Genomic DNA, 72,089 nt, shown 5'->3' on the forward strand with positions numbered 1-72,089 from the left:
TTGGATACACAATCCAATAATCTAATGTGTAGAGAAGAGAGCCACATCAGTGGGAAACTGTCAAAATAAAAAAAGTGGAAGAACTTTGGGTAGAGTGGAATTTTAGCATCACCACAGTCTAGAGTTACCGAGTAGGAACAATGACAGATTTGGACTGATGCCTTTCCTGACTAACCTAGATTTACAACAAGCCATAAAATGAATTGTTCCCTACTGTGTAGAAGTCCTGACAGGTAGTTTTAGTTCAAAGAAAAGAATCCCATATTCTGTGAGGAAGTTATGAGGGGTGATTGATAAGTTTGTGGCCTAAGGTAGAAGGAGTAAATATTAGACAAACCAGCACATTTATTTTTCAACATAGTCCCCTCTTACATTTACACACTTAGTCCAGCATACAGATCTTAGACCTCCAGAAAGTGTCCACAGCATGGGTGATTGATAAGTTCATAGGCTAGAAGGAGATGAGTTAAACAACAACAACACACAAAACACAAAATGCAGGCCAGGCAGCATCTATAGGGAGAAGCGCTGTCAACGTTTCCGGCCGAGACCCTTCATCAGGACTAACCGAAAAGAAAGATGGTAAGAGATTTGAAAGTAGTGGGGGGAGGGGGAAACGCAAAATGATAGGAGAAGACCAGAGGGGGTAGGATGAAGCTAAGAGCTGGAAAGGTGATTGGCGAAAGTGATACAGAACTGGAGAAGGGAAAGGATCATGGGACGGGAGGCCTCGGGAGAAAGAAAGGGGGGGGGGTAGCACCAGAGGGAGATAGAGAACAGGAAAACAACTAAATTTGTCAGGGATGGGGTTAGAAGGGGAGGAGGGGCATTAACGGAAGTTAGAGAAGTCAATGTTCATGCCATCAGGTTGGAGGCTACCCAGCCGGTATTTAAGGTGTTGTTCCTCCAACCTGAATCTGGATTCATTTTAACAATATAGGAGGCCATGGATAGACGTATCAGAATGGGAATGGGACTTGGAACGAAAATGTGTGGCCACTGGGAGATCCTGCTTTTTCTGGCGGACTGAGCATAGGTAGGTGTTCAGCGAAACGGTCTCCCAGTCTGTGTCAGGTCTCACCAATATATAAAAGGCCACACCGGGAGCACCGGACTCAGTATACCACACCAGCCAACTCACAGGTGAAGTGTCGCCTCACCTGGAAGGACTGTCTGGGGCCCTGAATGTTGGTGAGGGAGGAAGTGTAAGGGCAGGTGTAGCACTTGTTCCATTTACAAGGATAAGTGCCAGGAGGGAGGTCGGTGGGAAGGGATGGGGGGGGGGGTATGAGTGGATGAGTTATACAGCTCTCATTACATGCAAATGCAGTTCAACTCTTTGAGTGATTATGCAGAAAGCTTGACGTTAATAACTCATCCCTGTCTACCTTAGGCCACGAACTTACCAATCACTCCTGATGAGTTATTAATTTCAAACTTTCTGCATAATCACTCAAGGAGCTGTATAACTCATCTCCTTCTACCTGAGGCCATAAACTTATCGATCACCCCTGCTGTGGCCACTTTCTGGAGGTCCAGGATCTGTATGCTCCACGATCGCTGGACTAAGTTTGCAAATGTAGGAGGGGATTACGTTGAAAAATAAACGTGCTAGGTTTTCTAAAATTGATTCCTTCTACCTTAGGCCATGAACTTATCAATCACCCCTTGTACTTAAGGTTGATAGATTACAGTAATCTAAATGTAGCCAGCTGACACAATGAAACACGTCTACTTCTCTCCAGACTTTGTCTATAAAATAAACGATCCACAAATTCTTGACTATCCCTTGGTCAAACCTTATGTGATATAATAAGGAATGATCAGGTCACCCTCTCAGATTGCCGTATCTTCATGGCTGATAGGTCTATCAATTTAATATTAACTCCACTTATCACAAACTGTTGTAATTGCGGTTTATTCTGTGATTTAATGCCTTGTTTAGCATTTCCCAGCTTCCCCCAGGCCTGAGCAAGTAGTGCCAAGCTTCTTCCTTCTCAAGTATTTGGTGTCTATGGCAGCTGCGTGATGTGATTTTTAACCTGTTGTGGTCAGCCTTCTGAACTGTGTTCCAATTTGAATAGTTGCAATGACTCCACCTTTCATAGACGGGTAACAAATGAACGGTTACTGTGGATTTGCACCTTAAATCTGGGGTTACTTTTCAGAGAGGAAAATAAAGCTTTACAGCATCTGCTCAATGTAATTCCAATTCTACACTGACACAAAGCATCCACATTTCAACAAGTAAGAGGTGGCATGCTAGCTTAGCAATTATTGTAATGCCTCATGGTGCCAGTGATGCGGGTTCAATTCCGCTGGTATCTGTAAGGAGTTTGAACATCCTACCCCAGCTGTGTGCGTTTGCTCCATGTGCTCTGATCTCCTCCCTCATTCTAAAGACATAGGGGTTAGTAGGTTAATTGGTCACATGGGTATAATTGCATAGCAGGAGCTCATTGGGGCAGAAGGGCCTGTTACTGTGATCCATCGCTGAATAAAATTTTAAAGATGAAGTCTTATCTAAGGACTTTTAACTTGACTCAATAATTTTTGATTATAGGCATTTATTAACATACTAGGACAAAACACAGGAATAGAGCCTCAACTTTGAGATGGTACCATGAATATTATATCTCTATAAACACCCAAAGAAGTAGAGAGAGTCAGAGAAGAAAATACAGATTTAAACCTTCAGACAATCATGCGTCTCTCTCTGTCATTCTGTTTTCACAGTGCTTTTATCATTAGAGATTGGTTCTCTCAGAATTCACAGAAAACTTTAGTTAGTTTCTGGAAGTGAGGGTCAGAAACTGTCTTTACTATACCTGCAACACCAGAGATCTGTTATTAAGTCAAGATCACATGACAGTAACTCATCTGCCACGATGATCTTCACTTACAGACCACCACAAGACTGTGTCCCCTGCTTTACTCCCTATATATTGAAAACTGTGTGTTTAGAGTCTGCTCTGATTCCATCTGCAAATTTTCAGCTGATGCTTCCATAACGTGTTGAATCTCAAATAGCAATAACTTGGAGTACAGAAAGGAGACAGAAAGCATAGTGGCGGGGTGTCATGACAATGACCTTTCCCTCAGATTTAGCAAAACAAAAGAGCTGGTTGTTGACTATTGTTGACAATACACGGCCAAATGTGAGCAAATGGGCAACTTGATTGTCATGGATGAGTTGGCCAAGAGGCCTGCTCCCATGTTGTGTTGCTCTATGATTCGGTGACTCTCTATTGAGTCAGTGCGTGCAGATACACAGTCTACTTTTAAGCATTGTGGTTTCTTGGGACATCAGTCAACAGCTTCCTTGAAAGTGAAATGAAAACATTGGGAAGAAGTGTAAAGTGAGTCAAAGATGTGAATTAGGTGAAGATGGGAGTGAACCTGATGGACCACAGATACATTTCCTACTGGCAGAAATCTATTGAGTCGTCTTGTACATCAATACACATTGAAGGAAAAAAGAGCGACAATGGAACTTGACACTACTGATGTGAGCATAGGGATTTTCCTGTGATGTTTAAGATATCTCCAGCTGCCCTTTGTACCTATACCAGCAGATAAATAATTGTGAAAGGGGTATGCATTCAGTATGAGAAAAGGCAAGAAGTGAAGGCAAAGCAATTCACCCACTTCTAATTTTTCTAGGAAAAAGATCCCGTACGATAGGCCAGAAATAGTTGTTAAAGGTAAAACAAATATCGCCAAGCAATGATACTTAATTTTCTGCATCGATTTTCATAGACCACACACCTATGAAGAGAATTCTGGTGAATTTGAGGGGCAGATTTGAAGTGTACAAATGGGTCTTAACACTGTCTCAATATTATTATGTCCTGGAGCATAAAACTGAACCATGCACAGAACACAGGATCACCGTGTCTCCTACCACTTGATCTGCTTATTATGACATTCCTAAAGAGGATGCAGAAATAGATCCTCTTCCAGTCACAACAGCTTGTGACTATATTCAGATGTGATCTTACCCTCTTGGAGGCATGCATATGCTACCAGCATGGATGGAAGAGAGCAATACAGAAACACTTACAAGTTAAACACACGGAAAGTCAGTGGAACAGACAGGAGATTCTGAAGATGTGAACGGGATACCCTAATGGTATGTTGCCAGGGTCAGGGATGTCTCAGATCATGTCCACAACATCTTGGAGAGGGAGGGAGAGCAGCCAGATGTCTTGGTACGTGTTGGTACCAATGACATAGGAAGTAAAAGCAAAGTGGTCCTGAAAAGAGAATTTAGAGAGCGAGGTAGAAAGCTGAGAAGCAGGACCTCCCAGATAGTAATTTCTGGATTTCATGCGCCAGTGAGGGTAGAAACAGGATGATCTGGCAAATTAATGCATGGCTGAGAAGCTGGTGCAGGGGGCAGGGCTTCAGGTCCTTGTATCACTGGAATCTCATCTAGTGGAGGTATGACCTGTACAAAAGGGATGGGTTGTACCTGAACCCAAGGGGAACAAATATTCTCATGGGCGGGTTTATTAGTGCTGTTGGGAAGGGTTTAAATTAATTTGGCAGGTATGGGGGAAACAGAATAATGGGCCTCAGGATAGGACAGATAGTGAAAAAACAAAGCTAGCATGTAGTCAGACTGTCAGGAAGGGCAGGCAGCTGATAGGACATATTTCATGGAACCAAATCTCTTGGTGTTCACCTGACGGAGAATCTCACCTGGTCCCTCAACACCAGCTCCATAGCAAAGAAAGCCCAGCAGCGTCTCTACTTTTTGCGAAGGCTGAGGAAAGTCCATCTCCCACCCCTCATCCTCATCACATTCTACAGGGGTTGTATTGAGAGCATCCTGAGCAGCTGCATCACTGCCTGGTTCGGAAATTGCACCGTCTCGGATTGCAAGACCCAGCAGCGGATAGTGAGGTCAGCTGAGAAGATCAGCGGGGTCTCTCTTCCTGCCATCAGGGACATTTACACTACACACTGCATCTGCAAAGGAAACAGAATTATGAAGGACCCATGCACCCCTCATACAATCTCTTCTCCCTCCTGCCGTCTGGGAAAAGGCTCCGAAGCATTCGGGCTCTTACGACCAGACTATATAACAGTTTCTTCCCCCAAGCTATCAGACTCCTCAATACCTGAAGCCTGGACTGACATCTTGCCCTACTGTTCTGTTTATTATTTATTGTAATGCTGGTACTGTTTTTGTGCACTTTATGCAGTCCAGTGTAGGTCTGTAGTCTAGTATAGCTTTCTCTGTGTTTTTTTATTACGTAGTTCAGTCTAGTTTCTTGTACTGTGTCATGTAAACCATGGTCCTGAAAAACGTCATCTCATTTTTACTATGCACTGTACCAGCAGTTATGGTCAAAGTGACAATAAAAGTTGACCTGACTTGACTTGATATTTGCAGCTAGCAGAGTGAATATTTGTGTATTAGGGATGCAGAATCATAAAGGGTAGCAAATACAGTACTCAAAGTGTTATATCTCAATGCACAGAGTATAGGAAATGTGGATGATCTCATTGCAGAACATTGTCAGGTATGATGTTGTGGACATCACTGAATCGTGGCTGAAGGATGGGTTGTAGTTGGAAGCTAGATGTCCAAGGTTACATGTTGTATCAGAGGAATGGAAAGGTAGGCAGAGGGGGCAGCATGACTCTGCTCGTAAAGAATGGCAACTAATCTGTAGAAAGATGTGACATAGGATCAGAAGATCTTGAATCCTTGTGGGTTGAGTTAAGAAACTGCAAGGGTAAAAGGGCCCTGATGGCAGTTATATACAAGACTCCCAACAGTAGATGGGGTGGAGGCCACAGAGTAGAAGAGGAATTTGAAAAGACGTGTCAAAAGGACATTGTTATGATAGTCATGGGAGATTGGGAAAATCAGGTTGGAAATAGATCTCAAGAGAGTGAGTTTATTAGATGCCTATGAGATAGCTTTTTAGAGAAGTTTGTCATTGAGCCTACTAGGGGATCAGCTATACTAGATTGGGTGTTATGGAACAACTGGAGATGATTAGGGAACTTAAGGTAAAAGAATCTTTAGGAGGCAGTGATCACAATCTGATTGAGTTCAACTTGAAATTTGACAGGGAGAAAGTAAAGTCTGATGCAGCAGTGTTTCAGTGGAGTAAAGGAAATTACAGTGGTATGAGAGAGGAGTTGGCCAAAGTAAATTGGAAGGAGCTGCTGGCAGGGGTGTCAGCAGAGCAGCAATGGCGTGAGTTTCTGGAAGAAATACTTAAATGGCAAATTAGTACAACTGTGGCTGACAAGGAAAGTCAAAGCTAATGTAAAAGCAAAAGGGAGGGCAAACTGTAAAGCTAAAATTAGTGGGAAAACAGAGGACTGGCCAGCTTTTAAAACCCCACAGATAGCAACTAAAAAAATCATTAGTAGGGAAAAGATGAAATATGAAAGCAAGCTGGCAAACACTATAAACGTGGACAATAAAAACTTTTTCAGATATGTAAAAATAAAAGAGAAGAGTGTGGATATAGGACTGCTAGAAAACAAGTCTGGAGAAATATTAACGAGGCTAATGAGATGGCAGATGAACTAAATGAGTATTTTGCATCAGTCTTCACTGTGGAAGACACTAGCAGTGTGCCAGATGTTGAAATGTGTGAGGGAAGAGAAGTGAGTGCAGTTACTATTACAAGGGAGAAGGTGCTCAAAAAGCTGAAAGATCTAAGGATACATAAGTCACCCGGAACAGATGAATTGCATCCCAGGGTTCTGAAAGAGGTAGTGGTTGAGATTATTGAGGTATTTGTAATGATCTTTCAAAAGTCATTGGACTCTGGCACGGTGCTAGAGGGCTGGAAAATTGCAAATACCACTTCACTGTTTAAGAAAGGAGGAAGATAGTGAAAAGGAAATTATAGACTGGTTAGCCTGACCTCAGTGGTTGGGAAGATGTTGGAGTCAATTGTTGACGATGAGGTTATGGTGTACTTGGTGACACAGGATAAGATAGAACAAAGTCAGCATGGTTTCCTTAAGGGGAAATCTTGCCTGATGAACCTTTTGGAATTCTTTGAGGAGATTATATGTAGGAAAGATAAAGGGGTTGCAGTGCATGTTGTATATTTGGGCTTTCTGAACACCTTTGACAAGGTGTCACACATAAGGCTGCTTACCAAGTTAAGAGCTCATCGTATCATAGGAAATGTACTGGCATGGTTTGAGCATTGGCTGTAGGAGGCAGCAAGTGGGAATAAATGGATCCTTTTTTGCTTGGCTGCCATTGACTAGTGGTGTTCTGCAGGGTTCGGTGTTGGGACCGCTCCTTTTATACTGTATACCAATGATTTAGATGATGAAATAAATGGCTTTGTTGCCAAGTTTGCTGATGATATGAAGATTGGTGGAGGGGCAGGTAGTGTTGAGGACACAGGTAGGCTGCAGAAGGATGTAGACAGATAAAGAGAATGAGCACAAAAGTGGCAAATGAAATACAATATTAGAAAATGCAATGTCAAGCACATGGGTTGCAGAAGTAAATGTGCAGACTATATTCTGCACAGGGAGTAAATCCAAAAATCTAAGATGCAAAGGGACTTGAGAGTCCTTGTGCAGAACACCCTAAAGGTTAACTTGCAGGTAGAATCAGTGCTGTGGAAGGTTAAATGTAATGTGAGCATTTATTTCAAGAGGTCTAAAATACAAGAGCAGGGATGTGATACTGAGTCTTTCTAAGGCACTGGGAAGGCCACACCTTGAGTATTGTGAACAGTTTTGGGCTCTTTATTTAAGAAACGATGTGCTGGCATTGGAGAGGGTTCAGAGGAGGTTCACAAGGATGATTCTGGGAATGAAAGGATTATCACACGAGGAATGTTTGATAGCTCAGCGTCAGTACCCATCGTAATTAAGAGGATGAGAGGGATCTCATAAAAACCTTTTGAATATTGAAAGGCCTCAACACGGTAGATGTGGAAAGGATGTTTCCCATGGTGGACAGTCTAGGACAAGAAGGCACAGTCTCAGGGTAGAGGGGCACCCTTTCAAAACAGATGTGGAGAAATTTCTTTAGCCAGAGAGAGGTAAATTTGTGGAATTTATTACCTCAGGCAGCAGTGGCGGCCAGGTCGTTGGGTGTGCTTAAGGCAGAGCTTGATAGGTTTTTGATTGGACACAGTATTAAAGTTAATGGTGAAGAGGTCGAGGAGGGGGAGAAAGAATCAGCCATGATTGAATTTCAGAGCAGAATCGATGGGTCAATGACTAATCCTGCTCCTATGGTCTTTAGGTCTAAAGCTACGACTTCTAGGTAATCCAGAGTTGATGCTTCAACACAAGAAAGAAATGTCTCATTGTAGCAATTGCAAACAGAATTCCTAGGTATATTGTGTATCAAACAAATTGTCAGAAGTTTTGTTTTGAGGCTGAATAGACTCGCAGTTGGAAAGATGTTCAAAAATGACAGTAACTGACCTGTGGCGTTTTCACTGTCCAACAAAACCATCAGAGATTTAATTTATAAACCAAAAAAAGATAACTTTATAATTTTGTGACAGTGAATTGGATTTTAGTCATGTATTAGTAAATGAATGTTTTCATGCATGTTAAGGGGTATTCTCAGGGACTGGGCCACTTTAAAACTGCTGTGATCCCATTGTTATTAAAGTTCTCTAGTGGGTAAGAACACTGCAACAAACAAGTATAAATTTCCGTAGAGTTTTAACAGCAGAAGCACAGGTACGGTTCCTAATTAACATTCAAATACAGTGAGCTGAACCATTATACAATCGGATACAGGTGACAGGAAATTTCCATCAAAGTTAGCATCACAAAGGGGGAAATAGCAGCTTGGAGAGGGAATAGAAAGGTTTAAAGGGGAAAAGTTATTTGGTGCCATTTGATACCCTAATTTTGTATATTTGTTACCACAAGGAAATAAGGAAAAATAAGAGAATGAGCTGAATATTTGCCCTCAGGGATTCATCAGTTTAATTTTCTCACATGAGGATAAAATGCATAGAAATGAATGGCCATCTTTTTTCTGCATAATGCAAGAGTAAGCCTATGCATTTCAAACTTCCATAACACTTCCATCAAAGGGCACTAGGGATTAATAATATTTGGACAACATTATAGCTGGAGAGCAGAACAATATGTACAGTATTTTCTAATATTTAAACATTTGGTGTTCTGGGAAATTTGGATCCTCTTCCTGTAATATTGCTATGAACTTGCATTGACATAAACAAGGCACAGACCCCAAATCAAGTACAGGCATGACCAAATGTAGCTAGGGGCCTAAAACGTGGCAATGCCAATTTTACTCAGGACTGTCAAAATCACTGCGCTGTCTTCCATAGGTTGGCCTCACAGATGGGGAGCGGCTGCATGAAGGAATGGCTTTGACAGCCGGTGAGTCTCCACCCTCTGACTCACCAGTTCTCAAATCAGCCGTTTAAATTGAATTATTGCGGATGCTTTGACAATTTAAAATCTCTTGCGCCGGGTCAATAGTCAAAAAACGATAATTAAAAAATGAAATAATTAAAAGAAAGTTAAATATTGAGTGGCGGGGCACACACTTAAAATAATCTAAACTCAGTCAAGTAAAAGGCTTCAGTGAAGCCTCTGCTGCCAACCAAATTCTCCCACCAATTTCAATGGGACTGAGAGCTGAGCGATCAACAAAGGTCCTTCCCGTCCCATTAGACTCCATAAAGATCCGAGCAGTGGCTCCAAGCTAGCATCATGCTGTGAACAAAGCTACCCAATAAACTTGCCATGACATCTACTGGCATATTCCTCTGGATCTCAGAGGCCAATTTACCTCGTTAACCTTTAAATATTACAGTCTAATTGACCTGAAGGGAATTGTATCTAGTGATCTCTGGCAGTAAGCATCTCACATAAAAAGCCAAAATTGATTAATTACTATTTTGAGAATAACATTCTTTCCTTTAAAATCTCCTGGGCCTAGCTGGTTATTTTAAACATTGTGCTGCCTGTGATTCTATTCAATTTTAACTTCATCTTGAAAGTAAAGAAACAATTAAAAGAATTAGAAATGCCCTTTAAAATAAGGTGGCACTTCAGTGGTGTCCTCCCACTGCTTATCACTTGGAACCGATGGACTGCTGCACATCTCCAGTGAGATGCTGATTTACTCAGACTTAGAATGTGCAAGTTTGTTTTGCTACTTCCCTGGGTTATATCAGTCAGAGTACAGTACGTCGACAAAGTACTCTGTCAGTTGGGTGAAGAGCAGGGACATCAGGAGATCAAGACCAGGGTTCTCAGATAGAAGATTAATCAGAAAACTGTTATCTACACAGCCATACCTATGTGACACACTCAGCAAGGGAGAAAGAAATTAATTAATTCTCATGGTGCTTTCTAAATTATGCTTCTTCCTATATCAAAATAAATCAGTAATAGGCAGTTTAAGAGACCCATGTTCTAATATAAGCAGTAGGAATATCACTCTTTGTTTCCAAAATAAATTGGAAGTCTAGTGCTGGGGCCCCAACTTGGTGCTTTGGATTGCCAATGCTCTGACAAAACAACAGATTTAGCAGCTTTTTTGTGAATTTTGCATATGTTGTACCATGTCAGATAATTTTTCCAGTCTGACTGAATAATTTTTAGTATGAGCTTGTGAGAGCAGCCAACATTCTATCATTGGTTTGATATTAAAACATGTTCAGGCATGTTTCAGCCACTTCACACTCGAGTAGACTCACTGCTCAGGCATTTTTTGTTGTTAACCATTCACTGCTCTGTCATCTCTTTCAATATTTATAGTGACTCGAGGGGGAAGGGTGGAAACTTTTAATAGTTTCCAACACATGGGAGGCCCAGGTAATTTATTACAGTGATATATCATAAATTTTGTCCCATACGTCAATTATCTAGAAATTGTTTCTTGAAGTTAGGCAGTCTTTAAATGGGTGTGTGCATCTGTAAGTCTTGCTGGAGCAGAACTTAGACTGTCATTTTGCCTCAAATGTCAAACCCAAAGGGTTGCCTTCTGAATTCCAGCTGCAGAAATAACCTCTCACTTCTCATGAAGGCCTTGCCCCCCCCCCCCCCACCAGAACCTTTCTGTTGTCCCTTCCCCTCTTCTCGCCTCCCACTGTCAGACTGCCTCTCTCTTTGACCAGGTTTCATGCAATCTGCCCTCCTCCTGTTCATGAATTGCCGGGAGGGTGCACGTTTCAAATTTTGCCTAACAAGCTTATCAAACCTCCTAATCTGCACGGCAAGATTTCCAGTTCTGATTTCATAGTGATAACCTTGCAGCCATTGAGAAAATGAACAGTTTTTTTTAGGAGATACAGAGGGTTTTTCAAGAAAAATATTTTCTTGAAATTGAAGTTGTAGTGTATTTAATATTTGAGTTATGTTTGTAAATATATTTTTGATTAAGCATTCTGTGTTGTTTATATAATTCATTACGGGTTATATGTAGAAGTATGTGAGTAGCATATGTCATTATGCTACCACAACATATTTGCCTGTCTCGCTAAAATAAAAATGAGATGAGGCACGAGCTGCCCCCAACTCTCCTGTGTTAGATTTTTTTGTTTTGGAGTTACAAAACAGTGGTGATGAGGAAGTTTTAAACGTGCCCGAAGTGACTACCTACCTGTTGAAGCACAGCGAGACATTCAAATTTTAAAAAAGGCAGAGAACCGATGAATTAATGAGCTCATAAACAGTGACTACAGGCTGATAATAATCATTAATTATAAAAAGAACAGAAGTGGCTGACATTGGAAAGGTAGATGTATTAGATTGCACAAGATAACTGGATATTGTATACTGAATGGATTGAGCAGTATTTTTGAAGTAAATCAAATAGCCAATGAAAAGTGAGTGCCGGTTTTGTTGAGTGTATTAGGTGGAAAAGCATACAGTTTGCTTAGAAGTTTAACTGCTACGATCAAACCAGCCAAGATGAGCTTTGCTGATCTCATGTCAGTAATGCAGGAATATTTAGAACCAAAACCATTGTTGATTGCAGAATGCCTTAGGTTCCATAAGTGGAATCAAAAGGAAGGCAAATCTATTTCAGCGTACATAGCTGAATTGAAGAAATTGGCTGAGCATTTTCAGTACAGTCATAGGCTTAATGATGCACTGAGAGACTGTTTACTTTGTGAAATTTTACAAAAAAGCATCCAAAAACAGCTCCTAACGGAATCACAACTCACATTTAAAAGAGCACTTGAACTAGCTCTGTCAATGGAAACAGCAGCAGAGATGCTATCAAGTTGCTCTCGGGAATGAAAATAAATGTGAACAAAATTGCAACGTCTAAGCATGATCCAGCCTGGCTGGAAAAAACTTCTGTTCCCATTGGGGCAAGGGCTTACATCCATGAGTTCTTTTGCAGTTTTAAAGTTGAAATTTGCAGAAAATGCAATGGTGTAGGATCCAGACAAAGAACATGTTGGGCAGACAAAAACTAAAACGAATACAGAGAAAAGAGAAAAAAAAATAAAATGTCAAGTTGTAGTTTCAGAAAGAACACTAATCTGCATGCTGTTGATGAAAAATCAGATAATGATGAAAGTAACACAGGACTGTGTAGCCTTGAGATTTAATATGTAAAAACTAGCAATAGACAAGCAAAATGGCTTACTCCAGAAGTGAATGGCAAATTAATTAAAATCGAATTGGACACTGTTTCAGTCATTCCACAAAATGAGTTTGAATGACATTTCAAAGTTACTAAAGTGAAACCTGCAGATTTCCAACGAAGAACTTATACTGGAGCAAAGATAATGCCTGTGGAAATGATATTCATAACAGTGAGATCCAACAACCAACAAGCCACATCGGGGTTGTATGAGGTAAAAACAGAAGGGGCAGCTTTGTGGAAACGTGAGTGGCTGAGACAGCTACAGCTTGATTGAAGATCTATCCACCATTTGCATGCCACATCCACTGCAACAGGGTCAACTGAAAGTGAATTAAGAAAGGTACTGGATGACGCCACAACAGTGTTCAAGGCTGGCATTGGGAAACTCAAACATATCAAGGATAAAATACTATTAGTTTCCACACCTCCATTTTACAAAGTTTCGCTGGTTTCTTATATCATCTGTGATAAAGCAGCCAGTGAACTAGATTTCATGGAGCTGGAAGGAATTCATTCAAGGTTGAGTGGAGCTCAACCTTGCGCCGTGATACCTGGAGATTTTAAGAGTGGAGCAATCTTCGCAGTGTTCTTCAGGGCTGGCTGCAAACTATGGATTTTGTTGTCAGCACTGGAGAAGGAGATTGAGAGACCTGATGGAGGAATATAAGATCATGAGGAGCATTGACAGGTTGAAATCACATTGTCCTTTATCTCAGGGGGAGGGCGGGGGGAGTGCTAAAAACATAAGGTAATAGGTTTAAGATCAGAGGTGAAAATTTTAAGAAACATCAGGGTCAGCTACTTCACACAGAAGTGTTGGATATTTGGAATGAGCAGCCAGAAATAGTGGTTGACGCAGTGTCATGTGTAAGCATTCAATAAAACTTCTAACTCAAACTGGTACTTCAAGTCCTGCCAAATTACACAACTACAGCACTAAACATTGAACAATCAGATGCCTATCTAAGTGTGCACACAGGCCTTCCTTTCTGAGGTACATTTTCCCAATGGTCCTTCAGTTCTGGTCATGACCCAGTCTGAAGGGGAGCCCCGAGCGAGCAGAGACAGAACTTCATATACACACTATTCTTATACCCAGGTAATGCCCAAAGCCGGAAGCCAGTGCCGTGGCATGAAAGTCAGCCAATGGGAGAGAGCTGCCACGTCCATCAAATGGGCCAATCAGCGACAGGCATGGTGGAAGCAGCTTTCAACTGGCAGGTAAGTTAACCCTTCACAGTGCATGCCACCCTTTGAGAGATGCAACTCTGTGACAATTCCATCCTCGAACTAGTATAATTCACATGAATGCCCCACTAAACTACATATAAAATTCAAAACGACAATACCCAGTAATATATGCAAAATGGCCACTACCCAGTGTGCTAAGTAGTCCAGCAAACTCCTAGGGCCCCAAAAATCCATCAGCCTCACCCTGGACTGTAATAGCTATGGAACTGGTCTCCCACTTTCTTCACCTTATCCACTGACTGTTGGATGTGATCCGCAAGCTGAGTGATATTTCCTGACACATCAGATTCTGCAAGGCAACCATTTGAATGGCCGTCATTTTAGAATCAGGTCTATTATCATCAGCATGTATCGTGAAACTTGTTAGTTTAGCAGCAGCAGTTCAATGCAATACATGATAATATAGGAAGAAAAGTCAAATAAAAGTCAATAACCAAATAAATCAATTACAGTAAATATATATATATAATGAATTTAAAATAGTGCAAAAATAGAAATAATATAATATCGAAAAAATTGAGGTGGAGTTCATGGATTCAATATCCATTTCAGAATCATATGGCAGAAACTGTTCCTGAATCATTGAATGTGTGCCTTCAGATTTTGGTATCTCCTTCCTGATGGTTACAACGAGAAAAGTGCTGTCCCTAGGTGATGGGGCTCGTTAATAATAAACATTGCCTTTCTGAGACACAGCTCTTTGAAGATAACTTGGGTACTTGCAGGCAAAATGGAGCTGACTAATTTTACAACTTTCTGTAGCTTCTTTCAGTCATGTGCAATGGACATCCCCATATCATCCAGAGTCTGTCAACGTACTCTCCACGGTACGCCTGTAGAAGTTTATGTCTGTTTTAGTTGACAAACAAAATCTCTTCCAACTCCTAATGAAATATAGCCATTGTCTTTCCTTCTATATAGCTGCATTGATATGTTGGGACCAGGTTAGATCCTCAGAGATCTTGACACCCAGGAACTTGAAATTGTCCACTCTCTCCACTTGTGATCCCTCTGTGAGGATTGGTTCGTGTTCCCTCATCTTACCCTTCATCTTGCTCTTGTATGCCCCCTCATCTCCACCTGAAATTCTTTCAACAATGGTTGTATCATCAGCAAATTTATAGATGGCATTTGAGCTATGCCTAGCAACACAGTTATGGGTATATAGTGGGGCTAAGCACACACCCCTGAGGGGCACCAGTGTTAGTCGTCAGCAAGGAGGAGATATTATCACCAATATTAACACCCACAGGATGCCAATTCATCTCTCTCAAAAAAAATTAATCCATTTTTGTACTTTCCTTCCTTTAAAGCCTTCACAAATAAATGCAACACTTAGAACAAACAATTAACTTCCACAATGGAAAATTATCCAAAGAACAAAGGGAAAGAAAAGACAACTGGGTGGGGGCCTCTGACTCATTAACACAGCTATTTAAAGGTGAAATCCTCTTAAAAGATAACAGCTTCTGCATATTCACTTCACCAAGTAGCAAAATACTGTATTTCAATTGGTCACACACACACTCTTTGGTTATCCATCGAAATCTGATGATGACGCCCACTCCTTTAACAGTGAGATCTTTGATGACTATACAGTCCTATCCTGGACCCACAAGCTCTATTGCAGGTGGGACATGTATATGTGGTATTGGTGGTAGTGATGGCAACCATGGCTGCATTTCTCCTGGCTCTCTCCTGCTGTCTTCTGGTTGTCCTTTCCATCTCCAGAATACGAACCCCGTCCCTACACAGCTGTCGCCAAGTGATACGGTCAGCAGCAACATCCTCCAGGTTCTCAGGTCTGATCTTGCATTTCCTTAAAGCATTCTTCATCTGATCCTGATAGCGCTTCTTCGGCCCTCCAGCTGAGCGTCGACCATGATGTAGCTGGCCGTATAACACTCTGCGGGGTAACTGACATGGGGGCCTCCACACACACACACACACACACACACACACACACACACACACGTGAATTCACTTGAGTCCCACCTCATGCAACTCAAACTATTCACACTTTTATGATAGAGTCTGGGTGCAGGGAGAATGACCTCTCCTTATGGGGGTTGGCAGGAAGGCACCACCCCTGCTGCCACTGATGGTCTGCCAGTGCCCTATGTTGGGCCTCCAGCGAGGGATACAGGGTACTCTGATCTCGAGGTGAGGAATCCTGCAAGAGATCAAACGAACCCTTATCCAAGGAGAGCTTAGAAGAAGAACCTCCTCTTCCCTTGCCCAAATTCCCCTCGTAGTTCCCCCCCCCCCACCGCATAGATCTCAAACCTCTATACCCACTCATGGGGAAGGCTTCAGGAGTAAATCCTGAAGGAAAAATCCAAAGCTGGAGTCCCTAATGCAACCGATGTGAGTTCAACATTGACCTGCAACTCCTGTGATGCTGCTGGTGCCAAAGTGTATTGGTCTCTGCCATTCCTTTGGATTCATTGGCTGTGTAGAGAGGGGAAGCCTGCTGCATGGGCACATTGTAGTGCCCTGACTCGCAGACTGGCTTCCATATGACAGCTCGGATGCAACATCCATGGTCGACTCTGACCAATAAAGGCTGTCACTCAATAATTTTAGTCCAGTTATTCCTTATGAATTCCCATCACATGGCAGTTACTTATCTTTGGCTAGAGCGCTTGCACAGTTTAATAGAGCTTTCACCAGCAGCCAATCCAGACAATGGAAGATTGGAGAGGAGGGGACATCAATCAGGTCCACAGTCTGAAGATAAATGGCAGGAGCGGCTCACGTCAGCATCATTGAGCTTCGACCAGTGACCAATCAGTGTTTGGGATTGATTACTAAGAGCAGATTAAATGAAGGTGGGCCATAGTCTGAGCGGACATGGTCAGAGTGGTGGTCTTTAGGCTTTAGCTCTTCGAGATTCCCACTAAGACAGGCTTCACTCAGAGAAAGCAAAGGAGGGAAATTCTCAAGTTTTTTTCCTTCTCTATGTCTGGTCAGATAGGACAGTAGCGACGCCAGGCAGGATAGTGGAATGCTCCTCTTGCGGGATGTGGGAAGTCAGGGAGACCTCCAGTGTCCCGGATGACTGGGACAGTGAGAAGTGCATCCAGCTGCCCTTTCAAAGAAACTGCCTTAAGGAGTTGGAGCTGGAACTGGATGAACTATGGATCATTCAGGAGGCTGAAGAGGTGATAAATAGGGCATATAGAGAGGTAGTTATACCCAAGGTACAGGACATCAGGAAGGGGTAAAGGCCAAGGAGTTAGTACTTAGAGTACCCCTGTGGCTATTCCCCTCAACAACAGGTATATCACTTTGGATACAATTGGCAAAGATGACTTTACAGAGGAAAGTCACAGTGGTCGGGTCTCTGGCACTGAGTCTGCCTCTGTTACACAGAAGGGAATTGAGGGAAAAGAAGCACACTGTGGTGATAGGGGATTCATTAGTTATGGGATCGGATAGGAGACTCAGTGGGCAAGAACGAGATTCCTGGATGATATGCTGCTTCCCGGGTGCCAGGGTCCGGGATATCTCAGATTGAGTCCTCAGCATTCTCAACTGGGAGGATGAACACCAGAAGTCATGGTCCATGTAGATACCAATGACATGGGAAGGATGAGTGAAGAGATTCTGCATAGTGAGTTCATGGAATTAGGTGCATCCAGGTCTGTGATCTCAGGATTGTTATCCACGCCACGTGCTAGTGAGGCCAGAAGTAGGAAGATTATACAGTTTAATATGTGGTTAATAAGTTTGTGTATGAGGGAAGGCATAAGAATTTTGGATCATTGGTCTCTCTTCCAGGGAAGACAGGACCTGTACAGAAGGGATGGTTTGCACCTGATCTGGAGGGGAACTAATATCCAAGCGGGAAGGTTTGTTAATGCTGCACAGTAAGATTTAAACTAGAGTTGCAGGGGGGATGGGAACCAGAGTGCCAGAACAGTTAATAGAGAGGTTGTGGAGGCAAAGACTGGTAAGACCTCAGGCGAAGTCAGGAATCAAAGGGTTGAGCATGGTGTGGCTAGTGTCCTGAGCTGCAGATATTTCAATGCAAGAAGTACCATAGGAAAGTCGGATAGTAGTGCTGAAGATGAGGTGGTTGGTTTACAAACAGAAGCAATGTCTAATGAAAGAGGCTATTGATACAAAAAAATTGCAGTCAACAGGATGTTGCAACGTAAAAGGCAGACAAAACCAAAAAGGATGAATACAGAACTGAAGGTATTGTACCTGAACTTCCAGAGTATAAGGTTTGTCATCTCTGTGCCACACGCTAGTCGAACTAGGAAGATTATAGTTTAATAGGTGGCTAATGAGTTGGTGTAGGAGGGAGGGCATAAGATTTTTGGTCATAAGAACATTGGTCATCGGGGAAGGTGGGACCCGTATGGAGGGGACGGTTTGCATCTGAACTGGAGGGGGACCAATATCCTAGCAGGAAGGTTTGTTAATGCTGCACAGTGGGTTTAAACTAGAGTTGCAGGGGGCTGGGAAACAAAGTACCAGAACAGTTACTGGAGAAGTTGTGGTGTCTGTGGTAAGACCACAGACAAGATTAGGAATCAAAAGGTTGAGCATGGTGCGACAAAATTGTAAAGGCTAAATACTGGACTGAAGGTATGCTTTATAAATAAGGCTGCTTAACAGGCTATGAGCCCATGGTATTACAGGAGGCAAAGAGAGAAAGAAAGGGAGCCTTTTCTGACTGGCTGCGAGTGACTAGTGGTATTCCAGAGGGGTTTGTGTCGGGACCGATTCTTTTGACATTATATATCAATGATTTGGTTGATGGAATTGATGGCTTTGTTGCAAAGATTGCAGAATGATATGTGATAGGTGGAGGGGCAGGTAGTTGTGAAGAAGTACAGAAGTACAAAGGACTTAGACATTAGGAGAATGGGCAAAGAAATGACAGATGGAATACAGTGTCAGAAAATGCATGGTCATGCACTTTGCTGGAAGAAATAAAAGGGTTGACTATTTTCTAATTGACGAGAAAATACGAAAAAACCGAGATGCAAAGGGACTTGGGAGTCCTTGTGCAGGATTCCCTAAAGGTGAATTTGCCGGCTGAGTATGTGGTGAGGAAGGCAAATGCAATGTTACCATTTATTTCAAGAGGACTAGAATATAAAAGCAAGGATGTATTGGTGAAACTTGATAAAGTGCTGGTGAGGCCTCACTTGGAGTATTGTGAGCAGGTTTGAGCCCCTCATCTTAGAAAGGATGTGCTGAAGCTTGAGCAGCTTCAAAGGAGGTTCATGGAAATGATAGTAGGATTGAATGGCTTGTCATATGATGAGTATTTGATGGCTCTGGACCTGCATTCACTAGAATTCAAAAGAATGAGGGGTGACCTAAATGAAACCTATCAAAAGGTGACAGAGTCTAAGATTAGAGGACACAACCTCAGAATAGAGGGGCTTCCTTTTAGAATGGAGAGGAAGAGGAATTTCTTTAGCCAGAGAGTGGTAAAACTGTGGAATCCTTTGCCACGTGCAGGTGTGGCGGCCAAGTCTTTATGTGTATTTAGGCAGAGGTTGATAGATTCTTGATTAGTCAGGGCATGAAGAGATACGGGGGAAGGCAGGAGATTGAGGCTGAGAGGAAAATTGGATCCACCTTGTTGAAGTGGTGGAGCATTCTAGATGGGCCATACGGCCTAATTCTGCTCCCATATCTTACGGTTCTAGCGACCAAATTTTCTGAAAGTGAACTCAATTATCAAAGCATATAAACCTGAGATTATGAGATACATTTCTGAACATGTTCACACATCAAATAACCTTTCCAACACTGGAGTGGTTGTATAGTTTGTAATATATCTTCAATTGGACCAGACAACTGAAATACAATAGGTTTTTCATATGTACTCATTCAATGACAATGACAATTCAATGACAATTCAATTCAATGAAAATTAAATGCACAAGGTAAGTTCACAAGAAAAGTTCAATATTATTTATCATTTGATATCACTCTCATACATTTAGTCGTGTAATCCAATCTCACAGACTAGCTGGTGAGTACCGATTGTGCAAACTTTGCACTTTAGTCTTGTGATGACACCTGACTTGCTTTATTAAATTTTGGATCAATAGACAGGTATCCAGTATCATTTCCTTTATGGACTTTAAGCTATGTGTCTCTGTTGGCTATTTTTGTTGCAATGATCTCTCCTTTAAGGTAACGTGAACATCTTGTGAATTTCTTGAGTATCTAATTTTATTTCTCACCATCTGTCTTTAAATATTGCAGTTGACATAGGGAGAAGATAGGTACAAAAACTCAAAACTGGCCACATTTGGTCAAACACACTGAAACCTGTGCTCTTTTGCCAGTACTGAGCAAAATTAAATCCTTTCAATATATTGCAAATCGCCAGGTCTGACATCTGGGTTCTAATACAAAGCAAAGTGCTGAGGCAAATAAGGCCCATGTGTTCATGTCCTTGCGGTACATATCTCTTCGTTTGAACTATCATTAAGTTCAAACAAAACAGTGGAAATGAATTTAATGATATCAATTAATGAATTTCTTTCAGACTGATTCAGAAATCATATCACAGTGCAGTCTGATTGGAAACATTTTGGAATATAACGTGAATGATGAATTAATTGCTGACAGTGGGAGATGGAAAGGGGAATGTTGCTTGCAGTGACCTGAAATTTTTGTCAGCACTATTTTAACACAACCACCACATTAGGATGTTATTTGTGTGCTTAGAAACCGATCAGATTGACTGGACATGATGACATGACAGGCAACAGTGTTCGCTCTGCTATTGATTGTAAAGTGTGAAGGAAGCAGAAAATTGTTTGCAGATGTGCCAAGCTCGCCCCATTACTAACTGGACTTCACGTTACCTGATGTCATTCTGGGGCTTGGAAAGACCCACAGGCTTGAGTCATTCCATCTTGACAGGAGGAAGAATCCCTTCAACGGTTGGAGATGCCAGCAGTTTTGAAGAGCGGCAGGTGGTGGACATGTTGTTGCACATTGTTGAATGTTAATAAGTTTCATCATCACTTAGATGAGCTCATTGTTTCAAATCCATGTTGTGCTTTCTTAATTGTATCCCAGCACAACACAGTTTCATATTTAGTCATCATTCCCTGTCTCTGTGCTTTCTCAGAGTTAAAGAGTGAATGAGAGAGAGAGAGACGGATACAGCACACAGAAGTTAACCCTTTGCCTCATTGAGTCCATGATGACCATTTACACTCTTCCTGCCTTAATCCCTTTTTCTACTCTCCACATATTTCCATCAACTCACCCACACACCAGGGGCAAGTTCTGGTGGTCAATTAACTTACCAGCTTGCGGACTTTTGCAAATTTGAAGAAATTTGTTAAGATGGCACCGGTGAAACATGGCAATGTCCTGTGAGCTGCTTGCAAATCTTCTAAACATACCTCTTTTCAACCACCCTCACTGCAACCTGCAGCATGTAACTTCCCTTTAAGCAGTGTATTTTTGAACTGACTTAATGAACTACAGATTTCACAATCTTCTGAAGGACGAAGCAGACTTAACGCTTAAGCAAGCAGGTACAGCACCTTCAGGCAGACAAAGGTTCATTACCATTGCTAGAAGTGAGGCAGGTTGGAGGGAGGGGGGTCTCCAAACCAAGCTGAAACACAGAGGAATGAGAACCCCTCTACCCAGCATCTTGTTAGCAAATGTGCAGTCACTGGAGAACAAAATTCAGGACCCGAGGGTAAGATTGATGTGGGGAAATGAAAATTTGTTGTGTTCTGTGCTTTACCAAGACTTGGCTTACTCAGAGTACGCAAGATAGAATGAACAGACCTGAAGGCTTCTCAATATACAGGTTGAACCAAATAGTTGATTTGAAAAAGGCAAGAGGTGAAGGTGTGTGTTTCATGATAAACTCTCAGTGGTGCCCCAATATGGCAGTTACATCACACTGGTAATCCCTCTTAGTTGAACACTTAATGATCAAATTCTGACCACTCTATTTACCAAGAGAGTTCTCGTCTGTGATCCTGACTACAGTTTACATACCACCAGTGGCCAACTATAATCAAGTGCTTGAGATATTGCATGATGCCGTCACCAAACAAGAAACAGTCCACCCTGACACAAAGCAACAAATCTCATGACATATGTCACTGATAATAAACTTGATCTCTGAAGTCCAAGAGATCTAGGATGCGAATGACAATGAGAAGATGCACAAAATGAGGTCAGTTCCCCTGCTCATTAATTCAGCCCTGAAGACCTGGATTGTGATTTCACAGATGCAGTTGGAGCCGTGTTGAGGTGGTGTGTGCGTGAGAAAATAGTGAGGTTTCTGTACTCTTGGCTCAAACACATATAGCGTGATGAATGAGGGTGTGAGCAGCCTTTTCCTGCCTCTGTTAACTTCTGGGAATCAAAAGCTCACAGGAGTTGTTGAAAGAGGAAGAGAAAAGATTTGGAGCTGCAACACAATGTGTACAGTATGTGGAAGCTTTATGCCAATGGTCCCAACCTTCCTGAATGAACCCTTCACTTGTTCACTTCAGTATAATGTGCACACTCACAAACACCCTCACAGTCTGCACAGAATTAACTGATGACTTTGGAGATTGCTGCTTTTAAGGTGCTAAGTTAGTCCAGGAGATGACTGGGAATCACAGGGGGCACTATACATGAGGCATGATGCATGTATTTTAAGAACTTTCTAACTAAACTTTGTTAACATCACTAAAGGCTTCTTTATCTACCTCCCTTGCTGTCTCTGCATCCAAGAGAAGAGGGGAATGGATGTGCAGTGTAATCCATGGGGACAGTCACAAATCCCAGTTTAGAAATATCTGTTTACAAGGTTTTAAATTTAATTGGTCAAATAGAACACATCAGAGGAATAATTTATGTTGCAGTCTAAAGTATGACCGGAAATCAAAATGAAGACAAGGAAAATAAGTTGGGATGAAAAGTGGGAATAAAAGACATAGATTGGTTTGGACCATGAGGTCTAATGTTTGAACAATACCTAAGCTATCAGAAAAGGTATCTGAAAGGCTTGCATTTACATATCGATAAGAGAGATTATTTTAAGTGGACTTTAATCAGTGAATTTTGTTCCTTAGGTTTGTTTTAGAAGGGAGAGGGTGTTGTAGTGGGATAAGCTCCTACTATCTATTAAATGCTCCCAATGGCATTCATCTCAAATAGTCCAAGTCCAGCTCCTGGTCATGTGTGGCTTAGCTACAGTACTAAGGCCAATGGAACCACTTCTACTGAAAGAAGTAGGAGCAAAAGTGGGTTATTGATGCCTTAAAACTAATTGCTTCATCAGCCATGGTTGGCAACTCAACTAAGAGAAGGAAAACTCTGATCTCAAACCTCCACTGCCTTGAAGCTACACCCACTCAGGGCTGGGAGTTCGGGAGTAATCCCTGAGGGAAAATCTAGAGTTGGAATCAGTAAGGCAGTCCTACTTCGAGCTCAATGTTGACTGGCAACTCCTGTGATGACCAAACTGTATTTGTCAACTGCTGTTCCTTTAAATTCATCCGCTGCATGGAGAGAGGGAGCCTGTTGCCTGGGCAACAGCATATTGAATTGCCTGACTTGCATATCATGTAGATGCTAGGATGCAACATCCATGGTTGAGAGTCTTGGATCAAAGAGTTTGTATTGTGGTGGACAATAAATAGTATTGGATGAAAAGGTTAGAGCTTGATGTTTACACTGATGTAGAGAGTTGCACATATACATATGGACCCACTGCAATTTTCCTATCGCCACAATAGGTCAATGGCAGACACAATCTTAATGGCTCTTCACATGGCCTTAGACCACTTGGACAATAGAAACACGACAGAGTGTACAGGAGTGAGATATGCCAACTAGTGGAGTAGTGTTGCAGCAACAACCTCGCACTCAACATGAGTAAGACAGAAGAGCTGATTGTGGACTTCAGGAAGGGTAAGACGAAGGTACATACACCAATCCTCATAGAGGGATCAGAAGTAAAGAGAGTGAGCATTTTCAAGTTCCAGTGTCTGAAGATCTCCGAGGACCTAACCTGGTCCCAACATATCGATGCAGCTATAAAGAAGGCAAGACAGTGACTATACTTCATTTGAAGAGATTTGGTATGTCAATGAAAACACACAAAAACATCTACTGTGGACAGCATTCTGACAGGCTGCATCACTGTCTGGTAAGGGGGTCTACTGCACAGGACCAAAAGAAGCTGCAGAGGGTCATAAATTTAGTCGGATCCATCTTGGGTACTAACCTACAATGGACCCAGGACATCTTCAAGGATCAGTGTCTCCGGTTCATTATTAAGGACCCTCAGCACCCAGGGCATGCCCTTTTCTCACTGTTACCATCAGGTGGGAGGTACAGAAGCCTGAAGGCATACACTCAGTGATTCAGGAACAACTTCTTCCCCTCTGCCATCCGATTTCTAAATGGACTTTGAACTCATGAACACTATCTCACTTTTAAAATATATATTATTTCTGTTTTTGCACGGTTCTTAATCTATTCAATATACATGTACTGTAATAGCTTTATTTATTTATTTATTTATTTGTTTATTTATTCATTCATTCATTCATTCTTCTATATTATGTAATGCGTTGAACTGCTGCTGTCATGACACATGCCGGTGATAACAAACCTGATACTGATAATATATTGATGGCAGTCAATTGAGAATGGGAAAATCAAGGCTGTATAGTGGAGATAAAATTGCAGGGTGGAAGATGATCAGGGAGACAGACCAGAAGGGTGGAGAGATGGAAACATTGGTCAAGTGATAGATGGTTGGAAGAAAAGAATGCAGAAAGATGTAAAGAGAGAAAAAAGGTGGGAGGAAAAGATTATGGCTTGTGCAGAAGATCAATTTGTGGAGGTGGTTACAGTGTGAGAAGATTGGAGAGAATAATGGGAGATTAGGGGAGCTCAGAAGTTTTGTTGGCCTGGTGGTAGACAAGGGAGACTGGAGTGAGGAGTGAAGTGGGAAAATTGAAGGATGATTGGATTCATTGGGAAATAAATAGTTCTGGTAGAGGGATATGATCAAGAAGCAAGGAGGAATTCAGAGCCAGACTAAAGAAAGTTTTTGGAGACATTAGAACAGAATCAAGAGATCAGAGGGACTGTTTTGGCTTTGAATAAAGGAAGATTAAAGGGTCATACAAGACAACATATGGGTGACAAAAGAGAAATGTGCTCAAATATTTTCTCTGTGAGTTTGGTATTTAGCCATGGTTTAATTTCGCCTTGTTCAAACTATTCAATTAATTTGAATCTCAAGTCTTTCACTGAAGTTTTGCAGTAGGAGTACTTGAGGAGAAGGTGAGTAACTCAAACAGAACTTTTCTTAATTCCACAATTAACTGCGCACCTGTTGTCACCAAAATATCATCCGGAATGTAAAGTCCTGTCCATTAGGGCTTGGATCACAAACTACAGATGTTGGAAAACAAATTCAAAATTCAATATGTTTGCAGCCGGTCAAGCAGCATCAGTAGAGAGAAAACTTGAGTCAACACTCTTCATGAGAATTGTTAAAGAGCATGTTGACTGGAAGACGAAACCCAACTGGAAAATTGAAATAAAAACAGAAAATGCCAGGAAAACTGAACAAGTCTGACAGCATCTTTAGAAAGAGAATTATAATTAATAGTTCAGGTTGAGAATCCATTGCCAAATGAGCATTTCATATTGATCTGCAATTCATAACTTTTATATCTTCCTTCATTTGTGTTCTCTCTCTACGAATGTTCTCATTAACCTATCAAGCAGTTGGCCTATCATCTCTGTAACCCTGGATTCACCCTGTCAAAAATATTCCCTATGTTTTTTAACCATTGCTCCTCCATCCTCACTGCAATTTAAAACAAACTTACTTCCTGTCTTTTCCAATTCTAATAAGGGAACTTTGTCTAGAGACAATATCTCTGCTTTTTTTTCCCCTGAGATGCTGTTATTGTTAAGCTAGACATATTTTCTAATTGATTGCTGTTTATGCATGAGAATTTGGAACCATCTTTTGTCATTAGAGGAGCTGTATCAAAGATTACAATTAAATTAATCATCAGTTTTAGTCTCAAGAAGTCGTTCAGAAAGGAGACAGTTCGCAGAGGGGTACTGAATTTGTCAAGATATAAAGTTATGTTCACATAAAATGATCCTTTTATATATACATTTCAGTTCTGACTTACTAGGAAGCTAATTATTAGCAGAAAAAGAACATATGCTACCTGAAGTTTGGAGTGGGAAATGGAAAATTGTATTAAATTGTAGAATGAAAATTTGCAATTCTAAAAGACATGCGTTAAATAGAATTACAATGAGAACCACAACTTCCATTTAATGTCCTTGTGAGTGGGATTCTTGCAATGACCAATGAAAATTTGTCCAGGAGCACATTTACCATCTATCAGAACAAATCGAAACATCAAGACAAAGTCAGTAAATTTCAGACACATTATTGTGGAATTTTAATTGAAAAGTAAAAAGTCTCCTCACATTGAAAACCTGAAATAAAATAGAAAATGCTGAAAGCACTCAAGTCAGACAGCATCTTTGGAAAAAGAAACAGCTAATTTTCAGATCAATGATTCTTAATCACAATTTTTATCTTTTTACTTTTATTTTCATTACATTAACTAAAGAAGAAGGGAGTCTGGGTTCTAGGTGTAGCAAATTGAGAAATATTGCAGCCATGCATTGAAAGTGATTGATGAAAAGTGAAATAATGAAATGGGAAGAATTAATTCCTGTATCTCAATGGAACATAAGAAAGAGAATTGATCTACTCAGCCTTTGCAGTATGCTCTAGTGTTCAATTAGGATATTACATGTAAGAATCACACCAGCTCTGACCATGTTCTTCTTCATAAGGGGGTTGCATGGGAATGTACATATTTATAAGAAGGTAATCAACATTGTTATCACAGAAATCTCATCCACAACCATCTTATCAGTAGATCTCGACCAGCAAGCTTTGTAACTTAACAAAATTAATAAGACTGTAGATTAGTAAGGTTTGTTTGTGCTTTTATCTCAAAATTGGATGGAGACTGATGAGATAAGATGTTCCTAATATTGAATCATAGAAACACAGAACTGCAGGCCTGTTACAGTACAAAGGAGGCTACACAGCTCAGAAAGTGCCAAGCAATGATAACCCCCCAATGAACAGGTTTCTTTCCACATCTGGGTTGAACCCTCAGCTGGATTGGCCACCTAAATAACGTGGCTACGAAATGAGGTCAGGTGCCGGACACCCTGCGGCAAGGATAATCAGGATACTGACACCACGTGACCCCTCAATACCTGTCTATCAAGCATGTGGCACAAGTAAAGAGCATGGTGGAATATCCTCCTGGATTAGTGCATCTCCAACACAACTAGATTAATAGGTCTCCATCCACCATTCTAAATGATCTTTTCCTATATCACCCTAGCTGCAACCTGAGCCATCTCCGAAACACATGAGAATTATAGCACTTTCCAAACCACAGTCTCTACCACCAAGAAGGACAAGGTCGCAAAGTACCGTGGAACATCATGTCCTTTGGTTTCCTTTCTGGGCCATAGATTTCTATGATGTAGAATTATATCATAGAACCTTGATAGTCCCTGGGTCTAAATCCTGGAAACCTCTAACCAACATTGCTGTGGGGCATGTTTATAATGACTATGTTTAAAGCAGAGGTTGATAGGGTCTCGATTAGTAAAAGAACCAAAAGTTAGGGGGAGCAGGCAGGGGAATGGGGTTGTGATAGATAATAAATCAGAGCAGACTTAGTGGACCTGGTGGCCTTCATCTTATGGATCTAACATCTTACGGTTTTATGGAGTGCAAAGATCAAGATGGCTACTTATCGCTACCTTGTTGAGGTCAATTAAGGGTAGCAATAAACATGCCTGTAATGCAACATCCCAAAAAAATGGATTTAGGAGAAGCTCTCTGCTTGACTAACAGCTATCTGTAGTTTTAAAGTTACTTATTTGTTGGATAGATCATGGTTTAAGCAGAGTTAACATTCCATGACTTCAGTTTTAATCTTCTGCTGCATGTTTATTTTAACTTCTGAAACAGGCATGAACAGCTTGTACTGTGGAAGAGTGAGATCTGAGAATTTTTTTTAGGCTGGAGATGGGTTACTTTGAAATAAGGGGCCTCACAATCGATGCACAAAGGAGAACAATTTGCCAAAAATTGAAGAAGCATATGGTGCAACAAATGGCCAGTGGTGAGCAGAAGTTTGGACAGATGTGAATTAGAGGAGGAGGATGCTTCATCTTAGTGAGACTGTTTGCTCCTAATGGCCAATCAACACATTTGTACCTTTGCAGCACCCCTTCCCTTGTGGAAAACCCCCTGAGGCACTTTGGCTGTAACTCCACTAATCCTACACTGTATCCAACAGCTCACTCATCCCAAGTTGTAGCATGCCAATCCTGACTGGTTCCTGCTGCCCCTACTAGGTACTCCTTTCAGTGCTCCTCATTATTTTAACAAACCTGGTCACCGAATGTTAAGAGGCACAGCTTGCTGCTGACTGCTACCATTCCTACTTTGGAATATTCTAGTTCACTTGGCAGTAGTGTACAGGAATTTCAGTGAAGCTTGCCACAGGACTGCTAATTACAGAAGATACACTTGGGACAGGCTACCTCAGAGTTCCAGCAGTTCTGCTTGCATCATATCAATGAGAAGCCGCTGTAAATTATGCTACAAAGTGTGTTTTTAAAGAATAAGACAGGAAAAATTCAGGACAGTTCTTAGACCATACTGTTAGCTATCAGTTAACTCTTTTCACTATAAAATAAAGCTTATGTTACTGATTTTTAAAGCTGCTTAAACCTTGATATTTGATATTTATTATGCAATATTAGTGGTAACTGAATGATTAAGCATTCAAGAGGTCTCAACAATTGGGAAAGAGAAATAGGGCTATTTCTCTGGGCAAAAAACCCTCATCAGAGTTGGAAACGTCTATATCATATTCAGTGGCATTAGCCTCTCTGAATTCCCCCATTAATTGGTCAGAATTATAACTTGGATAACCACATGCTATAGATTCTATGGCTATAAGACGAGATAGGAGATCGTGGTGTGTGACACATCTAATTTCCTCTCCATCACCAACAAGACACAACTCAAGGATGTGGCAAAATATGCTCTGTTTAACTGAACGTGTGCTGATCCAACAAAGCTCAACAAGGTTGACCTCATCCAAGACAAAGAAGCCCAACTGGCAGGCAACCAAGAAGACACCCAAAACTGTCTCTCCCTCCGCCACAAGCGCAATATGCTGTAGGGTGTACATCTGTAAAACACTTCAAAGCCTACAACAAAATTAATAATAAAAATAGCCTCACTAAAACACATTGTAAAATAAAGCTCCGGCATGTAAATATCAATGGTTTGACACATAGTCTTATTTTCAGAATACCTCTGGGACCTCTTTTCCTTGTGCTGTTACTTTTGGTGAACTAAAAGTCAGTAAAGCAGAGCCTCATTGTCAATGAAATCTTCATTCAGGTATTATTTTGCTTTTTATCCTTTCAAACATGGATTAGCTATTATTTGTGGAAATTGAGATAAATGTTGTTTCCGTGCTTGCTAACTTGGCAGCTATAAAGTTAATTTGAAATATATTTTATTCTTGATCTGTGGAGACTAAAGCTGATAGCTAAGCAACCTTTGAGAATGATATTTTAGCACTTCTACAGAAGGCGATGAATGAATGACAAATGATAAAAGCCTCCTGTGCTGGCTAAACACACAGAGGAGATTAACACTGGGCCCCAATTAGGTTCTTAGGCATTCTTAAACACTGAAGGTTTTGTTGTAATAGATGTGAACACCTTTCACTTACTATAATTTAATAGGTTTAACAAGTGCTTAAATTAATAAAAATGTTTGTTGAAATGCCAGCAAACTCAGAATTGACTTGTATCCATTTCTGCATGGAAAACATTTCCAGAGAAACAAGTTTGTTAACATCCCTTGAATTTAAAGCAGTGTGGAAATGTAATAAAAAAGAATTGCGTAAATTAAATACAAAACTCTTGGGGTTCTCAATGAAATCTGGACAGTGTCTTAAAATATTTGCACATTCTTTAATAAAAGGTATTCTTGATTACAGTGGAGGGAGAGTCTGGAATACTTGTTGCATGGAGAGAATAACAAAGTACCTGACAGGACCAAAGGAGGTCACTTGATACATTATGCTTGTGCCATGTCTTTGAAATTACCTTCAATTAGCCAGACTATTACACTGTTCCCTGTTCCTGGAACACTTTCCTTGACTGTATGATTGAAAGGACAAGAGTGAAAGTTTTTCCAAGGAGACACTGGAGAAATACCTGCAGATCATTGTGAGTTTAACAGAACTGTGAGCATAAACTCAGTGGGAGGATCTTCAGAGAATACAGAAGATGAATGATATGGGCTGGCTGGTGGTGTGGTGGCATCAGCACTGGACTTCAAGGCAGATGGTCCAGAGTTCAAACCCAGCTGGGTCCGAACCTGGGCAGCAGCAGTATCTGCGAGGAAGAAAGACCTGACAATCTACTTCTGTATCTTGCCACTACACCACTTGACTCAATGACTAAAACACAAATTGTATAGTCCTCAGCCTGCTCATTTGGAATCCAAATAGTTGCTGAATTTGTTTAAACAGCAGCAGTGGACAACACAGATTTGTGGATATTAGATAGTCAAAAGGACGGCTTGGAACAATACCTGTATTGGCTATCTGCTTATTACAATGAGATAGAAAGAATGGATTCTTTCCAGTTTCTAAGAAACATGGGGCCTTTTCTTGATGTTTATTAATCACAGCTGCATAAGTGATGCTCTAGCTCAAAGAAATATTGTCCCTGATACATGACAATATTCTTAGAGTCATAGATTTATACAGCATGGAAACAGACCATTCAGCCCATCTGGTCTATGCTGAACACAACATCCTCCCTGCTTGTCCCAGTTGCCTACATGTGGCCCATAATACATTAAGTCCCTCCCCTCCTTGTACTTAACCAAATGCCTCCTAGATATTGCAATTGTACCTATCTCAACCACTTCCTCTGACAGCTCATTCCAGATACTCAGTACCCTCTGTGTAAAGAATTGCCTCTCAGCTCACTTTTAAACCATTCCCCTCTTATCTTGTACTTGTGCCCCATAGCTTTGGTCTCCTCAATCCTGGGGAACAATCTATGACCATTCATCCTATCCATACCCCTTATGATTTTATTTGTCTCCCTCATTCTTCTATGAAATAAAGGTGCAACATGGCCAACCTCTCCCTGTAGCTCAAACCTTCTAGCCCAGGTAGCATCCTCATAAATCTCTTTGGCACACTCTCCAGTTTGATAAAGCCTGGCCTGAACGGTACAGAAAACCCCAAGTGCAACTTCACCAATGGCTTACATAATGTTTGTACTCCGAAACTCGGTGCTATGACTGAAGAAGGGCAATATTTCAAAAGCCTTCTTCATTACCTTGTCTACTTGCAGAACAACCCTTGTGAATTGTTCCACCGTTATTTCCGAATCATTATCCTTTCTGATATTTTCCACAGTAATTTCAAGGTACTTGCATTGGAGTGTTTTTTATTTCAAGTTTATTGTCATCTGTACATATATACAAGTAAATGAAGTATCGTTCCTCCAGACTACCATGCACCCAAACAACATATATCACACACAGTGCATAAACCAAAGTATTAAACTATAAATAAACTTATAAAATATAATTCAAAATGCATGTAGTAAAGTGCAGCAGAGGTAAACAGTAAACAGCTTGCTGCCCTGGTGACGAGACCTCAATGGTAATAGGATACTCTAGACTCACAGCCTGAAGAAAGAGCTGTTACCCAGTTTGACAGTCCTAGTACTGATGCCACTATACCTCCTTCCTGATGGTAGTGGATCAAAGAGTTTGTGAGGTGGGTGGTAGGGATCCTCAACAATCCCTTGGGCCTTTTGTCTGCAATGCTCTCTCTAAATGTCACATGTAGGGGGAGGGAGACCCCGATGATCCTCTCAGTGGATTTTACTGTCCTCTGTAGGGTCTTGTGCTCCAATGCTTTGCAGCTTCCATACCACAAATGATGCAGCCAGACCGGGCACTTGAAATTTGTCAGCATGCGGGCGGGGAGCCTTGGACATCTCAATCTCCTCAGAAAGTGTAGATGCTGCAGCACGTTCTGGATCTAGTGAGGAGGTGCACGGGTCCAGGTTAGGTGGTCCATTGTGAACACAACAAAGAACTTTGAGCTCGTCACTCCCTCCACGGCAGAGCCATTAATGTGTAACAGAGAGTGATCGACCTTCCGGAAGCCCACCATCATCTCTTTTGTCTTGTCCAGGCTTCTCTTGTTGTTCTTTCATTAATCGAGGAGCCTCTCTACCTCCTCTCTGTATCCCGCTCATCACTGCTGCTGACGTGGCCAACCATTGTCTGCGGAGCACTGGGATGTCATCAAGAACCTTGGCAAACTTCTGGAGATGTGTGGCAGAAAGCGTGTTGACCTGCTGCATTAAAGCCTGGTGCGGGAGCACCAAAGCCTTTGAGCAAAAAATCCTACAGAAGGTAGAGGATTCAGCTCTGCGGGTAAAGCCCTCCCAACCATTGAGCACGTCTACATGAAAAGTCACCATAGAAAGTCAGCATCATCAAAGATCCTCATTGGCCAGGCCATACTCCTCACTGTACAGGACGCCTCAGGATTTCACCACCAGCTTCAAGTTCTTGAACAAAAGGGGATAATTACACTCAGTTAAGGACTCGTTTATCTTGTTATTTCATGCTTGGTATTTATTGCTTTTAATTTATTATCTACATTTGCATAGTTTGCTTACAGGTTACAGATCCTGTTTACAGTTTCTGCTCTATAGATTTGCTAAGTATGCCTGCAGAGAAAGAGCCTCAGGGTTGCATGTAGTGACATGTATGTACACTGATAATAAATTTTACTTAGAACTTTAAATTTTGAGTCATTGTACTATCATCAGTGAACTTGTTGTAATTTGAGTTGAATCTAGCAGTGCAGTTGGGAGTCAGCAACGTGAACAGCAGTGGACTGAGCACTGAAACTTTCGTGGAGTGGGGGGACCAGTGCCCAGTGTGACGGAGCTTGAAATGTTGTTGCCAACTTGGACAGAGTGGGGTCTTTCCATCAAGGAGTCCAAGATCCAGTTACAGAGAGAGTTGTTGAGCCCAACGAGAACAGTTTACCCACCAGCTTCTGGTAATGCTTATGTTCAGCACCAAGCTGAAGTTGATGAACAATATCTTGGCATAAGAGGCATCATTTTCTAGGTGGGAGAGGATGGAGCGGAAGGCCGAGGCTGTGGCATCGTCAGTGGGCTGGTTTGAGCAGCTGATGAACTGGAAAGGGTCCAGCGTAGCTGGAAGGTGGGGTTTCATTTCATTACCGGCCACTCAAAGCACTTTCTGATTGCTGATGTCAGTGCCGCTGGGTGGTAATTGTTTTGGACAGTTGCTGTTGCTCTCTTGGGCACCGGAATGAAGGTGGCTGTCTTGAAGCCTGCAGAGACAGTGGACTGTTTCAGAGAGATCTTAAAGTTATCCGTTAATACCTCTATTAGCTGGCCCACCTAGTCCTTTAGCGCCTGAGCAGGTATGTCTCCTGACTCTGCAGCTTTGCATCGGTTTACCCTGGCTAGGGCTCTCCTCACCTCGACTGCAGCCAGACAAGGTGGTTGCTCCTCAGGAAGAGAGTGGGCTTTTGTCAATGTGACATCATTCAGTTGGTCAAACCATGTTCAGCCTATCAGGAACGGAGGTGTTGCTGTCATTGACACGTAAGGTGGACTTGCAATCGGTTAAGGTTTGCATACCTTACCACATGCGCTGTGTGTCCCAGGTGTCAGTGGATGTTTCTGTGCGTACTCACGCTTTGCCTTCCTGAAGGTATGAGAGACGAGGCCCTTGCTGACCACAGAGTTGTCGTGAACCCTGATTTGAGGGCAGCATCCCCATCCCTGAGCTTGCCTGAACCTCTGAATCAGCCATGGTTTGTGGTTTTCCCTGGCTGTGTAGTGTCTAATCATGGTAACGTCGTCGATACTCTTTCTTATTTAGCCAGTCACGGACCTCGCATATTCATCCATGTAGATGCGACGATCACAGGTAGCTGCCTCTCTGAATATGCTGAGTCCGTGTTTTCAAAGCAGTCCCACAGTGCTGAAGTGGCATCTTCAGATCTTTCTTCAAAATGGTTTGACCCATGTAACCAACGGCTTGTTTGTAGGGATTAGCAAAATGGATATGTCTGATGCACCATCAATAACCCTCAGGAGACGGGAGGTGAATGATAGGCTTTTATTAGCAGCTAAACAGAGGACGGCATCTCGGAGACCGAGGGAGGAGCAGTGCCTCCAATCGCCTTTATACAGGGGTCTGTGGGAGGAGCCACAGGAGCAGTCAGCGGGGGGGGGGGGGGGGCATGTCCAGACAGGTATACACATAGTTTACCACAATGTGGTCTGAGTATCCAAGGTGAGGGTGGGGCATTGCCTTGTAAGTTCCATGAATATTGGTATAAACCACATCTAGTGGTGAGTCTGTGTAACTCTCTGCCCAATGAAGCAGTGGAGGCTACCTTGATAAATATACTTGAGACAAAGTTGGATAGATTTTTGCATAGTAGGGGAATTAAGGGTTATGAGGAAAAGGCAGATAGGTGGAGATGAGTCCATGATCAAATCAGCCATTATATTATTGAACAGCTCAATGGGCCAGATAGCCTACTTCTGATCCTATTTCTTTTGTTCTTACAGCATTGGTTTTGTATTTCTAAACAAAAGATCCAGATTATTTGAATTTAAATTATTCAACTGTCATGGAGGGTTTTGGCCTCAGATCATTGAATTGTTACTCCAGGTAACCGGGATCACTAGTACGGTACTTTAAACACTGGGCCAACACTATTCTTGATTGCAAGGATTTGTACAATGTTCACAGAGAGTAAGACTCATCTACACAATTTTAAATTTAAATCTACACAAATAAATGTTTCTGTAATGTCTATTAATGCCCACGTTTCTAATTTTCTGTCCATTAAAGAACAAACAGATTAGAAACCTGGGCTAATTATTCAACTCCAGGAACAATAAGATTGCTGTCATGTCCCAGGCTAATTAGATTATTTTCCAATATTCTTGGTTTGTCCTTACTATCCCAAATTATTTGTCAAACTTGCTGTTGAAGCATGCTCAAAAAGATAGCTTGGAATAATGCCTGCAATACCGAGCTGCTTATTAAAATGAGAAAACGGTATGGCTGAGTCCTTTCCAGGTTCGCAGGGCCGTGGAACCTCTTCATTGTGTTCTCTTCAATACTCTGCAATAGTGTTGATGTTGTGGACTCAGAGTTATACAGAACAAAAGCGAATCCCTCAGCCAAGCTTGTCTAAGCTGATCAATGTGCTTAACTAAGATAGTCCCATTTCCCTGTGTTGGCCCTTTCCAATCTTTTGAAACACTAGAATTGTATTTCCTTCAGTAGCTCATTCTATACATCTTTAAAACTTCTGCCTTTAAATCCCCTTTAAATCTTTCCCCTCTCATTTTAAGTTTACTGTATATATCCTCTAATTTTAGATTCCCCTACCCTGTGTAAAAGACTGCCACCATCCACTTTATCTATGTCTCTTATGATTTTATCTACCTCAGTAAGTCAAATATGGTCAATATCACTACAGTCTCAGCCTATCCAGTCTTTCCTTATAACAATCAGGACTCCTGTCCCAGCATCATCCTTGTGAATCTTTTCTATACTGTTGAATACCTTCTGCGTAGTCCCATCCTTCCTACGTTATAGCAACCAGAACTGGAGTTGGAGTCTTACTATTGTCTCGTACAACTGTAACATGACATCCCAACTCTTCTGCTCAGTGCCCTGTTCAACATAGGTAAGTATTTTGCCGTTTGTCTACATGTGTCACTGCTTTCTGTAAACTATGTGCAATACTGCGCAATACAGGCCCTTCAGCCCACAAAGCTGCGCCAAACATGTCCCTACCTTAGAATTTACTAGGGTTACCCATAGCTCTCTAGTTTTCTAAATTCCTTGTACCTATCCAAAAGACTCTGAAAAGACCCTATCGTATCCACCTCCACCATCGTTGCCGGCAGCCCATTCCATGCACTCACCACTCTGCGTAAAAAACTTTCCACTGACGTCTCCTCTGTATCTACTCCCCAGCACCTTAAACCTGTGTCCTCTTGTGGCAACCATTTCAGCCCTGAGAAAAAGCCTCTAACTATCCACACGATCGATGCCTCTCATCATCTTATACACCTCTGTCAGGTCACCTCTCATCCTCCGTCACTCCAAGGAGAAAAGGCCGAGTTCACTCAACCTGCCTTCATAAGGCATGCTCCCCAATCCAGGCAACATCCTTGTAAATCTCCTCTGCATACTTTCTATGCTTCCACATCCTTCCTGTAGTGAGGCAACCAAAGCTGAGCACAGTACTCCAAGTGGGGTCTGACCAGGGTCCTATCGAGTTGCAACATTACCTCTCGGCTCCTAAATTCGATTCCATGATTGATGAAGGCCAATACACCGTACACCTTCTTAACCACAGAGTCAACTTGTGCAGCTGCTTTGAGTGTCCTATGGACTCAGACCCCAAAATCCCTCTGATCCTCCACACTGCCAACAGTCTTTCCATTAATACTATATTGTGCCTGTATCCCTCATTCTCTGTACTACAATGATCTCCAGAGCCTTGTTATTCCTCTGTCTATGCCTTGTTGTGGTTTACCTTCTCAAAATACATCACTTCACATTTGTCTGAGTTCAATTCTATCTGTCAAGTTGATCTACGCTCAGTGGACACATTACACCTGCTCGTTAATGCAAATATCTACTCAGCCAATCATCTGCAGCAACACAATGCAGACATGGTCAAAAGTTTCATCTGTTGTTCGGTCCAAACACTCTGTGGAAAAATGTGGAAATGTGGAGTTATGTTTTACAACTTCAAAACATTAATCTAATTCAGAGGAAAACACGGGAGTCCAGGAATGTAGGTCAACTTTGAGTTTACTTTAAGTGAGGCACACATGTATCACATGGTAGTGTGATTGGCATATGCAATCCATGGTGAATTATTTAAACGAACAAGAATGCTTAATTAAACAATATATATATACAAGATTACTCAAATATTACTGAAATTTTAAATACCTAATATAAGTGACTTAGACTGGAGAGCGATTGTTGGTACCAGAATTCTCAGAAACTGCTGATCTCTGGGACTGTCACGCACAACAGTCTCTAGAATTTACAGAGAATGGTCCGAAAAGCAAAATAAAAACACCCAGTGAGCATGATAAGAAAATGCCTTGTTGATGAAAGAGATCAGAGGAGAATGGCCAGACTGGTTCAAACTGACAGGAAGGTGGCAGTAACTCAAAAAACCGCATGTTGCAACATTGGTGTGCAAAAGAACATCTCTGAAAGCACACTCTTCGAATGTTGAAGTGGATGAGTTACAGCAGCAGTAGACTACAAACATACACTCAGTGGCCATTTTAGTAGGTACAGGAGGCATTTAATAAAGTGGCCGCTGAGTGTGTATCCTGTTGTAACCTTAGGCAACCTTCTTTTCTGCAATGAAGTCCTGTGACCTTTGATAAAGTCCTTTGAGAAGTTGCTGATGAAACATATCAACTCCTGCCTGAGAAGGATCTTCTCCAGTTCGCCTACCGGAACAACAGGTCCACAGCAGATGCCATTTCACCGGTTCTTCACTCAACCCGGGAACACCTGGACAGCAAAGGTGCATACAATAGAATGCTCCTTATTGATTACAGCTCAGCATTCAACACTATCATCTCCTCAAAAATAGTCAATAAACCTCAAGAGCTTGGCCTCAATACCTCTTTGTGCAATTGGATCTTCGATTTCCTTACTTGCAGATCCCAGTCAATTCAGACTGGCAACAACATCTCCTCCACAACCTCTATCAGCTCAGGTGCGCCTAAGCTGTGTGCTTAGCCCTCTGCTCAACTCGCTTTATAGTTATGACTGGAAAGCTAAGCACAACTCCAATGCCATACTTAAATTTTCCTGACAACCCCAGTGCTGTTGGCCAAATCAAAGATACGAGTGATGATTGATAAGTTTGTGGTCTAAGGTAGAAGGAGTCAGTTTTAGAAAACCTGGCACATTTATTTTTCAACATAGTCTCCTCCTACAAGTACACACTTAGACCAGCGGTCGTGGAGCAAACGGATCCCTTCTTTGTAGAAGTGATCCACAGCGGGGTGATTGATAAGTTTGTGGCCCAGAGTGGAAGGAGATGAGTTATACAGCTCTCATTACATGCACATGCAGCTCAACTCTTTAAGTGAAAATGCAGGAAGTTTGAAGTTAATAACTCATCTCCTTCTACCTTAGGCCATGAAATCAATCACCCTATGCTGTGGACCACTTCTGGAGGTCCAAGGCGCCAACTTCTACAAAGAAGGGATCCATATGCTCCATGACCGCTGGACTAAGTGTGTAACTGTAGGAAAAATAAATGAGCTAGGTTTTCTAAAATTGATTTCTTCTACCTTAGGCCACGAACTTATCATTCACCTCTTATAGTGACGAACCAGCATGTAAGAAGGAGCTGGAAAATCTGGCTGAGTGGTTTTACAATAACAATCACTCACTCAATGTCAGCAAGACCAAGGAAATGATTATGAACTTCAGGAAGATCAGAGGAGGAGAAGGTTAGCAACTTAGTTATAATTTCCTGGCTCCAGCATGTCGGTGCAATTACAAAGAAAGCATAGCATCACCTCTGCTTCCTCAGACATTTGCAAACTTCAAATGTAAAATCCTATAAAAAGTGGTGGATATGGCCCAGTCCATCATGGCTAAAGCCCTCCCCACCACTGAGAACATCTACAGAGCACTGCCCCAGGAAAGCAGCATCCATTGTCAGACACCCCCGCCATACAGATCACGCTCTCTTCTCGCTGCTGCCTTCAGGAAGAAGGTACAGGAGCCTCAGGACCCACACCACCAGGTTCAGGAACAATTATTACCCTTCAACCGTCAGGCTCTTGAACCAGCGGGAGTAACTTCACTCGGCTCATCACTGAACTGTTCCTACAGCCTATGGACTCACTTTCAAGGAATTCTCATCTCTTGTTATCAATATTTATTGCTTTATTATTTTTTTCTCTTTCTTATTGTTGTCCTTTGCACATTGATTATTTGTCCGTCCTGTTGGGTGTCATCTTTCATTGATTCTATTGTGTTTCTTGAATTTACTATCTATGCCCGCAAGAAAACAAATCCCAGAGTTGTATATCAAATGCGAGGAAATCTGCAGATGCTGGAAATTCAAGCAATACACACAAAATGCTGGTGGAACACAGCAGAACACCAAGAGAGATCTCTTACTATCTTTCCTTTCAGTTAGTCCTGATGAAGGGTCTTGGCCTGAAACGTCAACAGCGCTTCTCCCTATCGATGCTGCCTGGCCTGCTGCGTTCCACCAGCATTTGGTGTGTGTTGCCAGACTTGTATATGGTGACATATGTACTTTGATAATAAATTTACTTTTAACTTTTGAATCTTCTTCCACTGCACCACCAATTTTGGTGTCATCAGCAAATGCTGTTCAAAAACCATAGTTCGGAGTTAATATAGTATATTATAGTATAATTGAATGATAGTTGATAATGGTATTTAAATTGACTATGTCTGTGGTTTATTAGACCTTAAAGTAGTCAAAAAATATGAATTCTCAGAAATAATAGGAATGTGTCCAAGCAGAATAAACACACACCAGTAGCTTTTGTATTTATCTAATACATAATGTCATTAATTTATGGAACTGTAAACCTATCAATTATTTGACAAGTTGCTAAAAATGAGTTCATGTTCCTGCAGCTGCTAATATACTTAGTTAAACCTTTGTCTCATTAATGGGCTCTACAAGTAATGGATAAACTCCTCCAGAGGGAATTGATAGTGCCTCAAATAAAACAGATAACAAGTATTAAAATGCCCTCTGTTCTTATTATAGCACCATAAAATGTCACGTAGATGAAATCCTATTCAAGTTGACAATAAAATTGAAATCAATCTCAAACCAAATGCTCAAGGCTGAAGTGTTCATTGAATCAAAATAAAGAGCTGATGGCTTGCATATTGTTGCAATGTATTCCATATTCACTGTTATTTTTCCAACCATGGTTGAGAATTTTATAAACATGCCAGCTGTACATTCAGTATGTTAAAGCAGACATTATTAATTGTCCATTACATTTTAATGCATCTGACTTAATGATTCATTTTTTAAAACTCTATTTCATTGACTATCTATATAGTTCAAAGTTGGTCTGATTTTATCTTGACTTCTTTCTATGCAAGACAGACAGTATACAAAATCTCTGATTTGGAGTTAGGCTATGTGCTTCTTTTCTTTTTAGAGTTTAACTATTACATTTTATCTTACACAACTCACAGCCTGTCCATAAAAATATACATACTTGAAGACTGTAATCATTATAGATCTTCCTCCACATTTCCTCCCTTTTAAGAAAGTTGGCTTGGATTCCTTAACCAAACTAAAAGCAAAATAACATTATCCAAAATGGTTAATTGCAAAGTTAGCTCTATAATTTGTCTATGACAATAACTAATGCGTATGATAAGTCTCTTCAAAATTTGTTGAGAAATACTTTTCTAAAATGTAGCTTATTTAGGACTTACATAAAAATTTATCACATCAGAATTCATAATTACAGAAACTCAGAGAGAAAGGCACAGAGGTTCTATTTAGAACATGTGGCTGAATTAAAAATGTAGAAAACTGGTAACTATCATGGGAGGTACAATTTGAATGGCAGAGACTAGTGTCCTTGAGAATTTTTAAAAGGTGCTTTTAATCCATCAGTTTTTAAAGTACCCAAATTGCCCAGCTAATTTTGCTACTACTTCTAAATGCAAATTTATCAGATTTGCTGAAATTTGTTATCTGGCAGAGCCGGAAAATGTATCTAAACATTTGTTTTAACAAAATCACTTGGCAGGCAATTAAATAATTTTAAGTTAATAGAGATGGTACACTACATGTGCTGAAAGAAGGGAAAATGATTAGTTAGTTGAAGTATCATGAGGAGACCATAATTAATAAAAATATTACATTCAATGCACAGGCAATGTGGAGCAGATTAAACAATCATAACTTGCTGGGTACATTTAGGAAGATTCAAAAGTTATCTTGAAACTTTACTATGGTTTTTAGAGTTGCTGCGCCACATATGGTGGAAAGGTATATATAACACAATTACAAAAATAAATGATCGGTTCTGCTAAAAATGAGGTTGAAGCAAAACTGCAATAGGTTGTGAAATGAATACTGACAAACATGTAACATTCTTACATTATCAAATAGCAGGATAGCAGGAATGTAAATTGGTGTCATGTAAATTGTAAACATGTATTAGAAAGAAAGCTTTTAATTTAGAGAGTTATAGATGTATATAATCCACTGTTAGACCAGCAATGTCAAGAACCTCATGTGCAATCTTTCTGGTATGAGCCCTGTGGACCTATGCAACCTTCCATAGATTGTTGATCTTTCATTTTTCTTGAGCACCTGTATTTGCTAATTGTTAACTCAAATGGAACTGCTAAGCCCTTGTGTTTCTGGTTTAATCTTGTCGAGTTAATTGTGACTGGCACATGTTTGCCACGTTCTATGATTACTTAAAAAGGACTCTCAGTCAGTGCCTCAGCAGAGTCATTGCGTTGGAGTGAATGATTTGTTTCGTGGTGTGGCTCAGTCGTTCCTCTGAGGCTGTGTTGGTTTTTCTATGTCTGACCTCGTTTCTGTTTCTTCATGGGGAATCTGTCGCCCTCCGCTCCTATGGTCCAGCTATAGTCAGCGCTCTCTGTGACTGAGGCCACCTTCCGCTGCTCCCGGGTTGGGTGAGAGCCAGCGACTGCTGTGACAGAGAGCAAGCCTGCCTTTCCTCCGCAATTGGGTCCAGTCCTGCGAGTGCTAACCGTGACACTGTTGTTTTCGCCGTTACCCCTAAACTGCATGCCTCGTCACTTCCTTTTGACTGTTGAGCCCACTTTCTACTCTCACCTCACAATACTACCATCTTTCTACGTTGCTACAGCTACACATGGATATGTGTCTCTCCAGAAAGCCCCACTTCACTTCACAATCTCTGCAGACTCAGGTTGTTCTTTATTCCCATGTGAAATTCATTCATAATAACATAGTAAGAAATAAATCCTTGAGGATCTCTTTGTTTCTGTTTGGAAAGATCTGCATCTTTCCACGTTAAGGGGATAACCCTTTTCATGCCTGATTCAAAATAAAAGATGGCTTTTGAGAAATAGGATTCTTTTTTAAATAGTGTTCACATAATTAACATGTAGAAGTGCTTAAATAATTAACATGACAAGTTGTAACTTTCCACCTTAGCCCTTTACACAGTACAATAGTAAGGAACATTTACCATTCCTGTTCCTCATTATAGGGCTGGTGGTTATCTGGCTGAAATTACTGTATACCCCAGATAGCTAAAAACCACAGATGTCCCAAGCAACACAGCAAATGATATATATTGTGTCATAGCAGTGCTTCTCATGAGATAGAATAAGTCTTCCCATAAGTAGCACACAAATAACATCACCACATTCATCATAACATAACGCAGTAATGGAGTCATGGACAAGACTACATCATTAGTGAATAATGAAGACTGTGAAGATTTATGCTTGAGGTCAATGAAGATATCTTCAATTAATCCTGAAGTGACTATCATGTGCGGTTTGAAATGCATCAATATTTGTTCAAGGTTGATTTATAATGAAGGCTTTTTTTGGATCACCATTAATATAGCAATTTATAACTCTCCACTAGGTGGTGATAGGGTATTCCTTGATAACTTCACTATACCATGCAAACCACCCTTTCAATTGCAGCCACACACACAATGGCATTATAGAACTATCTAATGCTAAGGTATCTACCTGCAATTGAACATTATTATTTAATTACTCTAAGTACGCAGAGCATATTTTAAATTGTTTTTATAAAGTAATGATGAAATTATGTTGATTGTATATTTAATTGTTTGCTTCAGTATTAATCCAATTACAACGTAATGATATAAATATCACTATAGTATCCATGTATAGTTACTTCTTCATTCCAGACTGTAGTATTAAATGACCAATGTCATGCAGGTTAAGACATCAGTAACTTTCTCCAAGGACAGAGGTAGGTAATGAAATACTTGTTAAGTTTGATAAATATTTCTGTGTCACTGGTGTAGTACTATCTTATTAGAATTCATTATTTAATAAATTAAATACACATATGTAATTGGTTATGAAGATTATAATGAAGCAGCTTCCCTCTCACTGTTGCAAAGGAGTGATAGCCCTCTCTCCCTTGTTAGTGAGAGAGAGGGCCTATTGAGATGTCGAGGTGTTAGGATGGACAGTAGTTTTTCATGGACAACAGATCACGGTCTTCGAGGGCTTGCTGTTTCTTGGTGGGTGATGGGGAGGCTGGTGCTTTTTGGTGGAACAAGTGGGGGGGGAAGGTTGACGCTTTGTGTGTTGGGGGGCTTTGGGGGTTCTAACGTTTTTCTGTCATTCATCCTTTAGGTTTTTCTTTTCCTCTCTGTTTCATGGATGTCCACCAAGAATAAGGGTTTCAAGTTGTATACTGTAAACATTTTCTGACATTAAATTGGACCATTGAACATGCCCTTACCTGATTTAATTCATGATCATAACAGATTCAAGTCTGAATGGGTTAAAATGGCAGAGAAATGAAGTCCACCTGCATGTAATTAATGTTCTGTGCCATTGTTGTGTATGATTTTGCAACCCCGCTGCAGAAATAAGAGAACATTGCCTGCATTTATTGTATTATCATTTGCAAACTGCTGCATTTTTCTGAAGCATCACATGCCTGTAAGGTCAAAAGCATTCAGGTGCTCAAATAACTGTTTATCTGTTAGGTTATCAAATGTCAACGTGCAAAAGAAAATGAAAAAACATAAAGTGATGGGCAATAAATGATAAACAACATAACCTGCAATCAACTTTATTCTGTGTTCAGTTATCTGCAAAATATCAGCTCCTAAAAAAGTTGCTTGTAGGCCACATAACTTCTTCACTTTGCACCTGACTCCCACCTTTGCTTACACTCAGGTCTGTGAACATGGCTGAAAAGAAGTGATGTCCATCTAGAACGCAAAGGTTTGATAGAATATGCTTCATTTGGCCTGATGGGTACAAACTCCAACAATTGTCAAGAAGCTTGATGTCATCTCAAATTAGAGAACTGAATCCACCATCTTGAAAATTACGCCCTCCCCTACCAGCAAATGTGATTCAGTGTGCTTTCTTTATACCAGGGGTCCCCGGTTTTTTATGCCATGGACCAATACCAATAAGCAAGGGGTCCGTAGACCCCAGGTTGGGAACCCTTGCTCTATACAATGGAATGCAGACACTTGAACGGAACCCTTACTTCAATCTGCCCCATCCCTTCTCCCTTCCCCCCAACGTGAATCTGCAACCCCTACCCACAGGACAATGACAGAAGATAGATGGGAATACACACCTTCAAAGATTCCTGTGTGGTATACTAACATGTTGACATGGAAGTTCCATGCTTGGAATCCAGAAGACGCTGTAGGTCATCAAGAGCGGAATCCTCACTTCCCTGTGGCAGCCTCTCACCCCATCCCCTCCATCCCAACCCCTTAGTATCAAAGTAGGGAATGAGCCCTGCCTTAATGAGGTGTGCAGCAGAGCTAGCGAGCTGAAACAGCAAAACTGACATGGTGCCAACTTAGTGACACTGCAGTCTAGAAATGCTAAAAAGCAGAAGGTGCAAGCCATAGAGAGAGATAACATTTCCAGAGCCAATATCATACTGAAGCTCTTCAGTCCTGCTGTATCCTTTCAAAAATCTGGTGAACACTTAAACTTATAGATGAAGGAATTTTCATGGACCTCCCACTGAAATTGTACCAGCTTAAACTTTTGCAACCTCATGCAGATTTTGTTTCAGTAATAAAAAGTGGCATTCGGGAGGAGTGGGAAATTTCAGGTAATTTCCATTTTATGAACTGATTGAGACAATTTAAATGTATTTAATAATTTTAAGTTGTTTATGTACTTTTATTAATTTCTTACTGCTTTCAATAATTTAGTAAATGTCAGTATTATGTTTAATTTTAATAGTTTTTTGAATGTTTACAACTGTTTGTCATTGTCAGAGACAGTCAGAAACTTTCAAAGTACTTACAGCTGGTTAACTTTGGGGACTGAACTTCACTGGCCGTTATTAAAAATTTCTGTAGGATTGACAACCAGAAATAACTTCACTAATAAAGTTAGTTGAGGAGGTTCTCAGCAGGGTATACATTTAAGATACAGGCAGGTTTGGAGAGCAGTGGAACAGTGAGGAATGGAACATTCCAAGGAAATTCTGGGGAAAGATTTATGCGAGTATGCAACTAGTGTAGCTAAATTTCTATCCTTTGTTATTCTAACTCTTTAAACACCAACACATTTAGATTTTAGAGATTGATGCAAATTAACTTTTAATATTTCATGGACCTCCAAAGTTTCTAAAGTTTCATCATTTATATAATGCATAGAAATATCTTATGATTTAGACAGGACTTAAGTTTCAGGTGGCATACAGTAGTGTATAAATACGAAAATAAATGAAAAATAACTGTAGAGCTGGATTAAAAGGGAGGAGAAATTTTGCAACAACTATTAAAATATGTCAATAATACAAATCTGAAATCTTGAGTGCAGCACAGCTGTTAATGCTAGAATCAATAATCCCACCTTCTAATGTAGATGGGTGTAGAAATGTGCCATTCATTGTGAATGCTAATCATAATTTGTGGCTGTATGTTGTTCTGACTTCAGACGGAGTACAATACATAACCAGTATCTGGTTTAGTGCTTAATGCTCATAACCAAGGACAGCTTTCCAGCTCCGCACTTTCTAAAACATTACTGGGATTAGTGAGTGGGTTTCACAGGAACTATTAAAATATGGAGACATGCTTTACCAAACCTCCAGAGATTGAGGATATTGTGGATTGTCTACTATTTTTCAATTCCATAACTTGAAGCTACCAAAAAGTGCACACTAAGTACTGGAGGCTCAAAAAATACTTAGTGATTACCAATATGAGCAGAAAAAAACGAATGTTGAAGGCATATGGGCTTACACTGAAAATGTTATTCAATGAGGGATAATTTAAAATTATATTTTACCAAACATCCTGAAATGTCAACCAGTGGGTATCAGGGATTAATTTCACAGTCTAACAGGCTGGAATGAAAGTAAAAGAAATCGGAAATATAAAAGGTTGGAATGGATGGTATTTTTCAACTGGGCAATTGTAAGTACTTTTGTATAAAAGTTATTAATTTCTAATTTCATATCATGTTCTCCGCATCCAATGAGTTCTCTGCAACTATCTCCAAAGAGATCCCACCGTCAACATACCTTTACCTCTCCACCTCTCTCCACTTCTACAGGGATTGCTCCTTCTGTGATTCCCTTGTCCATTGGTCCTTCCCCACTCATCTCGCTCCCGGCTCTTCTCCCTGCAAGCAGCCAAAGTGCTACACCTGCCCATATGCTTCCTCCCTCACTTCCACTCAGTCATTCCAGGTGAGGCAACACTTCACCTGTGAATCTGCTGGGGTTGTCTATTGTGTCCGCTGCCCCTGATGTGGCCTCCTCTACACTGGTGAGGCTCGTCGTTGAGCACCTCCACTCTACCTGCCATTAACAGAGCTTCTCAGTGGCCAAACATTTTAATTCCAATTCCCATTCCCATTCACGTCGGTCCATGGCCTCCTCTTGTCCCATGATGAGGCCATCCTCAGGGGGAAGGAACACCTTATATTCTGTCTGGGTAGTCTCCAATCTGATTACATGAATTATGATTCTTCTTCCAGTACTTTTTTTTCTCACCCCTCCTTCTACTCCCCACTCTTGCCTCTTACCTCTTCTCACCTGCCTATCACTTCCTCTGGGTCCCCTCCTCCTTCCTTTCTCCCTATGGTCCACTCCCCTGTCCTATCAGATTCCTTCCACTCCAGCCCTTTACCCACCTGCCTTTGCCTATCACCTTTTAGCTATCCTCGTTCACCTCCCCCCACCTTTTTATTCTGGCATCTTCCCCGTTCCTTTCCAGTCCTGAAGAAGGGTCTCGGTCTGAAATGGCAACTGTTTATTCATTTCCATTTGATGCTGCTTGACCTGCTGAGTTCCTCTGGCATTTTGTGCATGTTACTTCACAACCATACTCTGCTTATCAGTAGCATTTTACATCTAGGTTGTGAAATTGTGTATCATTTTAACAAAAAAGCGATTGTTTCTAATGACTGTTTTGTAGATAGCATAATCACAGCAGGAAAATATTCTAAACTCAAAAATAAAGTAATCATAACAGAGTTTTTCTTTATTTATTTGTTCTTTAAATATGTTTTAGCCTCTATGCTCTTCTCGTAAATGCCCAGCCTTCACAGATACAGTTTGTAAGTGTATGCACTTCCATGCTTACCATCATCTGTGTCGAGTGCTCTCATTTAAGTAAGCCGTGTTCTTATTCAAAGTGAGTGCTTAACTGACTAAGTAGAACAGTTATATGAAATCCTTCATGATCACTGGGTTTTCCCGGTTTTATGAGCTGCCCCTAGATGGCATGGTTGCAGGGTATGATGCCGGCTCACAATTTTCACCTGCTCCAACTCAGTTAATGTACCATTGCTTCCGGAGATACCGGAAGCTACTCAGGACATTGCCCTTCAGACAACTCACTTCTTTGTATTGAATTCCAGTCACTCAAATATGTCTCCAATAACAAGAAGCTTCATCACCATGAAGTTAACACTGTTTACCTGGCTTTTCAGCATGGTGTCCGCTTACTCTATACATACAAAGAGTAAGTTAATGGAAGTTGCTGAACTTAACAATTACTATCAATTTTTTAATTTGTTTATGTAAAATGAAAATAGCTTAAAATGAACCTACTGTTTTACAAATTTTTAAAATTATTATTAACTTTTTAATTTTTAACTATATAATGTCTTTGAAATATTTGTAAGTGTCTCCACTGATGCGCTACTCCACATCGTGAACTTGTAGCAGCATTGAGGCCAACAGCTTGTTGGAAATGCAGTAGGTGTAAGGCAGGATATCCTGTGGAAGGCTTTTATGAGGTGTGCGCCAATTTGAGCATAGTCCAAACTAATATCATATTCACTTTCTGTACTGTGCTCATATCTAACCTCTGTTTTAGGAATAACCGCTTGTTTTGAAAATAAAATGCAATATGCATCCTGAAACGGATTAGAATGAGGAATCAACTCAACCAGCCAAAGGCTCCGGCCTCAAATTTTACCTTTTGTGTCTGCCAACAACTGTTGAAAATCAAGCTTCATTCTGGTCTGATGTCAAAACATACTGTACATGTCATGGATAGTACTGTACCTGTTCTCAATTCCTTTGAGGGCAATCTATATACAAAAACAGTTGTGATTGTTTACTCTAATGCTCGTCACTTTAGAGGAAAAGTACAGGCATTATTCTCTCAAGCTCTGTAGAAATGGTTTTATTAACCATCATCTTTCCTGTGCTATAATTAATGGATACCTGTACCTAGGTTCATTAGCTGGCCCTAAAATGTATGTATGAATAATTTCTGACTGATGTCATTATTCCCCATTATTTAGCAACACAGACAATGTGAGAGTAAACATTGTACATTCTTGATTTGACACTTCTGAACTGTTTTTTTAATGTTTGAAAATACTGTTGTTCCTCGATGCAAAGAAGTTTAACAGTCAATCCTCAATTCTCCAAGATGACAAGAACTGAATTCATCAAGCTGTCCAATATAACACTGTGGCATGTTTTAAACAGACGTCAACATCTTGAACACATTGCATACTTTTTTAGAATAGTATATCTACATAGTACTACAACATGAATGCATATTTTCCATATCTAACTATATAATGATTTAGTTTCTGAAACTTACAGCTAAGTTAATGCAGGATTGTAGTTTCGGGTTAATATATGATATTGTATCTCAAGTCAGTGAACTTCTTCACCCTAGCTTCATTCCTGCTTTATCATGGTTGATGAAGGCATGTTGAAAGTTGACACAAGGCAGTGATTGTTATCATGGCTATTCAGGAGATTAACTTTTGACTTGAAGAATGCTCATCAGTGACAAGATCTTGATCACCGCCAGAAAACTGGATCACTGCTAAAACCTTTCGACTTTCTCCCCCTCCTCTACCTGGCTCCATGTGCCCATCATCTCCACCTATCACCAACCGGACCCAGTCTCATCTGTCCGGTTTACCTCTACGCTGGCTCAATTCTCTCCATGCATGCTGGCTGATTTGGGGTCTTGACCTGAAACATGTGCCATCTTTTTGTCTATACAGATGCTGTTTGACTCAACTAGTTCTCCAACAATTTGGTGATTTGTGCACCAGTTGAAGTGAGCTGACACAAATTGAAATGTGCAAGCACTCTTTAAATGGAGGTGCCCATTTTGGATATGTTGAGGGAATCATGTGTGGAATAACGTGAATGCAACTGTTCTGTATTGAACACGCTGGATGACAAAGTGGAGAAGAGAAGAAGACCAAGATAGCCTTGCAAATTCATCTCAAGTGGAAAAGATCTTAGCCTACACTCAGTGGCTGCTTTTTTAGGTACCACTGAATGAATGTTCTTGGTCTTCTGCTGCTATAGCCCATCCACTTCAAGGTTTGGAGTATTGTACATTCCACACACTACTGTTAAAACCTGTGGTTATTTGAGTTATTTGGATCAGTATGGCTGTACTCTTCTGACCTCTCTCAATAACAAGGCATTTTCACTCACCAAATTGCCACTCACTGGATGTTTTTCATTTTTTACACCATTCTCGGTAAGTTCTAGAGACTGTTGTGTGTGTATATCCCAGGAGATCAGCAGTGTCTGAGATACTCAAACCACCCCGTCTGCCACCAACACCTATTCCATGATCAAAGTCATTTAAATCATATATCTTCCCCATTCTGATGTTTGGTTTGAACAACAACTGAACTTCTTAGCTATGTCTGCATACTTTTATACATTGAGTTGTTGTCACATGATTTGCTGATTATATATTTGCATTAATATTCAGGTGTACAGGTGTACCTAATAAAATGACCATTAAGTGTATGTTTAATGCCATTTCACATTTGATGAAGGCATTGTAGAAAACATCAGGGCCCGAAGTCCAATCTTTTTACCAGTAAATTCACACACTGCCTCAAGCAGTTCACTCCTTTACTCCTCAAACAATATTCCTTATCATGACTGAAGTAACATTCAAAATCCCATAATTTCAGTTCAAGTTCAACTATTATTTAGCCATATATGAATATAGCCAAACAAAACAGTGTACTTTTGGGGCTAAGGTGCAAAACACATTACCAGCAGCACATAGCATCTAGCACATAACACAAATAGCACATATGGTTACAATTTCAAAAAAAAATATAGACATAAAGGAAAAAATAGTCAAAGTCCCTGAGTGTCCAGCTTGTTCTTCCACTGAGCAAACACTGGAGAGCAGCACTGAGTGAGCACAGGAGAGCAAGACTGAGCAAACACTGGAGGGGTCATCCCCCAAACCAGAGCAGATTCCAGCATGCCCACAGAGACCTCTCCCACACGGCCTCAGCGACTGCAACAGGTGACCCCGCTGCCTAGGCCTAGTCCTGAGGCAATGCAGCTCTCCCACCATCGAATCTCACCACTGACCAGCGAAATAGACTTGTAATATTCTATGCTACCGATGTCCCATAGAGTGTTCCAAAGTCTAATAACAAGTTGGGATGAATGCCATTTTCTGGCCAAGTCTATGTGTATGAGAATGAATATAAAAGATCTTCTACTTATCTCTTATCACTATTCACCAGCTGATCTAATTTCCATTGAATAGAAACATAGGAGCAGTTAATATCAGCCATGAATGAATCCTTGGGAAGTTGGATAAGGAATGAAAATCTGGCTGTAGTTGAGCATTAAGCAAAATGTTTTTCCTTAACCATCAAACCCATTTGATTTGGGTGTCAGATATTCTACCAACTCTTTGAAGAGCTTTTCAAGTGAAGTTATCATCTTGCTAGGTTGCAAAACCATTTCTCAATATTAAAAGCAATTTGGGGGAACAGTAAAATGGAAGAAAAGAAGTTGGTAAAAACAATTAAAGAAATAAAACCTCAGATGAGCAGAAGTTCCTGCTACCCTTTTGCTTTCCAATGTTACAATCTGCTATTTGCTCCTTATTGTCTGACAAGAAGTCACATATTGGAACAGAAGCTGAAAATTAAGCAAATCTAGCTAAATGCTTTGAGATTCCACCAAATTAGATTGCAAGAAGATGTTGTTTTAACAAAGATTCAAAGTATTTCATACACAATTATTATATTTATTGTGATTCTTCTGCTGCACAGCAGTTTTGGCTATGTGGCCTGAGTCTTTGTAATAGATTATCCCATCCGCTATTGTGTTTATATAGAAAGGATTGGATTTTCAAAATCAACATTTTATCTTCTGCTAATTAATCTAAATTCCATCTTTTGTAACACTGTAGTGAGATTCCTTCATATGTTATTACAGAAAACATTTGGGATGCCAAGTATATCAGTTATCTTCAAAAGAAACAGAAAGAAGCATTTGTGATTTAAGGGAATTTGTATGATGCTGTATTGTGTTACTCTGTTTGCTTTGTCAATAAATGCTCAGACAAACCCTGTGAGTGCTAGTTAATGTTCATTCCTTTTCAATTATTTTTTCATAAGGGAACTATGGTAATCCCCTAAGGCATTTACTTAAGTTCCACTTAATACTTTACTAATAGTTTTGATGAGTGAATTTACAATGTGTTTTGTTTTGCGAAGCAGAGTGCATATGGCACATAATGAAAAGTTACCATGTACTGAAATGTTGTGTGGAAGAGTTACGTTTCAAATTACAGCAGGAGACAAGGAGTTAACTTCAATTGTTGTGGCAAGCGTTTTATCAGAGGTCAGTACATTAATCACGTTTTGATTTCTGCAGTTTATTAGTGTTTGACTTTACTGTGAGGAGGAAGTTATTAGTTTTCTCCCTCTTCACCTCTAGTTTCCCTCATTCAATGCCGTAATCTTGCTACCCCGCCAGCTCTCTATAGCTGACATTTACGGAGTGGGTGGCCTGCATCTATGACAAGCACTGTGTGTTTTGGAACCACTTGGGGGAATTTGTCAGATGACCCTCTTTAAAAAGCAATAATGAGCATATAATATGACTCATAATCCATTGCTAAACTGAAGGGTCTCTTCATATTTGGAGTTATTTATTAACTGTCTGCAGTTAAGTATGTTTGGCATGTCTCACAGCCTGTGATGGGATTCTTATCAGATTTTTCAGAAAATATTCACAACTAACTGGATGGAATTTAGACTGTCAAAATGCAGTGAAAGTAAACAATTAGTATAACAGATTCTGCACCCACACTGATTTGCAGGGAAGGAGATAATTCTAATAATTACAAAGAAGTGCACATGATTGCTTTGATGAATTAATAAGAGAAAATGGTGCTCAATAGACATTTATTTTAAATCAATAAAATGCTCAATATTTTGAGAGATGCACTGCTTACTCTATTGCACAATTATTAGAATATAGAAAAGAAGGAACAAAATCGGTGTTGAATGCTTTAACAAGCCTGTGCTCACTCGCCACAGCTCCCCTTCACTACTATCTTCCTCCTCATGATAAAGGGCACTTGGATGGTATGGCAACATTTGAAAAGAGATTTTATCGACCAATGTGGATGAAATTCCCAAAGAGCACTGGTAACAAGATCTTTCCAGAAAGCCTATCACAAGTTCAATGAGGCATTAAAATTGGCAGTAAGGCAGCATCTTTCCTCCAGTGGCCCAGACTGAAAGCGCTCGTGCAGGTTGGCTCGGGCTCTGAGTTCTGACGAGAATCTACAGTGGTCCTTAAAGAAAAGGTCAGATGATCTCGTGTTTGTGTCAGAGTGCCTGATCCCAGCCTGATTCATGTGTGGCTAACAAAATCAGTGTCAAAATGAAGTACAACAGGAAGTTATTGCCTGAAATACATCTGAATTTAGAATTTATTTCAATTTTGCATCCATCCCACAACATGAGGGAGTAAAAATCTTTGCGTTATGACTCTGTACAGAGAAGTGAATTTAAAAGTCTGATGGCCTGGTGAAAAAAGCTGTCCCGGAGCCTGTTGGTCCTGGTTTAATGCTGTGGTACCGTTTGCCAGATGGAAGCAGCTGAAACAGTTTATGGTCGGGGTGACTGGTGTCCCGAATAATCTTCCAGGCCTTCTTTCTGCACCTGCTGCTGTAAATGTCCTCAAAGGAGGGAAGTTCACGTCCACAGATGTGCTGGTCAGTCTGTACCACTCTCTGCAGTGCCCAGCGATCAAGGTTGGTGCCGTTCCCGTACCAGGCGGTGATACAGCCAGTCAGGATGCTCTCAATGGGTCCCCTGTAGAAGGTCTTGGGGATTTGGACCCATACCCGGTAAGTGAGGGGGGGCCTGTGGCCCCTCTGACTCTCACAGGACAAGCGGAGGACATGGAACATAGAGGTGTAGTCCAGTGGGCCCTTCTGTGATGACAGAGATCAAGGAGCTCTCTGCCAAAGAGCCGGCAGGATTGGGGGATAGGTACAGCAGAAGCTGGGAGACCCCTGTCCAGATAAGGGATGAGGGATGAGCCTATCTAATAGAGAGATGGGTGCCCTAGGGCGTATATCATCCCAGCACGCGGTCAATAACCCCCTGAGGATGTCGCTCCACATAAGGTTAATAAACCCTTACGGGATTGGGTGGCAGTGGTGGTCATTCAGGTACCCTTCCCTCCTTGTGTGGGATTCATAGCCCTGGGCAGAGAGGAACGGCCCAGAGGCCTTTACCATTGGGCTCTAATTACAGGTTTATACAGGGGCAGCAATAGCCAAATAGAGGTTACGACGGCCGCTCCCCACTTCAATGGAATCGGAATTCAGGGCTGCTGTAAATGCAGCCATCCTGTTGCTGGAAGGGTTGGAGTATGTGGGAGAAGGTACGCGTAGCCAGGTCCGGAAGCTGGATAAGCAGACGAGAGTGGGTGATCCTGTGTGACCCATAAGGAGATCTTTAGATTTTTTAGCACTGCTTGGGACAGGAGTACTGAAGAAACAGGTTGAGGGTGTTCCCACTGTAGGGTAACGTGATTGTGAGAAATGCATTACCACCGATATTGAGATGGGGTTTCACTTTAGGAGGCTGGTCTGATATGATGACATTGTTACGTAAGGATTTTTAGCACAGTTTTGAGTCTCAGTTTTGGAGTTTAATAAAAGGTGTAACAGGTTTCATTAAAGATAAAGCATCTCACTTAGTTTTATTTGTGAAAACCCACATTGGTGACCCCAACCCTCTGGGATGATTCCAGATTTATTGAACGTGTTGGCCAGCACAGTCGCTTTGAAACTGCCGGAGCTTTTTGAACAAAATGCCATATCACTTGGCTTGTACAAGATGAGGCTCAGTTCGCTTTGTGAAAAATCTCAGCTGACACCAAATTCTACTCATCGTTCAGCATCTCCACGGCGGCGGAAGTGGTGAGTCTGCTTGAACCCCGCCTGAACATGATAAATATCAATCACTAAAAACTTACCTTTTACAGACTTCTGTACTGTCGGAGTCTGAGTTCCCTAAACAGTTGGTCTCCTTGCTTGAACTTGGCGATTGTAAACCTTTGGAGCTAATGGACCACATGCAGTCTCTCCTGGGAAATCACCATCCTTGTTTTATTCTTAAATAACTCTTCATGCAGCAAATGCCTGAACCAGTTCACATAGCCCTCACTAATGCACCCAAGAAGGACTATAGGGAGCTTGCTAAAATGGCTGGTAGTCTACACTCGGCCGAGCAGGGGTGCATTCCTCCTCCTTTCTCTATCTCAATAAGCCCGGTCAGCAAGGACACCAACAGAAGGACGTCCGCGTCTGTGAAAGGGATGACGCGGGGCCTGTGCTTTTACCATGCTCGCTTTGATAGGAACGCTACGAAGTGCTGACCATCTTGCAGCTTTGACACTGCCAGCGCATCGGGACACCATGCTGCCAGCGTCATGTGCAGTTCATTACGGACACCCTTTCAGGGCGACGCCTTCTATGTGACATGGGTGCTCACATAAGTGTGCTGCCAGCATCGCCTATCGATGAGAAGGCAAGGAGCAATGAAACCTTGCAGGAGGCCACCAATGGATGCAGACTTAAAGGACATGACAAGCGATGCTCTGCTTCAGTGGGCAATATTTCATATGGGAGTTCATCCTGACTAAAGTGGCTAGACCTTTGCTCAGTGCAGATTTCCTGTGTGCCCAAGGACTGTTATTTGCCCTATGAGCTGCTGGCTTGTAGATGTCAAGAACTTTGGGTCATTACCCTGCTCCCCCAGTAAGTTCCCCACTGCATGTGAGTTTACTCGACTGGTGGGTAAATTCTCAAACCTCACCAAGCCCACGTTCTCCACAACATTCTCAAAAGATGGGGTAAAGCACCACATTCCCACAACTGGTCTGCTAGTCCAAGCCCTAACGCATAGACTGGACCCAGAATAGCTGAGTCTACTACATGGAAAGACTCGCCATCATATATTGGTCAAATAACATCTGGGCTTCACCCCTTCAAATGATCCTTAAGGCTGATGGCGGTTGCCATCCAATGTGATGATTACTGATGTCTTAATCCACTACCACCAATTATTACCCAGTCCCAAACATTTTTGGCTCATTTAGCCAGATAGTTAATGTTTTCCAAAGTTGATCTATTTAGGGGATACTATTAGGTGCCTGTGTGCTTGGAGGACATTCCCAAAACAGCCTTGATAACCCTGTTTGGCCTTTTTGAGTTTCTGTGCATGCTGTTTGGGCTGAAAAATGCAACACAGACTTTCCAACAGCTGTATTAAAAGACTTAGATTCTCTTTTTGTTCACCCGGATGACACGATTGTTGTCAGTGTGTCCAAATCTGAACACGTATCTCATCTCCACAGACTTTTCAAATGCTTAAGCCAACGTGGGTTGATTATTATCCCTGCTGAATGCCAGTTTGGGTTGTCAAGTATTGAATTTCTTGGTCAATGTATCTCCGCAGAAGGTGCAAAACCCCTCCCATCAAAAGTAGCAGCTATTATGGATTTCCCACTACCCCGTACTACAAAACTACTACAGGAGCTTTATTGGCATGGTGAATTTCTATCACCGTTTTGTTCTGCAAGGTGCTGAACTTATACTCCCCCTGAACAGTGCACTTAAAGGCAATACCCCTAATCAAGTGCAGAACTGGGAGTGGACACGACCAGGACATTTGATGACACCAAACAGGCTCTTTCTAACGCAACCCTACTGGTGCAGCTGCTCCCAAATGCACCCATAGCCATTACTACTGATGCCTCAGACTTTGCTGTGGGTGCTGTGCACAAACAGGTAGTCGGAGGCATGTGGTAGCCACTCACTTCTTTAGCCAGCAGCTCTGCGCCCCAGAAAGGAAGTACAACACGCTTGACCGTAAGCTTCTCGGTCTCTATCTGGCTGTCCGCCATTTCCATTTTCTTCCAGAGCGTCTCCATTTCACAGCGTTTGTTGACTACAACCCCTTGTGCACGCAATTGCCAAAATACCAGTCCTTTGGTCTGCAGGGCAGCAACGGCGCCTAGTCGACATATGCGAGTTCACAACTGGTATACAACATATCAAGAGGAAAAAATAACCCTGTGATTGATTGCCTCTCACAGCCAGCCATTGACTATGCTGACATGGCAGCCGGCCAAGTTACTGGCCCAGAGTCACGGGCTTGTGGTTGGCTGACATTAAGTTCGGGGAAGCTGAGGTTTCTCTCCCGTGCGATGCCTCAACTGGCTGCTATCGCCCCATCACACCTGGAAACTGGAGACGGACTGTTTTTGACACCCTATGTGGCCTCCTGAATCTGGGTTGGAAAGCCTCACAGAAACTGGTTGCACTAAAGCCTCAGAAAGGACGTGTGTGTTTGTACTGCAGGCCGTGTGGACTGCCAGTGGACAAAAATTTACTGTCATATTCAGGCACCACTGGCACCTTTTAAGGTCCCTGAGCGACGGTTTGACATATCAATGTGGACATTGTTAGTTCTTTCCCACCACCCATGGTTTCACGCACCTTCATACCATGGTGGGCCATAGAACTAGGTGGCCAGAGGTCGTCCCTCTAGCATCGATGACGGCAGCGGACATGGCTCGGGCACCTGGGTTGTTCGGTTTCTCACCCCATCTGATATTTCCTCTGAATTCAGTCCTCAATTCATTTCAGATCTCTGGGCTGTGATGGCCCAGAACCTCGATGTTGGGCAACATTACACCACGGCATATCACCCAGAGTCCAATGGCCTACGTGAGCAGCTTCATCTCTCCTTAAAGGCTGCTCTGAGGGCTTCCCTGACCAATGAGTGTATTTCAGTAGATTGCCGTAAACCGGCCCACCAAGATTTGGAGTATTCCGCTGCCATGCCCCTGGCATCACAACGTGACCACATACAGGCCCAATGTGGCTTGTTGGTTGTCGTATTTCACTGTTGTGGATGTCATTCCCACAGGATTTAACTCTTCTCCAGTATAGGTTTTTAGCTGGCTAACTGCAGGCTTCTTTTCAGTATTTTCGAAATAACATTCAAACTTGTTTTGTGGAATGACTGAAACAGAGGAGCTAGTGTCCAATTCAATTAATTTACCATTCACTTCTGGTGTAAGCTACATTGCTTGTCTATTGTTAGTTTGCACATTGTATATCTCAAGGCTTCCAGTCCTACATCACTCTCATCATTACCAGATTTTTCATCAACAGCATTCAGATCAGTGCTGCTTTTGAAATTGCAACTTGACTTCTTATCTTTTTCTCTACCCTATGTAGTCCATTTACTTTTGTCTGCCCGGCATGCTGTTTTTATGTGTCCCTTTTTATCTGCATTGGTCTGGTGTATGTTAGCCCTTGCCCCAACAGTAACAGGATTTGTTCAGCTAGGCTGGCCTCTGAATCGATGCTGCAATTTTGTTCAGGTTCGCTTTCATTCCTGACTGTAACTCAACTGTGTCCCTGTTTGCTGTTTCCATTGATACAACTATTTCAACTTCTCCTTAAACGTCAGTTGTGCTTCAGTGAGGAGCCATTTTTGAATACTTTCTTGTAAGATTTCGCAAACTAAATGGTCTCTCAGTGCATCATTAAGCAAATCATGGAACTAACAATGCTCAGACAACTTCAATTCAGCCATATATGCTGAAATAGACTTCCTTTCCTTTTGATTCCACTTCTGAAACCTAAAGCATTCTACAATCAACAATAGTTTCAGTTCTAAATGTTCCTGCATTACTTTCACAATAACAGCAAAGTTCAATTTGGCTGGTTTGGTTGGAGCACTCATCAAAATTAGTACTTGTTTCTCATTGGGTATTTAATTTGCTTTAAAATACTGCTCAATTAGCTCAGTATACAAAACCCAGTTAACTTCTGTGCAATGGAACACGCCAATCTTTTCAATGATCTTCAAACAGTACTGACTGTTTATGAGCCTGTGAATTCTTCCATTTTCTGCCTTTTTTCTACTTAATCATCTTTCCTTTTGCAAAGAACACTTGCTGCTCCGAAGAAACAAATGTGCTGCACTTTTTATTTTAATTTGACCATTTCTCGCTGCGCTTTTTTAAAAACTCAAATGTCTTGCTGTGATTCAGCAGGTAGGTAATCATCTCATGTTAACTTAAAACTTTCTCGTCACTACTGTTATGTTTTGCAACTCCAAAACATAAAAACTAATCAGAAGGAAGCAAGAGAGCCGGGAGAGAAGTTGTGTACTTCATTTTTACTGTAAGTGAGGCGCGCACTTATCACGTGGTAGTGTCATGACATATGAAATTCCCATATTTTTACATGTAACCCGTAATGAATTATTTAAACAAATAAAGAATTCAAACAATATATTTGTAATTTTACTCAAATATTACTGAAATATTAATTCCACAATAGTGCCCAACAGTCTTCAATCGTTAAATACTACATCGCGAACAGGGCAGAGAAAGGTCCTGATGGAGAGAACTGTCTCTGTGAACAGGTCATGTTCTTGTCCAATAATGACCAGTCCACCCACGGCAATGTCCTGACAATTTACCCATCACCCATACAGTGGGGTAACCTGTATGACCCCTGAGGAGACATAACACGTCTGGTTCACCGACAGCCCCAGCCATTGGCAGGACAGCAAGTAGTGTTGGGAGGCTTCTGCTCTCCATCCTGTGGTGAGAAAAGTCGTCATGCAGTGGGGTAGGGAATCCAGCTAACTAGCTGAGTTGGTGGCCGTGACCCTGCTCTTCTGAGAGGCGACCAGGCTGGGAGGTACATGGGCAGCCTCTCTGGGTGTGCCCCTAATGTGTACGCATCTGGCGGGATACCAGTGGCAGATTACGGTCCTCCGTGTAGATGCCCACACCTCTCTAGACACCACACGTAACACTTCTGTAGATAGGGAAATGCAGATCAGGGTGGCATTGATGTGATCCCAGGAGGAGGACCGGTGGTCTGGGCACCGAGGGGTGGTGCTAACTTATGTCAAGGCCAAAATGGCAGCCATAAGTTGCATGGCCTGCCAACATGCTGAGCCTAAGGGGTGGCCAGTGGGTCCCCAGGACACATCTGGAGGGGTATGATTGCTGGTTGGATCTGCCAGATAAATTATATTGGGCCTCTGCCACGACAAAATAAAAGGCAGCATGTGCTGACCACGGTTGACAAGTATTCCGGAGTCCTGGTGGCAGTGCCGTGTGACCAGGATAACATGGTAAAAGGGTTGCCCTGCTTGTCATCTATGTTTGGGATTTCCTTGGGAAATTCAATCGGACAATGGCTCACATTTTGCAGGAGCAAAGGTCCAGGATTGGGCCACGGAATCCGGCATTTTGTGGGTGTTCCACATCCCACGTTACCCACAAGTGGCGGAGCCGATCGAATGCATGATTGGGATGTTAAGCAACAGATTAAGCTATTGACCCTGACATACACACTCCTGGGGTCATTGGACATGCTGCAGCAAGCGGTGGACCACTTGAACTCTCAGCCAGTAAGTCTGGGTGGGTCACCAACATCCTGGCATTTAGCAGTGCCGGGCCCTCCGAAGCTAGAGGGTTGGAACAGCAATCAGGTAAGGTTTGGGTACAGCAACCACTTGGGGCTGTCAGAGTGCGGGGAGTTTGTGGCGCGCAGACCGGGGAATACGCAGTGCCTAGTGTTATGTGGGGAATTGGGAATGACATATCTGAATTCCCAATGATTAACCAGGACAGAGTGAGTGTGTGTCAGAATAATGAAGTGGTGGACGCTGACAACAGTAGTGATGACACTAACCTGCAGTGGGATGTCCTGTACCATGTTCCTGTGCGTGGCCTATGAATATAGCAACGTGTCTGATTGCTGGATTTATATGAGGACTCTGACGCATGCCACAGAAGGGATACCATTAATACTGATCCCCTTCAATGATGAGGATAAGATTGTTTGGGGAATTTGTACAGCTCCAGACTTTGCTATTCTGTTCTGGGGGAAATAGGGAGGGGTTGTCCACTCCAGCCAACCTTGCCCAAACATGTGGTAACAGCCTTAAAGAACTTGAGCTGGTGGAGTGAGTGTTTTATGGGCTGGAATTACCCTCCCTATGACTTGTTTAACCCAAAGGTCCCAACTCTGAAGATGATTCCCCAACTGACAGGGAAGGGGAAGGACTGTTGTTGCAGGCGTAAGATATGCACAGGTTCAACCAGTCAGTGGGACTCTGTGAGTGTGAGCTGGAGCTGTATCCTGGGTCAGCTGTGTCTATGCCAAACGGTGCAGTGAAGGTGTGCACTCCCTGGATGGCTCCTACTGGAAATACATCTCACAGGCCAACCCATGGGGTGGTTCGGCAACTGCTGTCTGGGGTACGTGGTGCCGTACATACATACCTCAGTGGCCTGGATGAGCACCCAGCCTGAAGTAGTCGGTATAGTAAGAGGGCTATCACACAGGCAGAAAGGTTTAGGATAATAGCCTTTCCTCAGTATGGCTGGGCCAGACTGTCCCAGGAACTGATACGTATGACCTCTGTGATGCAGACACCGGGTAACAAGACGGTCGTAGCTCTCAAGCACATGGGGGATGTGCTGACCCGAGTATCGGTCGAAATGATGGGTATTCGAGCAGTTCCTTACAGAATCAGATGGCCTTAGACTACCTGCTTGCGAAGAAAGGTGGCACTTGTGCTGTCATCAGTCAAGAATGCTGCACCTACAGTGCATCCTGACAAACCAGGGAACATCACTCACCTGGCTGATCACACCTGACGGTTGGTGGATAACATAAAGAAAGTGGGGGTCCAGTTCCATAGTTATCACACTCCGGGAAGAAGCTAGTGGTTATTAGGAGTGCTAGGAGGATGGTGGACTACTGTACTACACTGTGTAGTGACTATTGTACTTATAAATTAGGTATTGTAGTTTTGCATTTTGTACGGTGAGGTGTTTGTTGGGGCCATATCAGCCTGATGGTCAAATTGTTATGATGTTGCATCTTTCATGGGGTGGAATATAACTGTATGGTTAACTTACCTGCCAGTCAAAACCCGCTTCTGCCACACCTGTTGCAGATCAGCCTGTTCGAAGGATGTGGCAGTTCTCTTCCATTGGCTGGCCTTCACGCCACGGCATGACTTCCGGTTTCGGGCACCGTAACGGGACCCTCTGTCTCTTTTTCGCTAGGGACCCCCTTCAGACTGGGTCATGACCAGGGTTGAAGAACTATTGGGAATGTGTGCTGCAGAAAGGAGGACCTGTGCATACATTTAAATAAGCACCTGTCTGCTGAATGTTTATTGTTGTATCAGTGCAGCTTAGGGGGACTTAAGTTTCTCTTTGATTTAGAAGTATTAATGAATATTTATTGTTGTAGTCTGGTAACTTTTGGGCTTGACTTAGATGCTTGTTTGAGTGTTTCACTGTTTGTTTGCTAATAGTTTATGCACTTACTGATATTCAGTGTCTTCTGTCCCACTTACTGAATCTGCAAATCTGCTTCCACATAACAATCACCCTGAGTGAGGAAGTTCACCCTTGTGTTCCCCTTAAACATTTCACCTTTCACCCTTAACCCGTGATCTCCAGTTCGATTCTCACTCAACCTCAGTGGAAAACACCCACTTGCATTTCACCTATCTGCACCCCTCATAATCTTGCCCAACTCTATCAAATCTCCCCCATTCTCCTACACTCTAAGTGCTAACCTATCCAACCTTCCCCTATAACTCAGTTCCTCAATGTTACTTTTATCTTTGATCAAATTAATTGATAAATTCCAAGACCATGAAATGTCTAAATTACTTTGCATGAAATACATCAATGGTTTAAAGTCCTTGTAATCCCTTGGATGGAGGTAACAGAATTTCAGGCAAAATCTTAAGAAACAAAAATTCAAATACAAAAATGTTGGTAAGTAAAGTACTCACATCAGCTTTCTAATTTGGGTGATATTTAACTGAGTTTTTTTCTATAACGGTGAATATTTGTGACTTGGAGAAAAATCAAAGTGATTTTAGCAATCCATTTCTTAGTACAGCAAGTACACATTTGTATTTACAAACTTGTGGTGCAATGGAATTGAATTTTGTCTTCCCCGTCTTTACAAACTTCCAGAGTAAAGTGCAAGCAAGGAACTTGTATGAAATTTATGCCACCTTTAGACGGTGACATCTGTCAGCTGAAGTGCATGAAGTCATCGGCTTTCTTTGCAGCTTCATTACTAAGTGTCAAACCTTTGATGCATGAGGCATATGTTTAACTTTCTTTCATTTTAATGCCAGCCCATTCTTGATGATGGTGTCAGGAAGTTTTATGAGTCGTTCTTATGTTCCATCTGGACTATTTTTCATGCGAGCAACATCATCAAAGATGAGGCCATCCAAAATGTTCCACTCAACTCTTCTTTAACTTTCTTGGCTGGGGTGTTCAACATTTCTTCAGTTAGCTAACTTTCCAGATAACCCAGCTGATGATCAAAATGGAGGAATAGTTCCAAAATATCTCTCTGAAGAGCCTTCAACTGTATGTAAGGTGGCTGTCCTCCTCGAGTCTGGGTAGCGTTCAGACGGCATGATTTTTGTATTGTGAGGACATCACTATAATTTATTTTGATATGGAAAGCCATCTACCTTCAGGAATCAAGCCAGATTTCATTTTGAAAAAAAGAGGTGACAAATATTGGCAGAGGATGATTGTTTGTTTCTTTGACATGGATATGAATGCAGTCAGTGAATCTGCTCTTGATTTGGAACACAGTCATGTTTTTCTCTTTAGAAATGTTTTAAGGGCTGATTGTATTTTTTTTCCAGAAGACAGTCACAACACTACAGGTATTACTGATGTATAGTGCCATAAAATCTCACATAATTCAGTCAAAATAATTAAATTACTTATCCAACAGCATACTCTCTAAGATTTCATGCAGATACACAAATAATTATTTTTCTCTTTTGCTCCATAATTGCTGTAAATGTTGACTTACAATGAACTGGCAGCAGGAAGATAAACTGAGAAAAAAATACCAATAATTTGAAAATCTGTAATATTTACGCTTGACTGTAAGTATGGTTTGCTTGAAAAACTTGTTTTAGCTTAGAAACATTGTAAATAGGAACAAAAGTAAGCCAGTTGACCTTTTGGGCCTACTTCCCTATTCAGTATGAAAATGGCTGAGGCTCCAAATTCAGACCTCTGTTCCAGCTTCCTCTCAATATTGCTTGATGCTTCAAGCCCCAAAAAAACAATATTTAACTTCTTTTTGAATATTGAATAGATTATTAAAAATGTGCAACAACAGAAATACTGTATATTAAAAAAGTGAGGTAGTGTCCAAAGCTTCAATGTCCATTTAGGAATCGGATGGCAGAGGGGAAGAAGCTGTTCCTGAATCACTGAGTTTGTGCCTTCAGGCTTCTGTACCTCCTACCTGATGGTAACAGTGAGAAAAGTGCATGCCCTGGGTGCTGGAGGTCCTTAATAATGGATGTTGCCTTTCTGAGACATCACTTCCTAAAGATGTCCTGGGTACTTTGTAGGCTGGTACCCAAGATGAAGCTGACTAGATTTATAACCTTCTGCAGCTTCTTTCAGTCCTGTGCAGTAGCCCCTCCGTACCAGACAGTGATGCAGCCCGTCAGAATGCTCTCCACGATACAACTATAGAAGTTTTTGAGCATATTTGTTGACATGCCAAACCGCTTCAAACTCCTAATAAAGTATAGCTGCTGTCTTGCCTTCTCTATGACTACATCGATATGTTGGGACCAACATATTATTATGTTTTATTTTATTTACTATTATTATTTTTTCTGCTAGATTATGTTTTGCATTGAACTGCTGCTGCTAAATTAACAAATTTCACGTCACATGCTGGTGATAATAAACCTGGTTCTGATTCTGAATATACTTACTGAACTCACTGTGGTAGGAATCATAGTTATGTAAAACTTAAGAAAATTCAAACACATGTGGAAAGTGGAACATTAGAAATGACAATATAATTTGTATGAACCAGCTATTGGGATGAACAAGGGACAGGAATGTTAAGATTTTTCTTCAAATTAGTAAACCATACTTTTCCTAGTTTCCTTATATTTAACTCTTTTTCCTTTTTTCATGACAGGCACCAATATCTTACTGGAATAAGAACTTTTCACCACTGATTGCTTTCAGATATCGTATTCATTATGTGTGCTAGGATAAGCTTACTGGGATAAGCGCAGGAATTTGTACCAGCAAACTTGGACAAAAATTATAAATTTGAACAGAATTGTCAAGGATATATAAAAGGAATATAATATTTGACCAATCTGTTAAATTTGTAGATGCTGTAAATAACAGAATAGATCAAGGCAAATCAATTGGATGTGCTGTATTTGGAGTTTCAGAAGGTATTCAGTAAGATGCCACATGAGATCAGTAAATGAAAATAATGCAGGTTTTTTTAGCAATAGTGTACTGGTATGCATTGATAATTGGTTAGTGAGAAGAAAATAGTGATCAGGAATAAATGGGTCTGTCTTAGCTTGGTAAGTTAAGACTGATCAAGTGCCATGGAGACTGGTGCTGGAGCCATGACCATTAGCAATCAATAACAATGGTCTATACAAGGGCACACAGGTTCACGAAAATTATTTCAGGATTGAAAGGCTTGTCATATGAAGAGCATTTGTTGGCACTGGGTATGTACTCACTAGAATTCAAAAGAATATTGGTGATCACATTGAAACTGATCCAGTGTTGAAGAGAGGATGTGGAAAGGATGTTTCCTGTGTTGGAGGAGTCTAAGACGAGAGGGCACAGCCTTGGAATAAAGCGGCGTCCTTTTAGATCTGAGATGATGAGGATTTTCTTTAGCCGAAGAGTGGTGAATCTGTGAAATCTGTTGCCAGAGGCAGCTGTGGAGCTTAAGTCATTGGGTAAATTTAAGGCAAAGGTTGACAGATTATTGATTAGTCAGGGCATGAAATGATACGGGAAGAAGGTAAGAGATTAGAGCCGAGAGAGAAAATGGATCAGCCACGATGAAATTGTAGAACAGACCTGAGGAACCAAAAGGCCTAATTCTGCTCCTATCTTACGGTCAGATATATCCAAGCTTTACGATGATGGAAAGTCGGGTGGGGGCAGTTTGGCTCCATGGAGATACATAGAAACTTCAGGAGGGTAAAGACTGCTCAAATCACCAGGTGAAGGGACAAAGACACAATAAATGGAAAATAATGTGGAAAAATGTGAGATCATCATCTTTGACAGAAAAAATGTAGAGAGATAGTGTTTGTTTACATTGTGAGGAAAGACATTAATATTCAGAGCTTTAAGAGATTCTGCAAATGCTAGAAATCCTGATCAACACTTATCAAATGCTGGAGGAACTCTGTAAATCAAGTAGCATTGATGGGGGCAATAAACAGTTGATGATTTGAGTCAAGACCATTCATCGGGACTGGAAAGGAGGGGAAACTGAAAAGAAGCCAGAATCAGTACAAGCTGGCAGTGATATGTGAGGCTCAGTGAAGGGAAAAGTGGGTGAGTGGGGAAGGCGGGGAATGAAATACGAAGCTCGAGATGATACACGGAAGGCTGCAGAAGTAATGTTCAGAGGCACCTGGCTGTCCTTGTGCATAAATCAAAGTAAATCTATTATCAAAGTACATATATGTCACCATGCACAACCTTGAGATTAATTTTCTTGTGGGCATACTCAATAAATTTATAATTGAATAATAACCATGATAGAATCAATGAAAGACCACACCAACTTGGGCATTCAACTAGTGTGCAAAATGCATCAAACTCTGCAACACAAAACGAACGAAATAATAATATATAAATCGGCAAAAAATTTTGAGAACATGAGATGAAGAGTCATTGAAAGTGAGTCCATAGTCTGTGGAAATATTTCAATGATGAAGCAAATGAAGTTGAGTGAAGTTATTTTCTCTGGTCCATGATCCTGATGGTTGAACACTAACAACTGTTCCTGAACCTGGTGGTGTGAGTCCTGGGTCTCCTGTACCTTTTGCATGATTGCAGCAGCAAGAAGGGAGCATGTCCTGGGTGGTGAGGATTACAGATGAAGGATGCTGCTTTCCTGCGAGAACATTTTGCGTAGATGTGCTCAATGTGGTGGGGGCTTTACCTCTGATGGATTGCACTGTATCCACTACTTTTTATAAGGATTTCCATTCAAGGACATTGGTGCTTCAATGCTAGGCTGTGATGCAGCCAGTCAATATTGTCTCCACCACACATATATAGAAGTTTGTCAAAGTTTTAGATGTCACTCCGAATCTTTGCAAACTGCTAAGGAAGTAGAGATGCAGCCATGCTTTCTTCATAATTGCACTTACATGCTGGGCCCAGGACAGGTCCTCAAAATAATTACACCAAGGAAATTAAAGTTGCTGACTCTCTCCATCTCTAATACTCCAATGAGGACTGGCTCACGGACCTCTGGTTCCCTTCTCCTGAAGTCAATAGTCAGCTTCTTGGTCTTGATGCTATTGGGTAAGATGTTGCTATTAAGGCACCACTCAGCCAGACTTTAAATCTTCCTCCAATAAGCTAATTCACCACCACTTTGATTCACCCTATAACAGTGGAGTCATCAGCAAACTTCAATCTGGCATTGGAGCTGTGCTTAGCCACAGATTCATAAGTGTAACGTGAGTAGAGCAGGGGGATAGCACCTATACTGATGGAGATCACGGGGGAGATGTTGCTGCCAATTCAAACTGACTGTGGTCTGTAAGTAAGGAAATTGAGGATCCAATTGTATAAGGAGTTATTGAGGCCAAGGTCTTGGAGCTTATTGATTAGTTTTGAGGGTGATGGTATTGAATGCTGAGCTGTAGTTAATAAAGAACATCCTGATGTATGCATCTTTACTGTCCAGATTTTACAACGTTGAGTGAAAAGCCAATGAGATGGCATCAACTGTGAACCTGTTGGATCGAATTGGATCGAATCCAAGTCATTTTTCATGAGGAGTTGATATGCTTCATCACCAATCTCTCAAAATACTTCATAACTGTGGATGGATGCAGGTGCCACATAAGTGTATTCCTTCAGATCCACAAATGAGTCCTTGAAATCATATATATAGCCAAGGTGCCTAAGTCTTTTGCACAATACTGTATTTGTCAATGTGGAGCGGACAGTGAGTTGCTAAATCTGGCAGGAGCAAAGGATGCTGGGAATGGTGATGGTGGAGTGCCACGGAAGTGGTGTAGGGTAGGTGGCAGAGATGGAGTGTTGAGGGCGCGGTGGTGGTGCAAACACGGAGACACCTTGCCCTGATACACTAGGCAAAGTCACTGGATTCCAACCAATTAGTTGATTGATCATTACAGAATGCCCCTCTGGTGCTTCCTGCTCCCTCCCCTCTCCCTTCCCCTTTTCTCAACCATGGTTCCTCTCTCCCTGCCTCCATCCACTCTCAGTCCTCAAAAGAGACCAATATCAGAATCAGGTTTATTATCACTTATGTATGTCATGAAATTTGATTATTTTTTGTGTGTGGCAGCAATACCGTACTATAAATAAAATTACTACAGTACTGCGCAAAAGTCTTGCCATATATATGTGTGTAAGACTCCTGCACAGTACTGTATAATCCCTACAATCACTGATCTACATTGGATCCCACTACTTCAATAATATTTCGCCAATACTGTTTGCTTTGCAGCAAAATAAACACAGATTAATTGTGTTTTATCATTTCAGAACTGTATGTGTAGGCCTCCAATAGTCTCAATAGACCATGGATTTGCACCTTGGAGAGTTTCCAGGGCACAAGCCTGGGCAAGGTTTTTTTTCAATGGGAGACCGGTAGTTGCCCAAGCTGCAAGTCTCCCCTCTCCACGCCACCAATGTTCTTCAAGGGAGGGGCATTAAAATCATTTCAGAACTATGCAGTCTTCTACTTGCATTCCAATACATGAGCATGGTAAGTATATATACAGTATACATGAGGGATGGAAAAGGTGGTGGGAGAGGATTTATTTCTTCATTTTAACCCTCTTTTTTTTTTCTTATGTTTTTGTTTCTGCAATGCAGTTAATTAACAATCTCCCAATCAAAGATCCAGTCTTGCAATCATCTCCCTTCATGTCTTTACTCTGTCCCTCCCTACAATTCCTTCTACCTGATAGCTGCCTTAATCTCTTATGTCTTCTAAATACAGATCATCATTAATATTTCATCACTGGCTAGATGTGCTGGTCCCTAAGCCCTGGAACTCTGGAATTTGCTTCCTAAACTCTGTTTCCTTCTCTTGTCTTATTTAGAATGTTCTTTAAATTCTATCCCTTCCATCAGACTGGTCATCTGTACTAATATTTCCTGGAGATTTTATTTGGATTCTTGTCTTATCAACTGGGCAGCAATATAAATACCATGTGATGCTATCTTCTTTTTCCATTTCAGAACCATGCAGTCAATTTACTTGCATTCTAGTATAGTCACATGATAGGTATGTGTATGTGTGAGAGTGGTAGGAGAAGATGTATTTCTTATTTTTAACCCTCTTTTTTCTTATGCAGATAACTAACAATCTCACAGTCAAAGATCCACTTCCTAACTTTAGCAGGAACTACACAACTGGGTGACCTGTTGCGGCACCCTTTGAGAGAAAGGACAGTCTGATGTGATGCGCTTTGAAACTCAGTTTATTAAAAAAGAGACGCATAGCAAGGCAAATATAGCTCCAGCCTCCAAGATGCTGACTTTCTTTGATGATGTGGTTGGCGCTCTCCTAAATGGACGTGATAGCCCTACCCTTTTGCTGTGGTTGGTGTCGCTGCTGTGAGCATCGCGAGACACTGCTGAGGCTGGCTGTGCGCGTGTGTCCTGGTGTCATGTCGCGGTTTCCATGAAAGGTGGAATCGGCTCGGGTTGTGGAAAACAGGGCCTGTTGATTGGCGAGTCAGCAATTTTATACGAATATATAACCCTGAACTTTGCATGCATTCTGTAAATTAGCGCATTTTAAGTCAATTTAGTCAAAATAGTTCTGCTGTAATGCACCGTTTGGGCTAATTGGAGGTCACAAACAGAGCATGAGGGTTTTAGTAGTATATAGATTCTGTCTACACAGTTTATGACTGCTGAGCATTATTGATGTTTTCCATTTTTGGTTCAGATTTCCTTGAACCATCAGGCTTGATCTGAGCTTTTGCTGCCATGGTCCTCAGTAGGGAAACCATAAGCTTTTCTCTGGAGCATCAGAGGCTGAAGGGCAGCCTGGTAGAAGGACAGTAAACGATGCGAGGCATGGATAGGGTAGATGGAGTTGGCCTGCAACATTGATCTGGCAGTGCCTGCAAGCTGGAGACTTCACAAAGCCTCTCAAGCCAACTGACTGGTGGTTTGGCAGTACTCATGCATCCTGAAGTGTGAGGTGGGTGAATGTCTGTTGGATGCATTGACTGCCCAAGACTATGACAACTTCAAAAATTCAGTCATTTAATCTGAGTGACACAATCCATTCTCTGTCTCATTTACCTGAAGCCAGGGTAGACTAGTCACCAATATCCATTCCAAACCCGCTTTTGTGCCCGCATGATGAGAAGCCCTTTTTACCTCTTGCACTCCTACCTGGCTGCTGGATTTACAGGCAGCCTCAACCTCATTCATTGGGCTTGTGCATTGGAATGAGCACCTAAGTTGCTCTGCTGGCATTGTCAGCTTGTCCAAGTTTTCACCAGGCATTTCCTCTGTTTCCTGGTTTCATTTGCCAGACGTGAAACTCTCTAAAATCTCTGTGACTTACCAAGGTGTGCACTCCATGCTTTTGGCTGTATCAACTGCCAACCAGGGCAACTGCTCAAACTCTATTCCCTATACTTTTCACAATCAGTTACTCTTCTACCATCTCACCATGCAATATCTTATCTGGCTCACAAAAATTATTGTCTCTAAACTCTCATGTGCTTGGGAAAGCTAATACTGAGACGGCATGGTAGTATAGTTTTACAGTACAGGCGCCCTGGGTCCTTTTCCCATTGCTGCCTGTAAGGAGTTAAGTGACATTTATTGCCATTTAACTACATACATATATATAACATATATAATGTACATAGTAATGAGACGTTTCTCTGAACCAGGGTATAAAACACAGTAGTACACATAACACGCATAGCGCATCATAATTTATGAAGGTAAGGATAAAATCTACACTTGAACCACACATAAATAGCAAACTGAAGTGCATCAATAGTAAATATTGTAAGGTATGGAACAGATTAACCAGTGGCGCCTTGAATATGATGTGGCCGGGAGAAGAGAAGCGTAGTGGCCTGGAGGAAGACACTGTTTCTCATCCTGACTGTTCTTGTCTTTTTTTGCATCAGTCTCCTGCCTGATGGTAGAAACTCAAAGAGGATGTTGGATGGATGGGTGGGATGCAGTCCCCAATAGATGGTAGCTCAGCTGTTCTCACAGCTCTTTGTAGGGACTTGAGGTCCTACGCTTGATTACTCCCTTACCAGATGGAAATGCATCTTGTCAGGTTTCTCTCAATGGTGCTCCTGCAAAATGGGAGCCTTTCTTGTCTCAATCTTCTTAGGAAATGGAGGCGCTGTTGTGCCTTCTCGTTCAGGGAGGTGACCTTACGTTATCAGGTGAAGTCATCTGAGATGTGAACTCCCAGGAATGGTGCATTTAACTCTCTCTACTGAGCAGCCACAAATTCACAGAGGGGGATGGTTTGTCTGCATCTTCCTGCAGTCCACAATGGTTTCCTTTCAGCTTTAGGTTGTTCTTCTCACACCAATTCACCAGCCGCTCCACTCCCTCTCTATACTCTTGTCTCATCATCATTCTTAATAAGGCCAATTACTGTTGTGTTATCTGAAAATTTGAGGACACAGTTTGAGCCAGATCCTGTATCACGGTCATGCATCAGCAGTGTGAACTGCAGTGAGCTGAGCACACAGCCCTGGGTGTGCCAGTGCTCATGGTAGGAGGATGAGAGATGTTGCTGCCCACACAGACTGATTGTGGCCTTTCCATTAAGAAATCCAATATCCAATTGCAGAGGGAGGGGTTGAAACAAAGCAAGGACAGTTTCCCTACAGTTTCTTGGGTATGATGGAGTCGAATGCCGATCTGAAATCTATAAACAGCATTTTGGCATATGAAACCCCACATTCCAGGTGAGACTGGACAGAATGGAGGGCAGAGGTTATTGCATCACTAATGGATCAATTTGAGTGATAAGCAAATGAGAAAGGGTCCTGTTTAGCCAGACCTTTGTAGCAGTTTAAAGAGCTGCATGTTCTCCTCGTGACCGCGTGGGTTTCCTCCAAGTGCTCCAATTTCCTCCCACCATCCAAAGACGGACCGGTTGGTAGGTTAACTGGTCATTGTAAGTTGTACTGTGACTAGGCTGGGATTAAACTGGGGATTGCTGGATGGCATGGCTTGTATGTCAGGAAGGGCTTATTTATTGTATGTCAGTAAATAAATTGATATAACAAAGGTCAAGCTTG

The 72,089-nt window shown here is 41.5% G+C and overlaps 1 long non-coding RNA gene across 1 annotated transcript; it reads left to right on the forward strand.

Moving 5' to 3' along the window:
- Positions 1 to 13,734: 13,734 nt before the first annotated feature.
- Positions 13,735 to 49,372, forward strand: LOC132377509 (uncharacterized). The gene is made up of 3 exons (XR_009506662.1): positions 13,735 to 13,828; positions 29,276 to 29,369; positions 49,356 to 49,372. It is a non-coding gene; the product is annotated as an uncharacterized LOC132377509 (long non-coding RNA).
- The last annotated feature ends 22,717 nt before the right edge of the window (positions 49,373 to 72,089 follow it).

Source organism: Hypanus sabinus, chromosome 18 (genome assembly GCF_030144855.1).
Source record: "Hypanus sabinus isolate sHypSab1 chromosome 18, sHypSab1.hap1, whole genome shotgun sequence".
NCBI classification, from domain to species: domain Eukaryota; kingdom Metazoa; phylum Chordata; class Chondrichthyes; order Myliobatiformes; family Dasyatidae; genus Hypanus; species Hypanus sabinus.